Source organism: Fistularia commersonii, chromosome 24 (genome assembly GCF_037954325.1).
Source record: "Fistularia commersonii isolate RoL2024-O1a breed Wild chromosome 24, RoL_Fcom_v1.0, whole genome shotgun sequence".
NCBI lineage: Eukaryota > Metazoa > Chordata > Actinopteri > Syngnathiformes > Fistulariidae > Fistularia > Fistularia commersonii.
This window is the reverse complement of record NC_141307.1, coordinates 898400-967665: the sequence shown is the minus strand read 5'-3', so window position 1 is coordinate 967665 and position 69266 is coordinate 898400. Positions and strand designations below refer to the sequence as shown.

General features: G+C 45.2%; 5 protein-coding genes and 2 long non-coding RNA genes across 11 annotated transcripts in view; 4 read left to right on the top strand and 3 right to left on the bottom strand.

The window, feature by feature from the left end:
* Positions 1–678, top strand: part of tatdn1 (TatD DNase domain containing 1) — a 5806-nt gene extending 5128 nt beyond the window's left edge. The window contains exon 12 of the mRNA XM_086171747.1: positions 171–678. Coding sequence (XP_086027873.1) covers positions 171–273 — 103 coding nt within the window. The 3' untranslated portion in view covers positions 274–678. The remainder of the gene's footprint in view (positions 1–170) is intronic.
* A 262-nt stretch (positions 679–940) lies between these two features.
* On the top strand, positions 941–6868 carry rnf139 (ring finger protein 139). The gene is made up of 6 exons (XM_086171368.1): positions 941–1285; positions 1895–2550; positions 2688–2835; positions 3638–3744; positions 3917–4168; positions 4247–6868. Exons 1-6 carry the CDS (start codon positions 1123–1125, stop codon positions 5003–5005), a joined length of 2085 nt encoding a protein of 694 aa, XP_086027494.1. The 5' UTR covers positions 941–1122; the 3' UTR covers positions 5006–6868.
* Positions 6869–9461: 2593 nt separating this feature from the next.
* tmem65 (transmembrane protein 65) lies at positions 9462–21106 on the top strand. Its single transcript, XM_086171232.1, has 8 exons — positions 9462–9625; positions 9880–10128; positions 15317–15361; positions 15472–15539; positions 15613–15667; positions 18744–18786; positions 19383–19488; positions 20224–21106. The coding sequence occupies exons 2-8, from the start codon at positions 9897–9899 to the stop codon at positions 20329–20331; spliced, it is 657 nt and encodes a 218-aa protein (XP_086027358.1). The 5' UTR covers positions 9462–9625; positions 9880–9896; the 3' UTR covers positions 20332–21106.
* A 1141-nt stretch (positions 21107–22247) lies between these two features.
* On the bottom strand, positions 22248–46265 carry LOC147219586 (protein MTSS 1-like). 4 transcript variants are annotated; one of them, XM_086171230.1, is made up of 15 exons: positions 46044–46265; positions 43092–43153; positions 42242–42315; positions 32583–32667; positions 32371–32462; positions 32118–32192; positions 31989–32000; positions 30916–31073; positions 30655–30762; positions 30452–30549; positions 29133–29355; positions 28822–28932; positions 26377–26544; positions 26024–26183; positions 22248–25750 (listed from the first exon to the last, which is right to left on the bottom strand). In XM_086171230.1, the coding sequence occupies exons 1-15, from the start codon at positions 46113–46115 to the stop codon at positions 25104–25106; spliced, it is 2145 nt and encodes a 714-aa protein (XP_086027356.1). In that variant the 5' UTR covers positions 46116–46265; the 3' UTR covers positions 22248–25103. The 4 variants fall into 4 exon arrangements, with proteins under 4 accessions (XP_086027356.1, XP_086027354.1, XP_086027355.1 ...); XM_086171228.1 differs by lacking the exon at positions 28822–28932 and adding an exon at positions 27266–27469; XM_086171229.1 differs by lacking the exon at positions 28822–28932 and adding an exon at positions 27266–27469 and having other exon boundaries at positions 29133–29352.
* A 1640-nt stretch (positions 46266–47905) lies between these two features.
* On the bottom strand, positions 47906–50461 carry LOC147219585 (uncharacterized). The gene is made up of 4 exons (XR_015108018.1): positions 50274–50461; positions 50056–50161; positions 49484–49549; positions 47906–49368 (listed from the first exon to the last, which is right to left on the bottom strand). It is a non-coding gene; the product is annotated as an uncharacterized LOC147219585 (long non-coding RNA).
* A 5625-nt stretch (positions 50462–56086) lies between these two features.
* LOC147219584 (uncharacterized) lies at positions 56087–59176 on the bottom strand. 2 transcript variants are annotated; one of them, XR_015108043.1, is made up of 6 exons: positions 59045–59082; positions 58879–58969; positions 58628–58776; positions 57013–57051; positions 56649–56777; positions 56087–56427 (listed from the first exon to the last, which is right to left on the bottom strand). It is a non-coding gene; the product is annotated as an uncharacterized LOC147219584 (long non-coding RNA). The 2 variants fall into 2 exon arrangements; XR_015108042.1 differs by having other exon boundaries at positions 58879–59176.
* Positions 59177–61001: 1825 nt separating this feature from the next.
* Positions 61002–64723, top strand: LOC147219583 (major histocompatibility complex class I-related protein 1-like). The gene is made up of 8 exons (XM_086171746.1): positions 61002–61139; positions 61641–61907; positions 62010–62288; positions 62584–62874; positions 63152–63253; positions 63398–63415; positions 63616–63701; positions 63800–64723. The coding sequence occupies exons 1-7, from the start codon at positions 61085–61087 to the stop codon at positions 63675–63677; spliced, it is 1074 nt and encodes a 357-aa protein (XP_086027872.1). The 5' UTR covers positions 61002–61084; the 3' UTR covers positions 63678–63701; positions 63800–64723.
* The last annotated feature ends 4543 nt before the right edge of the window (positions 64724–69266 follow it).

Here is a 69266-nt window from a genome sequence, read left to right as displayed (position 1 = left end):
TTAGCCTGTAAGCGAATCCGAGGTCAAATAGACCCGGCTTACGCTAATGCTATGATGTTTTCGGTGTGGAAAATCAAACCGAAGACCTTCTAATAGTCATAACCAACCAGCTAGCTAGCGGGAGGCAAGATGAAACTTCTTGATGTCATTTCACCGATTGTCTCCCGCAGACAAGTCCTGGAGGTGATGGCGGCGGCGAGGGGAGAGGACCCGGGGGAGCTGGCTAACGCCATCTATAACAACACCATCAAGTTGTTTTTTGCATCGAGCTGAGGTTCGGTCTTCATCGCCTTTGGACCGGCAGAACGTTCAAACTCGAGATTTGATGCTATGGTTCGTTGCTCGTACGTTGCACATTTTGTGATTCCTGCTTCAGATTTCTTTAACCTTCGGAACCTTCATTTCGTAAATGAATTAAAAACGGGTCATAGCCGCTACTAAGAAGGGAAACAAGAACTTTAGGCGTATCTGTGGAGGTTCTCAGTCGTCTTCGGAGCTGAAATGTCACGGTTGGATTCCCGGCTCCTTCTCGTGTGTCGAAGTGTTGTTGAGCAAGACACCGAACCCCTGACTGCTCCCCTGGCGCTGATGGACAGCAGCTCACGGTTCAGCCATGATGGGTGAATTGCAGAGAACGACTTTCCCCACGAGGGATTAATAAAGCATCAATTATGACGATTTCTTGTGGGGACCTTTTCCTAGCCACCGCCTTTGGATTTCTTCCCTTGAAGACTGTTGGATAAGAAGTAGTCAACACATCAAGGTGTGCCCTTTTTATTTTTGGTTTAAATCCTCCAATATTGTCCTGGGTTGAGCGTTTAGATAATAAATGAAGATAATATCAATTAAAGTGACATTTCTGGACATTTCTGGACGCGCAGTGTCGGCGTGCGGCCGCTAGGGGGCGCTAGAGGCGCTTAACCACGCCGGCTTGTTTTACAGAAGAAGAAGAAGCAACAGGAGGTTAAGTTGGCTGGAATTGACAGTCGGCGGCGGGCTCCGTGCCGCAAAATAAAGTCAAGTAAAAGCGGATCTGGAGCGAGGAGGCGGCCGATGAATGTGTGCCGAATTTACATGGATCCCGCCGACTCGCTGGGACCGTGAGACGTGAATTCACGCCGCATGGCGTCCACTCAAGCCCGGATCGGCCAGCAGGCCATGGCGGTGCTCGATGTGGCCCTGCGAGTTCCCTGCATCTTCATCATCGACGCAATATTTAATTCTTACTACGACCCCGGGTCGGGATGGGCCGGTGCCGTGGGGAAGGTCCTGGTCAGGGTGACGGGTGAGTGTTCCTGCCCGGGGACGGTCTGCTTCCGGAGCCGCGGCGCTGACAGCTAGCTGGCCGGCTAGCTTTCTTGCTACGTGACGCTGCGATGGCCGTCACGCCAGCCTAGCGCCTCTGCGAGCTGTCACAGGCTCAAAGTAAAGCAAAAACAGTCAAAACTCGAAACTAACCCGCGTTTAAAGCCCCGCTTTCGCACCAATCGCCGCGTTTTTGCCCCGAAAAACACTGATGCTGGTCGTCGGCTAACAGCTAACTCTTGTGAAAACAGGTGTGACGTCACTATGTAGTTCAAACAGCAGGTCATGTTTCTGGCTTGTTTACATTCAGATATGCGTTATCATTTCACCCCACGCTTAACTTTTTATGCTCTAATATTACTTTTTATGCTCTAATCAATCGTGCAGTACTTCCACGGGGATTGTGTCAAGTCAGGGTGTTCCTCAAATGAACGGGACACAAAAAGAAAGTGGGGTTTCGTAAGAAAGCGGTAGAAAATTCAGGTTGGATTTGATCAGTTTTCCACAGTCGTCCTCCAGCGCGTTCAAACGACTCCACTCTGCACGTCCCAAATGCGCAAAGTGTAACACAAAGTGCTCTGTGTCGCAGGCGTCCTGGTGTCCGGCGTGGTGCTGCTGCTCTCCCAGAAGGCCCTGTTCAAGTTCTACACACTCTTCTTCGCGGTGCTCCTGGGCCTCGCCGCCGTCCTGGTCAACTATTACGCCACGTCCCACATAGACTTTTATAGCGCCTACTACAAGGCGGCGCTGGGCTTCCGGCTGCTGCCTCGGAACGGGCCCACGCTGTGGCTGGGCATGGCCGCCGTGCAGCTGGTGTTCGGCGTGGGCTACGTCTTCCTGCTCAACCTGCAGTCGGTCTTCGCCGCGCTGGTGGTCCTGGACATCATGATGCCCCTGTGGGGGCTGATGATCGAGCTGCCGGCCGACGTGCGGCAGCTGGTGGCGGTGTTCTCGGGCACGGCGCTGGCGCTCAACACGGCCGTTTGCCTCGCCCTGCGGCTCAAGTGGTTCTACTATTCCTGCCGCTACGTTTACCTGCTGGTGCGGCACATGTACCGGATCTACGGGCTGCAGCTGCTGCTGGAAGACACCTGGAAGAGGATCCGCTTCCCCGACGTCCTGCGGGTGTTCTGGCTGACGCGGGTCACCGCGCAGGCTCTCATCCTGGTCTACGTGGTGCGGGCCGTCAGGAGGGAGAGCGGCGACGCCACGGGACTCCCGTCGGACGGCGGCGCGTTCTCCCAAGTAAGATCGGAAAGGCGTTTGAGACGCAGGACAAAAAAAAAAAAAAAAAAAAAAGCCGCCCTTTATTTTAATCGTCACATTTCTCACAATCTTCACGTTCTCAAGGCGTTTCCATGGTTACCGATCCCCCCCTACAGGGTTACCTGCTGAGCTGGGACGTGTTCTGGGACCTGACCAGCAACCTGATCATCTCCGGCTGCGACTCCACGCTCACGGTCCTCGGCATGAGCGCCGTCATCTCCTCGGTGGCGCATTACCTCGGCCTCAGCATCCTGGCCTTCATAGGTGTGTGTGTGTGTGTGTGTGTGTGTGTGTGTGTGTAGTTGCCAATATCCACCGCTGCCCAGATTTTAATTCATGTCGTGTTTGCATTAACTAGGTCAGGGGTCGGCAACCTTTACCAGTCAAAGAGCCAGAGTAAAGAAAACACACGCAACCCTTTTGAAATTTAAAATAAATTAACATGGGTTATAATTGAATGTTTTGTTTTTTTGCCTTTATGCTGTGTATCTAAATGCACTGCGGACGGCAAAGTGGGAATTTCAGTGTACGGGGAAAACACGTTTCTGCATGTGACAAAACGCTCTGAATGTATAACACAATGAAAACAAAATGACATTTCAGAAAACATTTTGAACTCTGAAAAAAAAAGAGGTTTGGTTGAAGGTTACTTTTAAGAAAAAACACTCCATGTCTATTTGAGTCCTTCTTGTATTCATGAAATAAAGCCAAACTTAAATTAACCGACCGACAGCAAACCAAATCTGCCGTCCTCCTTTTCCTGGAGCGCGCAGTGATTTTGAGATATTTTCACACATTTTATTTAGATGTTCCAAGATCGCCATATTCTTGACGTTCAAAAATAAATTTTAAAAATGGACGAGCTAAAATGAAATACATTTTAGTCAAATACTCGTGGATTATTTTCAAAAAAAACACACGGAGCCGCATCAGACGGATCCAAAAGCCTCGGATCGCCGACCCCTGAACTAGGAGAACCCGAACTGGTTCGAGCCTCTTTAAAACACACACACACACACCATGTAATGTATATGTGTGTGTGTGTGTGTGTGCTCTGGTCTATCAGGTTCCACAGAGGAGGAAGACAAACGTCTGGGCTTCGTGGCTCCGGTTCTGTTCTTCATCCTGGCCCTGCAGACGGGCCTCAGCAGCCTGGACCCGGAGGAGCGGCTGGTACGTGAGGAGGGTTCCCCCGCCGGCGTGTCCGCCGTGACCTTTGACCCTTTCTGGCTTCACGCAAGAAAACCACGACGATGGGATTTTTTTTTAATTTTTTTTTTTATTCGGGGAGCACTTCCCGTTTCTGCGTGGATTGACCTTTGACCTCTGCTGCTGGGCCCTCCAGGTGCGCCTGAGCCGGAACATGTGCCTCCTGCTGACCGCCATCCTGCACTTCATCCACGGCATGACGGACCCCGTCCTCATGTCGCTCAGCGCTTCCCACGTCTCGTCCTTCCGCCGCCACTTCCCGGTGCTGCTGGTGTCGGCGGCGCTCTTCGCGCTGCCCGTGGCGCTCAGCTACGCCCTCTGGCACCACTACGCCCTGAACACCTGGCTCTTCGCCGTCACCGCCTTCTGCGTGGAGCTCTGCCTCAAGGTGAGGCGGCGCGGGGTCGAGCGACGGCGGCGCCCGGAGGGAGCGGCGGTCTGACGCGTGTCCTCCTCTGTCCGCCAGGTGGTGGTGTCGCTGACGGTCTATGGCCTCTTCATGGTGGACGGGTTCTCCAGCGTGCTTTGGGAGAAGCTGGACGACTACGTCTACTACGTCCGCTCCACGGGGAACATCATCGAGTTCCTGTTCGGCGTCATCATGTTCGGAAACGGCGCCTACACCATGATGTTCGAGTCGGGCAGCAAGATCCGCGCGTGCATGATGTGCCTGCACGCCTACTTCAACATCTACCTGCAGGCCAAGAACGGCTGGAAGACCTTCATCAACCGCCGCACCGCCGTCAAGAAGATCAACTCGCTGCCGGAGCTGCGCGGCGACGAGCTGCGGGACATCGAGGACGTGTGCGCCATCTGCTACCAGGAGTTCGCCACGTCGGCGCGCATCACGCCGTGCCACCACTACTTCCACGCGCTTTGCCTCAGGAAGTGGCTGTACATCCAGGACACCTGCCCCATGTGCCACCAGCGCGTCTACGTGGAGGACGAGGGACGCGACCGCGCCGCCTTCTCCAACAACAACGGGGGCTACGCAGCGCCGCAGGACGCCGCTGCGCCCGTTCCCGCGCCGCCGCCCCCGCCGCCGGGGGGTGGCGAGCGGCGAGGACAGCGGGGGGGCGAGCCTCCTCGGGACGCGGCACGAGCGGCGGACGACGGCCTGCTGGAGGACAACGACAGTATAGAGTACGACGAGGAGGAGTGGGCCACCCGGACGCCGACGGAAGACGACTTCGTCAACGACGACACGGACTCGACAGAGGATTGACTTCACTCCGATTGACTCCTAACCTTCGGCATCTTCATCGGCTCTTGGAAACGTCAGTCCTCTTCTCCTCTGTCCGGGAGTTTTATCTCCTCGGAGGCTCGAGGGAAGGGGCGCCGACGCCGCCGGCGTGTCGGGACGTCGTCGCCGCCCGGCGTCGCCCGCGCGGCTTCCGTCTTTAGAAACAGATGTTTGGCTCTGCTGCCGAGGACAGTTGAGGGTTTAAAAAAATTTAATTTATTATAATCCACCTTGAGAAAATTAGCCAAAAAAAAAAAAAGGAAGGAATTTCCCCCTAAAATTACTTGAAATTAAAAGAATTGTGCAAAATCAATTCAGGCTAATTAAACTCTTTTTTTTTTTTTTTTTCTTCTCATTGGTACTTTTTATTGTTTTGAAACTTTTTTTTCCACGATGAGAAATCGTAAAAAATCAGCAGTTCAAAAACCCGACGTTGCCCCTTTTTCCGAACGCTGCACACCTTTTTCAGAGTTGGTTTCGTTACCACGGCGACTAACGAAAAGCGTCTTCATCATAGAGCGCCCTGATTGGTCAGTAACTCCTCGAATGGAGAAGAACCAATAAATAATGACTTAAGTTATTCTCGGCATCGCATTATTTCGACGTGATACGTGTCGGCTGCTATTTATCCAAATTATTAGGGTTAAATTGCGAGAAGGCGAGGAACCGCCTCGGTGACCCACATCGTCCCCATATGCAGAAGCAGAGCGCCGTTACCGTGGAAACCAGAGCATTCATTCATTCATTCATAAACTTGAAATGGGTTGAGTGCGTCGTCAAGCCTCCATCGGGCGACGGCAGCTCACAACCGTGCACGTTACTGTACGTGTGATCACACACACACACACACACACACACACACAGTATTGCAGTATAAGATACTTTGCCTCCCGGACATGGGTATACTTTCCCCGTTTTTTTTTTATCAATCGTTAAAATCCTCTGATTTTTTTTTTTTTTAATTATTATTTTTATTTTTTTCTTGAATGATAAAGACTCAAGGCCGAGACCGTGCATTTTTTTTTTCCTCCTTTTTCTCTCTTTATTTCCCCTGAAGGGTTAAAACTGCTTCTTGTCTCAGGGTCCAGATTCACGGCTGGAACTTTATACATCGATTTGGATTTCCAAGCCTTAAAACAGTGTATTTGTCATATTTACCTGCTGGAAAGTCTTTTTTTTCTTTTTTGTTTTATGCCTCCAGCAAAAATAATCGTTTTTTTTTTGTTTTTTTTTGAGGTGTTTGTCCTGCTGAACGCCGCGTGCGTCGCAACTACTGGCCGATGTGAGACGTGAGCAAGAACCCGCTTTTCCAAAACAATCAAACTGTGTGACAAAATGAGTTTATCCACTTTTATTTAAATATGAATTCAGAGTGATCTCTATACAAGTATGTATATAGAAAGATAGAGAGCGATTGCATCAGTGTTAATTTATTTTTTCCTTTAATTAATGAATTTAGGCCATTTGTAAAAGGAAACTTCATGCATTTTTTTTTTCTTCAATAATCTCTTGCAAACATTCAGGTTGAGTTGATTATTTTCAGCTTTTTTGTTTTGTTTTTAGTTTATTTATCAGAGTAATTAAGTTAAATTCATGGCACTTTGATTGAAAGACTTCCAGTAACTGTTCCGCTATTGTTTGGGTTGTCTGTTTTTGTTGCTTTCCATCGCTTCTCTGCCCGTTCATAAGCGAAGTTTAGGTGAATATTTGCAATATTTCGGGGGCGGCAAAGGGGCAAATGGTCAGGAAATTCCCCTGGCTGTCGCCATTTTCATGTTTTTTTTTCCTCTTCAGTTTCACCTCAGCTCCAGCGGCCCTTACTTGAGCTAAAAAAAAAAAAAAAACCCATGACACCAGGCGCGTTGTTGCACAATGTGGGGACGTGGAAGTGTGGAGATGTTCCCCGGCCTCGCGAACAGGCACAAGCTAAAGGTTCTCCAATGTGGAACCCCGTCAGCAGGGGAACCCCAAAAAGGTCCGGAAGCACAAGCGAAGGCCAGGTGGGTCTGTGTTTGACCTCGGCGGGCGCCGTTGGTCGACTTCTGTGTGGAACCTGCAGGGGAGGAAGTGATAACTAGTTTGATTATCAGTATGATTGTTCTGGGGGCGAATTAAAAGCTTTTGACAAATACATATATATCTATATATAGATAGATATATGTGTATATCTATATATATGTATAAAGCTGTTAATTTCTGTTGCCTTTTGTTTTAAAAAAGATTTATGTAAATAAAATCATCTTTGATAAGGTTTCCTGCTCGTTCGTCAACACCATCATCCAAATATTTCATTTTTAATTTTTCTTCAATTATTTCTTGTGAAATTCCAGTGGGTTTGAAGTTAACATTTCAGGTCGTTTCATTTTAGCTTGTTTCCAAATAATGTTTCATTTCTTTTAATTGCTTGGCTATATTAATACATACTTGGATAATTATCTTTACATTTTTTGTTTCTTTTATTAGTACCTTTTTTAATATTTACTTTAAACAAATACATTTCGATTTAATAGCCCTAAAATCCAAATAATGATTGGTAACTGACAGGAAAACAGTATTTAATATTGTTCGGTGGGATGAGCATGCAGTTTCATATTTTTACCACTAGATGGCGCTATTTTAGTAGAAGTTAACGTGTTATGACTTTTTTTCTGCAGTTTTCTTTTTTATTAGTATTTATTCCTAAAACCTCACTGGCAGCTTTTTGTCCCATTGCATCAGGATTTCAATTCATTTGAGCGTGAGGACTGATTGGTTCAAGAGCCTCTAGCTTTAAATTCTAAGAGGTTTGAAAGTGAAATCAAAACTTTTACCTGATATTCTCTTTGCATCGGTTGATCGCATCGGCAAGAAGTTAGTTTTATTTATGTAATGAACACATTTTGAATTTTAAAATAATAAAAAAAATAATAACAGCCAGCCCATCCTTAAGGGTAGTCGAAGCACCGAGGTGTGCGACTTAGGGTTAACCCCGAAGAATGAAAAGAAAGGTTTTGGTTTTTTTTTAATGTTCTTTCTTTTTTAATAAATGCGTGTCTTAATACTAACAAAAAAGCAGCACCCTGAGTTGAATATCTCTTCCAACTGAATTAAAAAGCTGAACACAAATTGTCCATGTAGCAAAACAAAAGCAAAAAATAAACTAAAAATAAAAATGCTGTGAGTCATCCTGGTATCGCCTCTGGCTTTCAGAGCGTGTAGCGGAGCCTTGACCTGCATTTTAAAAATAAATTGGGGGAAAAAAAGCACTGTGTCAGTAAATAATAAAAAATAAATATTTGCAAAATATCTTCATAAATATTTATTTCACCTGGTTAATGGGACTTCTGCTACTGAACTTCTGCGCACAACATATGCACAGGACGAGGCATACTGGCAGAGGTGAATACAAATGAATCTGCCCAGGCATCATTAAATATACCGTGCCAGTGAAACCTTTATTTTGAGCGTCGAAAAATAATGAATACCATTTTGATTTAATATTTCAAAGATCACAATAATCTTCCACTTTAGACCTAAATTACAAAAAGGAACTAACACCAATAAAATACACGTCAATTGAATACTATATTTTATTTTCCCATGCAACTGGGAGCCGCAGTTTAAGAATAAGAATAAGAAGAATAAGAACAACTTTATTTATCCTGAAGGAAAGTGTTGTGCCAGAGTTACAGGAAAAATACAACAATAATAAATAATAGTAGAAAATTGTATAACAGTAAAAAAAAGGGAGAATAAGAAATACAAATAAACAAATAATAAAAATACAAATAATATAATAAGTGTCTTGAGTACCAAGTGAAAGATGAGGAGTGCAAGAGTATGAAAAAATATTGTACATGTAGCTATTATGAAGTATTGCACAGTTATGAACATATATACGGATAAATTATTACAATTTACAGTGAGAGGGTGGGATTTTTTTTTTTCCATTTAAATTTTTTTAAGGTTTAAGATTTTAAGATTCCCTGCGGCTGAAGGGAGAGGAATTAATAAGTCTGATAGCCTCAGGTAGGAAAGACCTCCTGTGGCGTTCAGTGGAGCTCCTCGGTGGTATCAGTCTATGTAGTAAGGATGACAGAGCCGCAGTTTGCCGACCCCTGATCCAGAGGAAGACCAGAGAGAAGATGGATGGACGTGGTGAGAGAAGAAATGAAGGTAGTTGGAGAGAGAGAGGAGGATCCAGAAAGCAGGGTGAGATGGAGAAGGTGGATCCACTGTGGAGACCCTTGAAAGACAAGGAGATTAACCCATATAAAATAATGCACTCACTGCGTGTGAGAAGGTCAGTTGGAAAGTTCTGCAGAAGAATTAATATGAATAATTCAAGTAAAAGTTGTTTTTGTCGAGATGATGACAACATATTTCAACTTTTAAAGAAAAGTTATTCTGTGGTATTTTATTTCACTCGGGAAATTTAACCGGAAGTCGGTGCTTTTATTTTGAAAACCTCAACCGGAAACGCGCTGCGATCATCGTGCGGCTTGACGCAGCCGCAGTTCGTACCTCAGGTCGAACTTGACGCGCCGCCAGAGAACTCCTGGAACCGAGAGGCGGCGGGCTGGACCGGCGGAACCGGCGGCTCAACCGAACACCGGCGGCCCAGTGAGTCCCGGGGGGGTGGATTTAAACGATTAAACTAACAAAAAAAACACCAACCCCGACGGAAACCGGCTTTTCTGTCGGAGTTCAGCGGCTGGACTGAAGCGGACAGAAGAAAACTTCAGCCCCGGGGCGAGGCGTTCGCTAGGCGGGGGTCGGAGAACCGGCGCGAACCGGTTCTACCTCACGGCTATCTTGATTCGTTAACTACGTTCAAGAAGCGAACACTAAAAGTAGTTGTTTTGTTTTTTTCCCAGTTATTTACCCCGTTGAAATGTTCAAGCTGTGCCTCAGACGAGCTCCGCTGCCGAGTGTTCAGAAGTTAGCCCCGGTTCTCCGGCCCCCGGAGCCGCGGCGTCCGATGGGAACCCACGGCCGCAAGGAGCCGCGGGAGCCGCTGAACTCGGCGCGGAGAGCCAAGGAGTTCATCTACCGCCTCCAGCCCAGCGAGAGGACCTGCCTGCTCAGGGAGCTCCAGAGCTTCGAGTCCATCGCCGTGGCCCAAGGTGAGTGGGCTGGACGGGTTTAAAATCACGGTGGGTGTCGGTTAAATCCCCATCGCGGGGTTCCGGAGCTTCTCCTGGCTTCTACGTGGTCCTTCAAGACCACATGGGTGAAGGACGACCCGGTCCAGTCGGGCGTGTTTGCACGGTCATACCTTGGCTTACGAGTTTAAATTCAATTTTATCTTTTTTATTTAGTTCACTACCGCTGAACTTAACTCACTACACGCTTAATGCTGCAATGTGACCTGCACACTTTGCTACAATTTATGGCTATACTTCATTTATCATGGAGTGAATGCTGCTCCTTTTCAAAGACTTTGAGCGACATTTCCAGCGCCTCTTCTTCTGCACCATAAATGTCTCCTGCCGTCTCCCAGATGATGTTCTTCTGCACGATATCTCACCAACAGTCTCTCCATCTCTTCAGGGACAAGTTGATAACACACCTCATTCATGGCTTTCCTTGATTTTCTTCTGGACTAGCCAGCGGCGGGCGGCACGTCCCAGTTCTTAAACGCCACCTCACGGACTGCCGAGGCCACATCGTGTCAAACGCTTGTCCAACTCATTTCTAACTCCTATCTGGCCTCGAAACCTCAAGCAAAAACTCCGCTGAGCCACGGTTCGGATCTCTGAAAACTCCTAGTTCGATGCACTCGTAAGTCAAGGTTACACTGTAGTTCTATTTTAGTCTCAGAATTGCCGTTTTCTGAAAATATCTGCCCACCCGTAAACTAATAAGGAACGCCGAAATTCAGGAACTGTGAGCTTTTTTCCACTTCCTTTTGGTTTTTAGACGGTCTGTGTAATCATAATAATCATGTCTGGTCAGTGCCGTTGAGTGACCAGATGACTTGGGTTTTCAGCGTCATGCTTCCTCTCCTCTCTGCAGCCCAGTTTCCTGATTCCTCTCCTCCCACTGTCAAAGTTCTGCTAATTCCACCTCTCTTTCCTACTGCTCTCTCCTCAGCTGTAAGAGTTTTTCTGCTTCCCCTCCCTGCAGCTTCTCCCTCCTATATCCCGCTGATTACCTTCTTCCCCTTTCCCTGTCCTGCTACTTCCGCCAATCTGCCACTCCTCTCTCCTGCTGCTTCCCCCTTTCTTTTAAAAGCTTTTGTTCGTGTTTTATTTTTTCCATCTCCTGTAAATCTGTTCTGACACCTCTTATCCTTGACAACTTCTCTGACTTTTTTTTTTATGTACTTACGACGACACAAGATGCCGGCATAAAGTCAAGGCCTCCATCTTTAACGGCGAGTGGATAAAAAATAGCTCCTCGAGGCGGCGTGTCGTATTAGCCGTCCATCCTTCCGTATACCGTCTGTAAAATCGAAAACATAATCCGGTACGCTCGAGACTGGCTTCAAAATCCAAATCATCGAAACCCTTGACACGAAATAAAAAAACGGAAAGAATCTGCCATAGATGAAAATTAGCTGAAGCTAATTAGCACATCAGCTAGCAGGTAGGGATCCTCGTTCCAGTCCAGCAGTCCCTACTATGTTCTCGCCATTTTCCGTTACACAAAAACCAGTCCACAGGCTAATGCAATACCCTCAATCATCTGTAAAAATCTGAAAAACCACAAATATCTGATAAAACGTCCGTTCACTATCCCGATGTTGACGGACAGTTCGTTCAGATCCCAGGTCAGATGAAGAGCTAGTGAAGCCCGCCGCAGGAGCCTGTCAGTCTCCCGGAGTTTTCTTGACGCATTCATTTCCTCTGAGAATGACCAGACCGCAAGCGCCAGAAGATTTCAAGTGGACGAAGATGGAGGCGGGCAGTTTGACGGACCACTCGCCCTGAAACTGAGCGCCTCGGTTCCACCATCAGACGGAATAAAAAGAAGAGGCGAGGTCCAACTCAGGGCCGCATGGAGAGACATCCAACCTTTTGGACTGTGGGAGGAGGCCGGAGAACCCAGTTGGACATTAGATCAAGCCTGGTATCTTCTTACTGTTCAGCTGGAGTTCTAACCACTCATGTTTTTCGAGCATAACTTCCATATTGGGACTGAAATCCTGCGCGTCGAAGCTCTTGCACCCGACGCAGAAAAATTCATCATGTTGGAACTCTGCAACAAATTACCAGAAAATCAGACTGTGTTTTGTTTATTTTATTTCTTTAAATATCCGTTGTGTCGGCAGGGCAGGTTAGCGCCGGCAGTATCTGATGGTGTGTTAATCTGCATCGGTTGGATTATTTGCGGTGGCGGTTGTCCCTTCCCCGGGGGTCTGGTGATGGAAGTAGGTCAATTCCCACAGCGAGGTGAGGTATTTTCAGCACCGCCTTCCTCATGCGTTGACTGACTTCCAGGCGCAGGAACAGACTTTGGATCCTTAGTTTTATTTATTTATTCATCTATTTTATTTTCTGCAGCGCGGTTCCCCTGTTTGTCACTAAAACTTGAGACGTAGCAGTTACACCTCCAGAGCACCAGATGGCGCTCTGCAGGTGGTCCTGTTGTTGCAGGGCCAAGGCCATAAATGCTGAGGGAAGTGAGGAGCTGGTGAGGTTTGAGGGAATAAACACAAAATGCAACACTTGCATGTTGTTTTGATGGGATTTTATTTCAGTCTTTTTTTTTTTTTTCCGTTCCTTTCTGAGAAAGCGACCAAAGCGACTTACAATAGAGGACATAAGCACTGCAAATAACACTTGCAAATACAAGATGCACAGGAAATATACAGAACAGTAAGCTGGGGTTAGTTTTTTTTTTTTTTGTTTTTTTTTTAGACAAAAACACACACACACACACACACACACACACACACACTGCATAGCCAAATTGGTGCCTAACCTGATCTGGGGCAGCTCAAGCATCAGCGCAGTAAATAGTCCTGAAAGAGAAGAGTTTTTACCTGTTTCTTGAAGGTTGAGAGAGATGATGCTAGTCTTGTTGCTTCCGGAAGTTTGTTCCAGATCGCTTCGAGCGAGCAGAAGGTTGCTAGTTGGTTTGTATTAGAGGAACGCAGCTCTCTGCCGGGAACATAAGGTCTTATCATTTGGTTCAGATATGCTGGACCTGTTCCTGAGGTGGTTTTGAAGGCCAGGGTCAGGGCCTTGTGCTTGATCCTGGCAGCTACTGGATGAACAGAGGTGTAACATGAGCCCTTCTGGGTTGAGTGAATACCAACCGTGCTGCAGCATTCTGTACCATCTGCAGTGGTTTTATTGCACGAGCAGGTCGTCCAGCGAGGAGGTAATTGCAGTAGTCCAGGCGGGAGATGACCATGGCCTGAACCAATAGCTGTGCCGACTGCTGGGTCAGGTAGGGTCTGATATAAAGAACAACTTTATTTATCCCGAAGGAAATTGTTGTGCCAGAGTTTCAAGCAAAAACATAATCGTTGGAAGGAGGGAGAATAAGAAATACAGTAAAATATAAATTGTCAAGGTTAAGGCTATCAAGTGTTTTAAGGTCTTAAGCACAAAGATTTGAAGATTCCCTTCGGCTGAAGGAAGAGGAATTAAAAAGTCTGATAGCCTCAGGTAGGAAAGACCTCCTGTGGCGTTCAGTGGAGCTCCTTGGTGGTATCTGGGGGGGGATGAAGTTCCTGGAGATCCGCGTGATGTCCCCCTGCACTTTGGGGTTTGAATAAACCCCCTCATTAACTAAATCTGATGGATGCCGTCTGTGAAAGACTTCCTGTCCGGGCACCGGAGGATGCGTCACGCCAGAACCGAGCGGCAGCCGGCGTGTTAAGAATCCGCACATTCAGCACGTCAGCGAATCCATCACGATCCAAACTCTCATCCCCTCATTGGCATTCAGGACGATTCAACTCGTACCGAGATGAAAATCATGCCTGCGTCAGGCTGCTGACTTGAAATAACTGAAGTCGAAATAGAAATAAACCCAGAAGTTCAAAGTGAGCAGGTACTTGTTTCAAAGTCTTCATTAAGTGTGACTTTGCTCCTCCTTTGATGAAAGTTGCTACCCCAGGCCTTGGGCTACAATCACATCCACCCCTAATTTAACTTGTTTCAGCAAATAGTCACATTCTGCATTTTTTTTTTTTTGTCCAGGCTGTCGGGGGAAATCACTGTCTGGGATGGAATAACACAAATGGCGGCATGAAATGAAAATCTGAAATTAATAAGGAGACCATGGGCGACTTTAATTTCACCTGGCTGCTAGCAGGACTGACCAGAAACAGGAAGTTAACGTGATGATGAGCCAGAAGTTGTCAGCTCATCGGGAGGAAGTCAACTGACCAGGAGCGGAAAGTGAACCTGAACCTTTTCACCAATGCTAAGCAAGAATTAGCCTGATAATTCAAAGTTGCTTGAGGAGTAGTAACTTGAAGACCAGCAAGACGGATCCTGAAAATGAAAAGTAAATACATGAAAGTTAGCATGGATGGAATTCGCGAAAAGACGACCCCAAAATGATGTAAGATTATTTGGGGAAACTTGCAAGAGAAAACATATAAAGTCGCATCTGAATTAGCATGAAAGTTCTCCGAAATTAGCCACGTGCTTTCGGAAAGCAGAGGATGAGGTCGCTTTTTAGCCCAGATGTGGAGGTCCAGGTCACAACTCCTGCAGCCTCAAAACAAAACCCAATATGGCGTCTGGGAAGGACATTGTCGTTCTGCTGATTCGTTCAATTTCTCCTTTAAATCTATACTTTAAAAAAAAATGATTATAAACCCTGTCAGGTTTGAAGCCCCGCCCCCTTCAACAGACACCTGGAGAGAGAAGTCGTGGTTCTCCTCTCTAAATGTGTCTTCTCGCCCGCCACCCTCTCACTTCCTGGGTGGAAGCTGTTGCCATGGATATGGAGTGGATTTGGTTGCCAGGCAACGGGAGATCCTCGCGTGAATTCTGGTGGCGGCGGAGATCTCCCCGAGAGGTTCTCCACCTCAGTGGAGAAGGAACAGAGTCAAGTCAGAGAAGACACCATGGATGGTGAAGATCTGAGTAGAAGCATGTAGAGGTTGGAGCTGCTAGGCAGGAGGTCGAGAGACCAGAGAGGAGGTTTTCATCATTGGCTCGTGAAGGTTCTCCGTCAACGTCCCGGTCAACGTCAAACGTTACCATGGCAGCCGGACTTCTCCTTGAAGATGTTTCACCTCTGGTCTTTAGTCTCCTCAGTCAAGAGGTGGTCCAAACCAGACCACGTTCAGAGGTTCTGTCCTGGCAGGTGGTCTGATGTTCTTCTGATGTTCTCTCTCCTCAGGGAGTCTGGAGCCCCCGACTCCCACTGCAGCCCAGATCAGATATGGTGAGACACACACACACACACACACACACACACACACTCATCCAAGAAATGTCACTGTACTTGGTAATGAACTCTTCATCACTTTTTTCTTCACGTTCTCCACCCCTCAGTTTTGTTCCACAACGCGGTTCCCTTCGTGGGCTTCGGCTTCCTGGACAACGCCATCATGATCCTTGCGGTGAGCGTGGAGGGCTGCGTTCGGTTGGATTCTGAGGGACGGCGAGGTTGACTTCTTCTCTTATCTCCTGCAGGGCACCCAGATCGAGATGTCCATCGGCGTCACCCTGGGGATCTCCACCATGGCGGGTGAGAGCCGCCATCTTTTTGTTTGTTTTGCCTCGTCCACTTCCCGTGTAGAAGAGGAATTAGAAGAAAGACCTTCAATCGGACACATTCAGGTCTGCATGGAGGACATCAGCAAAATATGCAGATTCGCCGGTTGTTACGGCCGCTGGAGGCGAGAAAGAGGCAGCAACATGTCCTGTAACCAGGGCGGTTATTATGGGATGCATTTGATCCGGGGGAGCTGGTTTAAAGCTCCTTGAGTTCCCCGAGAACCTGACAGCTCTGTTTTAGCTTCACTTCGGAGGTGCCAGAGGTGCCAAACACCAACATTCTTCTTCTTCTTGATAAATAAAAAGTAAGACATTAAACGTATTCAATTACATTTTAAAACAGTCACACAGAATGGATTAGTGAGGAAATTAAATTAAAACAGAAAATGAATTTGATAAAATGTTTTTTTTTTCCTAAAGCTTCATTTCATGAATGATCTTTTTCCGTATCTTTAAAAAAGGAGACAAAATAATCCATAATCGACCCAATAATCCAAACCACACCAGGATCAAAAGATTTTTTTAACATTCATATACATTACATTGTATTTGTTTTAATTTTGAAGTTCATGAATGAAGAGCTTGGTTTATTCGAAAAGACTATTTTTAAGATGACAAAGTTACAAATAATCAGTTAGTTAAAATTTTGATTATTTTAAAGCTTGAAGGCATTTAGTTAATACTGTTTCCAAACAGGAAGTCAATGTTTTAGTTGTTATCATTATTATTGTTATTATTATTGTTAAAAGAGTTAAAACACGCACATTCGCTACCCACTAAGGGATGGATGCTGGATCAAAAAAAAATCAACACACCAAAAGTGCTCCAAAAAGAAAGATGTATAACTTATAACACCAGAAACTTTTTCTCGCATGACGTTTTGAGAAAAAACAAGCTCCTCTTCAGATGCTTACACCTCTCCGGTAAGCATCTGAAGAAGAGTCTATGTTTTTTGCTTGATTTTTGTTCGAGAAAAAGTTATTATTATTATGATTATCTGTCTTCTCTATCAGGCTCCTCCTTAAACCTGTAACATCATAAAAAACCTATCTCACTTTCTTTCAGTGAAGACTGTTTCCTCTTATTGCTCCAAAATTACCAGTCTCTGCTCAGCCGCGACTTTTTTATTGCGCCGCCGAGAACCCGCTGAGGCTCCTGGCTCCGTTGCCATGGATACGCAGCATCACCCCCCCTCGCCCCGGAAAGGTGCCAATCGGAAAACCTTGGGGTTTCCAAATCAGTCGTCGTCTCCCGGCAGAGATGCTCAATTTATATTTCATTTCAAAGGTGCGCCGATGTCTTCCGTCGTTTTTTTTTCTTTCTTTTTTTTTTTTGAAGTTTACGTAACTCAGCTTTACGTTTTACTTCCCGGAGAAGCGCTAACTCGCTGTCCAGAGTTCAAATCCACTCCAGGAAACCGACGCCTCTCCTCCGCCGTTCACAGAAGCGTGGACAATTACCTTCCCGCCTCTTCGCTCCCCGTCTTTGTAATAATTCAAAGCCTGCACACCGTTTTTTTTTTTTCTTTTTTTTGATGTTGCGGTTGTTTTGCTGAGTAAAATAACGACGGCAGGAGAAGGAAGGTGGGGATGGCGAGGAGGAGGTTGATGGGTTTGAGCGGCTCTTCCTCGCCGCAGCTTTGATCTATTGTTGGGGCCCCTGGCTGCTGCTCCTCTTCATGAATATACAGAGGCGCTGCTCATTGTTTCTGCCGCCAGTGGTGTGTGTGTGTGTGTGAGGGCCCATCGGCAGAACGCCGCACCAACCGAAGTCAGGGCGATTCTTTAACGAGACGTGGCGTACATGGTTGGAGGCTCCGAGTGGCGGCGATAAAAGGCCGGGGTGCCTAACACATCAAAGAGGGGCTTCATTTTGCTTAAAACAAAACCTCTGAAATTGCTTTGTGGGGAACACGCAAGGCTCTTTCATCTCGTTTTTGAGGTTGTTTCAAGAGATGAGAACTTCCCCCCCATCATGGCGACCGCCGCTCCTAATCTGGTGCAGTCGGATTCGCAGTTATTGTACATTTGAGGGTTTTGCTAATTTCAGGCTAACGGCTGGAAAGCAGGTCAGTCGTCCTGCTCGAGCAGAGGTGGGAGTCGTCTTGTTGTGTTGCAGCCGCTCAGGAAGAGTCTTCAGGGTATTTTATTTTCCCCTTGAGAAAGACAAGCTCCTTTTTATCTCCGCCGCCGCCGCCGCCCCGTCTCCAGGTATTAGTCCGAGCCCAGATCAGACGGGTCTTTGCGCTTGTTCATTTCCAACCTAATTAGCACATTTTTAAACAGAGCAGGAAATAGAATTTTATTTACTTTGACTAATATTAAAAACCTCAAACGAGGATATTCCCTCAGAACTGGAATTATGTTGGGTTTTTTTTTTTTTTTCTTAGAAGTTTATCAGGACAGTGTACAAATACATTAAGCACAGAGGCAGAGATGTTTGTACCAGATTATAGCTCATCGCTAATTTCCATCTGTAGCCCTGGAAATTATATATAAGTTTATACATATAAATGTTTGAGTTTTATGTGTCGGTATGCTTACTGATCAGCCTTATTTAAAAATAACTATTTGAATAATTTTGTCTGTTTTTTCTTGGTAACATCTTGATTAATATATATATATATATATTTTTTTTTTATAGTTTACCAAACATTTTGCTATATATTTTTTAATTCTTTTTAACAAATATTCTAGCAACTTTGTTGGGCTTGTAATTTTTTTTTTTTTTTAACTAATTTCCAATGTTTTTTTTAATTCTTGTTTTGAAAGATTGGGGCTGTTTTAAAAATCACTTCTTGTAAATATAATAAGTCCAGCTTTAGATCAATCCCAAGCTCTGGGGTCCGGATGAGACTTGGAGAACCTTAAGTTTTTATCGACAGCCAGCCCAGATTCATACCCAGATTCATTTTCTTTAGATTTCCATCGAACTCACTACCGTTCTCCAGCTTCCATCTTTTGTCTTTGTTATTATGAATTATTAAACACAAAATGAAAACAGTTTTGTAGAACCCTATCATTAACTTCTTCTCAAATCTCTTGCAGCTGCCGCCCTGGGGAACCTGGTGTCGGACCTGGCGGGTCTCGGGTGGGAATTTCCTCCTTCATTTTTGTCTTAAAATCTGGGAAATTTATGACTTTCCCTCCAAGATAAGACAGGATGACACACTTCTTTTGTAGTGTGGACCCGCAGGGTTCCAAAAAAGTTCCACAGAAGAGTACCAGATATTCATTTCTAGGTGGCATCGTGATGCCTTTGCTAAAATATGGTCAAAAATGATAAAGCAATAGCGATCAGGTGTCAGTGATGGTGATGTTTTGTTAGCTGTGACTGTAAGCGACTGCATTTAGCTGCTAGCTAACTCTATTAGCGCCAACTTGTTGATTAGCCATTAGCAGTGAACAAGGAACTCTGACAACAGTTAACACCTTAGCTACACAGCTACGACTGTTAGCAACTGCTACCTCTATTCTAATAGCTAAAACTGTTAGCTTGTGCTGTTAGCACTCCTCTTTTAGGTGCTACTCTTGGAACCGTAACACCATCTGAGAGCTTGTGTGTGTGTGTGTGCCTGTAAAATGCTTGTCCACTGATGTTTTAAAAATAGATGAATTCATTCTAGATATTTATAAACACAATTACACAACATGATTTCTTGGTGGGTGTGTGTTAAACACACACAGTCTTGCAGGCTACGTGGAGGCTTTGGCTTCCAAACTGGGGATGCAGGTTCCCGATCTGACGCCCACCCAGGTGGATATGTGGCAGAGTCGGCTCAGCGCCAACCTGGTGAGGATTTGCTCCAATTTGAACTCCAATCAAATTGTTTGATTGATCAGAAATGATGTAGATCAGGGGTGTCAAACTCATTGTAATCCAGGGGTCACAAACGCCCTAATTTGATGTCAAGGGGGCCGGACAAGTAAAATCATAGCTCTGTTACCTAAACCAGGGGTCGTCAACCTTTAACACCCAAAGAGCCATTTGGACCCGCTTTCCTCGGAAAAGAAAACCCTGGGAGCCGCAATTACTTTTTGACATCTAAAATAAAGTCACCACTGTATATATTGCTTTTTATTACCTTTGCACTTTGTATAAACAAGTGTGTAGTGTGTTGCTTCTGAAATTCATAAAGTATTACGGAGAAAATTAAATTTTATTTATGTAATGAACTTATTTTGACTTTTGGGCTTTCAGAGCGTGTAGCGGAGCCTTGACCTGAATTTAAAAAATAAATCGGGAAAAAATCACCGTGTCAGTAAACAATAAAAGATGTTTGAGTTTATTTACTTATTTATTTATTCCAAAATTGTCCAGTTTCTGCCAATTTGTCAAATATTTCTTGGTGTCCCTCAAGTGATTTCTCACCCCTTATTTTGGGGGAGCATTGTCCCTACAATACAGAAAAATATGAATCAGCAGATAAAAAAAACAAAAAAAAGGAGATTGCAACCAAAAACACTTGAAAATAAACCCGTAACTACCGGACATCCTGCGCAGGACACTGACTCCTCTTCTCTGCAGGGAAAAGCCATCGGGATCTTCATCGGCTGCGTCCTGGGGATGTTCCCGCTGCTCTTCATCAGCGATGACGACGACAAGGACAAGGACAAAGGAGACGCCCAGCGCTAGAGCAGCGCCAGGACAATAACCGGACAGTGAATAGATAACGCTAGGACACACTAGCATGATGCTAGGACAACACTCGGACAGCACTAGCATAATGCTAGGGCAGCAATCAGAAAATGCATGGGCTACGCTAGGACAACGCATGGATCATATGAGGTCAACACTTGGCCAATGCATGGACACACTCCTAAACTGGATGCACTTGATGTCAAACTTTACAAATCCAAGTTTTAACAGTTGGACTTTTTCTTTTTTTTTGTGGCATTTGTGTGTGTGCGTCTGTAAAGTCACAACCCTTTCGGTGTCTTTCTTTCTTTGTCTTTATTTTATCTTTCACGTGGCTGCTCCTGGTCTTCCTCGTAGGTCTGTGCTCAGAGTGGAAAAGGCCACTTTTGACATTCCTCTGAATGACCTGCAAGTGTGTGTGTGGATTTTTTTTGTAAAACTCGGTGACTGGAAAGGAGTTAAAACCGAACGCCTCAATGACCTCAATTTAAAACACTTTGAAATCCACTCAAAAATCATGACGTGATAAATGGTGAATTAACTGGAATTCAAAAAAAAAAAAAAACTTGTCTCATTTTTTTTTCTTTTTTTTTTTTTTTTTTTTGCAAATTTCTTCACACTCCGTCAGTTATCAGGGAGGCGCTTCCTCCCGAAACACTCCCATTTGTGTTGTGGTCTTGTTTTCTTTTCTCCTTTATCCTCCTCAACTCTCCCTGCCAAAAAGAAGGTTTGAATAAAAAATGGTTAAATGTGACTGGCTTGAGCAAACAAAGGCTCAGGTTTCACCTAATGGGCAGTCTGAGGACGTGACATCAGCACGTATGTGTGTGTGTGAGGTTAATGTGAATCCACACCAGGTCTTACACACACACACACACACACACACACTGGGTTTCTTCCCATATCAAAAGGTGAGTGTTCTTTTTAAAGAAAACAGCAAAGTGATAAATGGTTTTGGAGACATAGAATTCATAAATGTTCACTACCATCTGGTTACAACCCTTACTTTGTTTATATGTGTGTTTTTATCGATCAGAGAAATACTTTGATATAAATACTTAATCCTAAAAATAATAATAGTAAAAATAATAACACATGACCTGAATTAGTTTGGCTGAGTGACTCCACAGAAATGGCGCCCTCTAGTGGTCAATGTTGGAACTGCATCCGATGGAAGGTTTGTGCAGAAAGCTGCATCTTCATGGAGTTTCCTGCATCTTCATGAAGTTTCCCACGACTGGATAAAGGGCGGATTGTCTCCCGGTAATTTTCAGAATAATTTCCCTTCTCGTCTCTTTAAATAGCTCTTCGGGATTACCTTGGTTGCTGGTATGTATAACATTTCTTAAGCACTTAAAGACTCTTAAATGACAAGAGGCTAATTCCATGATTATTTTCTGAAAGAATTATATTCTCCCTGATGTTTGGCACATCGAGAGTTTTTCCCCAATTTATCACTGATACAGGTAATCGCTTCATTATTTCAGATATCTGCAAAATTCTTATTAATGTGCATTTCCACAGCGTCTCAATGAGGTTTGGAATTCAAGCTCAGGATTCAAAGCCCTTTTTTTTGTTATTAAAAAAATTAAATTCACAGAGTTGAACTTTTTACGCATCTTGTTACCGGTAACTTTCTCATCTGTTCTTATTTCGCCTGTTTTTGCATCATTTCTGAAATTCTTTCACTTTTATTTCTAAGGAATGACAGACCTTTTGACTTTCGACCCCTTCACCGACTTCAAGCGGAGGAACTAAAACAAGGTGAGACAAGGTGAGTAAGGAAGTTAGGTTGGATTAAAAAAAAAAAAAGAGTTACAAGTGAAAGCAAAGCGGCAGCTTCCCTCGCAAACTGGTACCTGGAGAAAGTTTGGGTTTTATGGCGGGAATAAGACGTCTCACACACACCGGGACCGGGCCTGGGATTAATATTTTAATCTATTTCAACAGTTTCCATCGACGCAGAAAAAAAAAGATTGGATTTTAATTCATTTCCGATGTGTTTTTCACTGCATTCAGGGCATTTGAAAAAGAATAAAAAAAAAGAAATACATTATAGGCTTAAATACTTCAAAGAATACCTTTGAAAGGTTTCAACGGTTCAGTCAAAACAGATTTAAAAGTAAAACAAAAACGGTGAAGAAGTCTTTAATTCCGATTCCATATCATTTGTTTTTTTTTTTTGGAGTAATAGCTCAGAAAAGCGTTGACCCCCACCGGTCGCCAAAAAAGTCTCCTTGCAGGCTCTGCACGTTCAGCTTCATTCGCTTGTTATCGCATCGGCCACACGACTATATCGACGAACCTGTGCTAACTGAGAGAAAACGACGCCGCGGCCGCGCTTTACCGCCACCGTCCAGCTAACGGGACGTCATCGGCTCCGAGGAGAGAGACGAGGCGGCAAACATGCACTTTTAAAACCCAGGCTGTTTTGAAACACGAAAAGAAACGTTATTCTCACAGGCGCCATTATAGACGCGGCGCTCCCTCTATGGCAGCGTGTTATGCTATCGCTAATCGCCCGCTAACACACAACGTTATATATTTCATTTTATCTATTCAGGACGTTTCAGACCGTTGACCTGTTGATTGAGGATCCTCAGGAAGGTCGGGCGGGTTCAATCTCAGGCGGTTTCCAGGTATTTTCAAAATATTCAGCCGTTTTTATCCGGGCCGAAACGTGACCGCGTCTAATTTGGCGATCTATCGTTCTACTTGACGGCGCAGATCGCCACCCTGTCAACCCTCCTGCTAACAGGCTCCTGAGCGGTAATCAGATGCCCGACTCCGGATAATCCCAATTTAAGCTCCGATCCAACGATTGAACCGTCGCCGGCTATGTCTGCGCTGAGTAAACACGGCTAACAACCTGCTAGCAGGCTTTTACTACAGCGGACTTGCGTGCTACTCCACGGTCCCTCCATGCACTATGGCTAAGTAGTAACGACCTTAATTACCATGTACTTTACACACAGTTGCTATATAGTTGGAAGGGCTAGCGAGATACAGCAGGACGCTTGAAACACCGACAGGTTATGTCACCGTACGTGTTCGGTTCGACGGCGGCTACGGCGGGCGGATCAACGTTTCCGTCCGGAGTTGGGACGTAGGTTGTGCCGCACGCCTCGTGCCGCGGCGTCCGATCGGTGCGTTTGAAGTTTGTCGACGACCCAAACCGCGGCGTCTTGCTCCTCCGCCGTGGGGTTCGAGTCCGACGTCAACCTTTTCCGATCTCCGGCTGTCACGTAACGTCTGCCCGATGTTTTTCGGTCTCGTCGGCGGCCGCGAGGAGATCATCTCCACGGTAACAACGTTGCACCGCGGCTTCGGGTGTCTTGTCGACATCGACGTGGCGCCTCGCCGTCCTCGACGGATGATCGATTACTTGAATTGAAACATTTTCATTTATATTTGAGGTGACATTTTTTTTTACACATGCAAGTCAGGCTAACCGGCTTCGAGCGCTAAGCGCGCCCTCCGCTAAGCTACGTCCACTCCCCCGTCCTCTTCTGGTCGGTTTCCCCCGGGGTTAAATACAGCACACGGGCTTTTGGCACTTTGAGTGGGGAAGGGGGGGTCGTGGGGGTCACGTCAAAATATAAATAAGCATGTACAAACAGCAGTCATTTTGAACCCCCCTCGTCAGGTTCCTTCAAGAGGCCGCAACCGTCCTCCGGTGTTTTCTACTTTCTCTTGTTAAAGGGAGAAGTGCTTCGGTCCGTTTCCCAAACAAACACCAAATGGCACAACAATGAAGGCGGGCGACTTTTCCCATCAACACTCGACAGACAAAACAAAAACGGGACGTCCCTCACCTGAACGTCCTCAGCGGTACATCCAGTTTTGGCGCAGGTTTTGATTTGCAGAACCCGGATTTATGCTCCTGCGTCACATGAACTTCCTGCCTTGGTATTGGGACTTCGTCGGAGGCAGTGCTTGTAGATATTTTCTGGGGAACGAAGATAACGCGAAACAGACTCGTGATTTGAACTGATGGTCTCCACAGCGCAGTTTTTGGCGGAAATACAAGGAACCCTCCGTTGGAGGAGCCTGCAGACCTGCCACTCCAGGTGCATTTCAACCGCAGGGAGGTTGGATTCACAAGAATCGACCGCAGATGTTCTTCAGGGCTTCGGTAGGAAAGGCAGCTTGTTTGGGTTCGGAGAATCCTGTCCTGACTCAAGTACCAGGTATTGAATTTGGTTCATGTACGCCCAACTCCTCGCCCACGTCTGGTGGGAATCTCGTGGAATTCTATCGGCCTCGAGCTGACTGAGAGACGAGGAACCTCGACCAGCGAAGATCGAACGCGTCGATGTTTAACCGGCTGAACTTTGAGCGCTTGGCTAAACATTGCGTGTTCTGAAACGCTTCGAGGATCCAAAACTGGAACCGAGCTGGAAATCGTCGGTTGAGACGCACCTTTAACGTGGACTTTCCCGTTATCGTTGGACCAAAACCACCACGGGTCGTTTTCCACCCCCGTTGTTGTGACTACGTTGTTTTCTTCCGGTATCGCTGTTGTCCGAGAGGCTTTCGGAAACCTTCGATGTGACGCAGGCGTATAAACCGGCCGCCGTCCGGAGCTTTCAGTTCGGGTTGCTGTCTTTACATCGGGAGCGACAAGGGGGAAGTTACATTTTTCACCTAAATGTTTATGACCTAACAAATGTCACCGCATCGTCAACAAATCCTTCTCTTGTTTCTCAGATACCTTCCAGGCTGTTTTGTCCCCTTTTAGCGACGCTAACCGTTTAGCCGCCGGCCCGTCAGTAGATCCTCGGCGCAGATCGGTCATTGGTCGTCGTCTTCCTCAGCTTGACCCCCCGCCGGATTGCCACCAAAAAGTCCTCCACTTCGCCGTACTCCGTTTCCTCCAGGAGCTCCGGCAGAGGCCGGCGCTCCGGCTCGGACACCCTGCCGCCGGGTTGCGGCGGCGGGGCGGGCGGGTCCGACCCCTCGCCCCGCCGTTGGACCTCCCACGGGGCCGTCTTGGGCGACGGCGGGTCGCCGCCGCCGCCGCCGCCAGACGGCGCGGTCAGGGGGCTCAGCGGGGTTCGCGGGGAGCCGCCGTCCTCGGAGGCCGCCCTGCCGGGGAAGCCGGGCAGTTCCGGCACGGTGGGGGTCTTGACCGGGATCATGGGGGGCTTGATGGGGATGGGGCCCAAATTCAGGCCCCCGGACGGGCGTCGCAGGTTGGGCTTGGAAGACGGAGTCCGTCGAATGGTGGCCACCCCCGGCGTGACGGCCGCGCTCGCGTTAGACGGCAGGCCGGCGGTGGAGGCGGGACGCTTGGACTGGAACATGCGGCGATACGACTGGCTGATGTCGCTGTTGCGCGGGATGGTGGAGGATTTGTCGAAGTCCGGCTGCTGCTCGCCGTCCTGGTCCGCCCCCACCGAGTAGTAGTCGCAATCTGAAGAAACAGTGTCTTTCAGATGTGGGCGGTCGAGCAAAAAAAAAAAAAACACCTGGAAACTGCACATTGTAACAAATCTAAAATAACATTTATTTATTACCTGTCGAACCCAAATAAGAACCTGTCGGTACTTAAAAACAGCAGGGCTTTGAAAAGTTTCGTCCAAACATCGGAAAGGTTGCGGTTTCGGATGGTACGTTTCTGAGCTTCCCAAACACCTGTGTGACTCGGCGTGCGTGTGTGTGTGTGTGTGTGTGTGTGTGTGCGTACCTTGCGATGGGATGGTGTCCTCTGAGCAGCACGGTGTGTTGGTCTGGCTGCTGTAGCCGCTGGAGCCCTGCAGCGAGTCCCTGCTGGAGCCGTGGATGTCCAGCTGGAGGCCCCGGGCCAGTGCCTTGGCCAGCTCCTCGTGGGCCTCCCTGTCCTCATGCTTGGGGTTTCACACACACACACACACACACACACACACACGATATCATTTCCAAGGCCTTTTACTGTTTTTTCCGATCGAACCCCTGCATCAGGGCAGTTTTTCTGCCCTGTTTATCTCTCAATCATGTCTTTTTTTTTGGGTCTCATTTAACAGAAAACTTAATTCCCCACAGTTTCAGCTCTTGCCAAACCTTGTTTGGTGTCACTGAGGGGCTCCCTTTGACCCCCTGGAGCTCCTCGCCGCCCGCCGTGGCCTCGCTCCCCTGGTACACCGTCGCATCCGGAGTCTCCCTCCGGTCCTTGTTCCTCTTCAGGGTGTTGACCTGGGGCTGATCGTAGGGGCCCGGTTTGGCCCAGTCCTGCCAGAAAGCACAGGGCCTCCGATGAAATGTGCAAGGACATAAATTTTAAGGGATGACACGTAGGACTCACCAAAATATTTCGTTATTCCCGAGCCTTTCTGCTAGGGCAGGGGTGGGCAAACTACGGCCCGCGGGCCACATCCGGCCCGCTGGGCTTTTTAATCCGGCCCGCCATAGATCGGTGCAGAATTTGCGATTGAATGATGGTATCAACGAATGCCGGAGCTCAAACAGGAGATTATTTCATTTTTGGAGCTACCGGAGAACACTTGAGAATTTCCCTGGTTTGTGCATGAAATGCAAGCGAACGTCAGAGCCTTCGAAACCAAGCTGGTTTTATTTTCAAAGCAAATGTCAGAAGAGTCTCATATTATTTTTTTTATATGTATGGTATCTTGTGCCGAGTCGGCCCGTCTGTCAAATTTTAAAAGTCGATTCGGCCCCTGAGCCAAAACGTTTGCCCACCCCCGTGCGAGGGTAACAGTCGTCCCCGTGAGGGTTGAAGGTTTAAAAATCGATGAAGCTATCTTAGCTAAAAAAAAACAGATCTTGAAATGATCCTTCAATCCTTATCCGAACTGTCACCGAGGCAGTTTTCAGGCGATGGCGGGGAGGAGGGATGGATGGTCATGTGATCAGCCTGTTCTTGTAATCCCAGAAAACAAGAAGATACGACAAAAACAGAAAAGATGGATGGCATGAGAAGAAGAGGATGGACCTTCCAGGACGGGACTCTGGACGACGGGATCATCGAGGAGCACAGCGGCGGGAAATCTCCCGGGCGAGGCCACGCCCACCCGGGGGCGGCGGGCAGGTAAGGGGGCGAGGACAAGGGTGAGGTGGAGGAGGTGAAGTATGGAGGCTGGACGTGGACGTCCTGGGCCTGAAGAACCACGCCGTGGTGCTCAAAACCATTGAACAACTGAGGGTGAAAGAATGAGTGTGATTGACATCAGCGCAGGAAAACATGGTGGTGAAAAGCGGGCGAAGCCAATTTTTAATTTTTTTAATTTTTTTTTTTTTTCAGAATTCCAGGAATTATTTCGGTTTCAGCCAAATATTTTCCAATAATAATCAATTTTCTCTTTTGTGAAGCAAGTTGTCATTTTATCATGATTTTCTTTTAAGATGTTATAAAAAAAAAAAAATGGAATGCCAAAATCCACATTTTTAGTAAGATATAAGATAAACTTTATTGATCCCCATTGGGGAAATTCTCTTGTAACAGTTGTGGTGTCAATAAATATGGATATAAATCTAAACAGATTCAATTAGAAGATAGCAAAAGACCTCCACAGATAAATGGACAGCAGAGAAACAACACAGATAAAGATGGACAACAGAATGAGAGGAAAAAAAAGACAGTAAGGTTGAAAATAGGCAACAACAACATAAACAGTGACATAAAATAATAACATTGAATAATCAGTGACTTCTTCTCCTTCAGGGTGAATCAACCTTCTCCATCTCACCCTCTTCTCTGGATCCTCCTCTCTCACACCAACTACCTTCATGTCTTCTCTCACTACGTCCATAAATCTTCTCTTTGGTCTTCCTCCAGACCTCATGCCTGGCAGCTTCACCTTCAGCAACCTTCTACCCAGATCTTCACCATGGTTTGGACATGAACACTCCTTTGTTCATGTCCAAAACATCTCAATCGTCACTTTGTCTCGGCCATACATGTCCTGCACCCCTGTGACAGATTCTTCTTCACCTTTGGGCTTTTCCCTTCAGGAGTCGCCACAGCGAGTCAACTTTCTCCATCTCACCCTCTTCTCTGGATCCTCCTCTCTCACACCAACTACCTTCATATCCTGTCTCACCACGTCCATAAACCTTCTCTGTTCTTCCACTAGACCTCCGATTCAGGCATCCATCTACCAATATATCCCTCCTCTGTCCAGGACCCAACCATCTCTGACCTTCTCACCAGAACGTCTACCACGTGCTGTTCCTCTGATGGACTCACGATCCTATCCTGGTCACTCCCAAAAAGAACCTCAGCATCTTCATCTCTGGCGTAAATAATCAGTGACGCTGGATTTAAATCCCTCAAGTTCAAATTCATGCTGAGATGTTCTTCTGTAGAACATCCAGACTGAGGAGAACCTTCACCTTGGTTTGAACATGAAGCATGCTGCACCTTCACGGTCTCTGAGACGGCTGGTTTGAAAGACTGACACACGTGTGCGTGTGTTTTCCAGTTAGAGTGCATGTGTGTGTGTGTGTGTGTGTGTGTGTGTGTGTGTGTGTCGATGCAGGGGCCTTCACCTGTTGCAGCCCAGCGGAGGGCTCAGGGTGTGAAGGTGAGGAGGAAGAGGATGAGGAAGAGGAAGAGGTCTCCTCACTGACAGACTGAGAGGTTAGCGGAGACACACACGACTGCAGCAGAAGCCATGCAAACCACACACACACACACACACACACACACACACACACACGCCAGCAGCAGCAGCAGCAGGGGGGGAACAGAGAAGAAGATATGGGTTAATCCGCCCTGATCAGCGACTGGCAGGCAGCAGAGTTAAAGGAAATAGAAGCAGCTGGACGGGCGGCGGCGGCCGGAAACCCGCCCTCCTCACCTGCGACGTCTCCGGCGGCATCGGCGACGGCGACTTGGACTGGAAGGCGTCCTGGGAGATGAAGCCGGAGTCGTGGGAGGACACGGAGGAGAGGCGGGCCGGCGTCTGCTGCGGCGGCGCCGCCGAGGAGGACGAGGAGCTGCGGTAGCGGTAGTGCGAGGTGGGCGAGTGGCAGTGGGAGCCGCTGGAGCGAGAATCGCTGCTGTTCACGCTGTTCAGGCTGCTGAAAGACCAGAGAGACAACAACGTCCATTTTACGGGGAGCTTCTCAGTCGTCCAGGTCGCTGCTTGGTAACATCATTTCCTGCTCATCCTCGCTCCAATCGGCTGTTATTAGTACTCACTAAAATTATTTGGGTTGAGTTTCCTGCAGACGGCTGATATTTAAATCAAATAGTCAGAAAAAAATGACAATTATTCCCCCTTTCATTAGTTGCACTAGTCATGGGAATTCCGGCTCTCGAACGGCTTCTCAGATTATTTTGTTGCTTTAATCGACATATTACCAATAATAATGTAATATTATGCACAAAATGAATTAATAGTTAATGAAATTATACTATATTATAAAAGCCTTTATTTTTTCTCTCTACAGTGAACTTTTGTCTAATTTAAACTTTTGACTTTTTTCTGCAACTTTATAGTCAGGCAACACAGAATCCCTGAAAAACACACGACTCAACAAAACGTAAATGCATTTACTTTTCAGTGCAACAACATATAAACTATGAAATACAAGAATAAACTTTTAATTCAAAAAAATGTATTATACTTCTAGATTATAATAGCCTTTATTTTTTTGCTCTACAGTGAACTTTTGACTAATTTAAAGTTTTAACTTTTTTATACTAAGCAACTTTAAAGTCAAGCAACACAGAATCCCTGCAAACCACACGACTCAACAAAACGTAAATATATTTACTGTTCAGTGCAACAACAAATAAACTATGAAATGCAAGAATAAACTTTTAATTAAAAAAAAAGTATTATACTTCTAGATTATAATAGCCTTTATTATTTCGCTCTACAGTGAACTTTTGACTAAACTTTTAACTTTTTTATACTAAGCAACACAGAAAATTAATTAAAAAAATTAATTTAATAAAAAAAAATGTGTTATACTACTATATTATGTATATTATATATTATATTATTATATATTATGTATATCATACTACTATATTATGTATTTTATTTTACACCTCTTTAACGCCGTCAACAAAAGCCAATTCCTTGCAGTTGCAAAGCGATTCTAATAATCCTCGTGCATTTTGCAGCGCGGCCACAAGGGGGCGCCGGAGAACCAGAGGGCCACCGACCTGCACATACTGGACTTCCTGGACACGGTGGTGCTGGGCGAGGAGGGCGGGGTCTGGTAGGACCAGGTGCACTCTGACCCCTTCAGGTCCATGATGACCTGCAAGAAGCACCAGCGCTTGAAGGTGAGATGTTGAGATCGACGACAACCCACAACCCCTATTTATTATCGTTTTTTTTTTTTTTTTGTCCTTCTTGGTTGCACCTGCTCGCTGGACGCCGGGAGCTTGTGCGGGTCCATGGTTAGGGCCTTCAGGTCATCGGTGAGAGTCTGAAGGTGAGTGATCTCACCCAGCATGGACATCTCCTCCTCCTGACACACACACATTCAAAGATAAAAAAAAAAATCGTTTTTTTTTTGTCATTTTTAGCTCTTTTCAAAGCCGTCCTGTCCAGTCCTGACGACCAAACCGAACGCGGTGATCTTTATTTTAACGGTTTTCGGGCCCGGAGTCGGCCTACTGACCACGACGGGCCGCAGCATGGAGACGAAGCAGCAGAAGCGACCCCTCTCCTCCACCAGCGCCCTCCTCACCGCCTGCTTCTCCGTCTCCTCCAGCAGCAGGTACTTGTCGCTGACGTCCTGCATGGCGCTGTCCAGCTGCGGCTGGATGTCGCCACGACCTGGGCGGCAGGGCGAAAAAACTAAAATTAAATAACAGAACATCTGCGGCGACGGAGGGCGAACGTCTTTATTAGTCCTTGCAAACCCTCCTGGAAATATTCTAATGTTTTTTTTTTTTATTGTGGGAAAAACCAGCTAAAAGTACCTACAAACGTTTGCAGCAAAATGCTTACTGGACTGCAGGATTTATTTGTTTATTTATTTATTTTCATTTTTTTTTTTGTTTAACGTTTTATTTTACTTATTCTAATTTATTCATTTTATATAAAATGTTGAAGAAATTAAAGTAAAATAAGAAAAAATGAGCGACAAATGTTCATCCTGAAAATGGTTTCATACTCAAAGATAATGTTGCATTATCTTATAATAATAATAATTATTATTATCATCATTATTTATTGTATTCCTTTTATTTATTTGATTTTTTTGATAATTTTCTTATTTGTTAATATTAACAATATTCCTAGTCTTCGTTGAGATTAACAAATATGTTAATTTGTCAATATGTGTATGTTTTATTTATTTGAAAATTTTTATAATTTTCTTCTTCTTTGTTAATATTAACACATATGTTAATTGGTCAATATGTTAATGTTTTGTTGGGATTTTTTAGAGAAATCAAATTTCTTGACTGGTTAAAAGAAAACGGAAGAAGAAGAAATTAAAGTAAAACAGCTTAAAAATGGGAAAAAATTATTTGGAAGGTTTGGAATTATATAATCTAATATTCTATAAGATAATGTTGCATCAGTCGACCCTGAATATTGTTCTGACAGTAAAATTACAGGTAAATATTCTCATTAATATCCACCATATTTCATTCTCATTTTCAGGGACATTTTTACTAGCATAGAAATGCATATAATTTGCATTATTATTATCAATAATATTAGTTGATGAATGCTACAGCTTACCAAAGACATCGGCTGGTGGAGAAAAACATGTCGACAGCAGAGGGAGGAGAAAAAAAAACGATTAAATTTAATCACATTAAATTCTTCCGTCAACAGAGGGTTGGAATCGGACGCCACGTTCTGACTGACCTTTCTTTGCCTTCTTCTGCAGCTTCAGAGTGTCTGACGACCTCTTCTTGATCTCCTGACGTGCCTTTTTATACTCTGCACACACACACACACACACACACACACACACACACACACAATCAATCCATTAATGTATTACTGTTTTAAATTGGACTGAAGGCATCAAGTCCACATTTGGGGCTGGGTGGGCACAGTTAGAACGTGTGTGTGTGTGTGTGTGTGTGTGTGTGTGTGTGTGCATACACACACACACCTTTGGCATGATCTTTGTCCAGGGTGTTGGCGACTCTCTTCCACTCCTCCATCTGCTCCTGCAGAGGGTTGATGAGGCAATCCAGGAAGACCCTGTGTGCAAACACACACACACGCAGGCGGTGAGAGACACACATGCTGGGACACACACACACACACACACACACACACACACACACACACTGTAGGACACGTTCTGAAATCTACACTCACATGGAGAAATGTCGGAGCTTGGCCTCTATACTGCGGTGCCTCATGCACATCCTGGTGAGGGACGAGCCGATGTCCCTCGTTCCTCCTGGATGGAGAGAAGAGGAGGAGGAGGAGGAAGAAGATATGGAAGAGGAGGAGGAGGAGGTGGAAGAAGAAGAAGAAGAAGAGGAGGAGGAGGAGGAGGAGGAGGAGGAGGAGGAAGAAGAGGAGGAGGTAGAAAAAGAAGAAGAGGAGGAGGAAGAAGAAATGGGGAGGAGGAGGAGGTGGAAGAAGAAGAAGAAGAAGAGGAGGAGGAGGAGGTAGAAGAAGAAGAGGAGGAGGAAGAAGAAGAAGAGGAGGAGGACGAAGAAGAAATGGAAGAGGAGGAGGAGGAGGAAGAAGAAGAAGAGGAAGAGGAGGAGGAAGAAGAAGAAGAGGAAGAGGAGGAGGAAGAGGAGGAGGTGGAAGAAGAAATGGAGGAGGAAGAGGAAGAAGAAGAAGAGGAGGAGGTGGAAGAAGAGGAGGAAGAGGAGAAGGTGGAAGAGGAAGAAGATAAAGAGGAAAAAGGGGGTGAGGAGGAGAAAAGAAGAGAATGAAGAAGAAGAGGAGGTAGAAGAAGAAGAAGAAGAGAAAGAGGATGCGACGGAGGAAGAAGAAGAAGAAGAGGAGGAGGGAGAAGAGGAAGAAGATTATGATGATGGTGATCAAATACTCACACTACTACTAGTTGTGCTGCAGCTGCTCTGAAGAAGACCTGAACCTCCTCCGGCAACACGTGTCAAAATGGTGGCTTCACCAGGTTGGTTCCTCACCAACGCTCCTCCATGTCACGGTGGAGGGATACGAGTGGTTGTGTGGTGAAGAAGAGGACGGTCATCTTCTCAGTGCAAACACACTCATGCTATGGTCGCATTCTGAAGTGTTTAGGAAGCCGAAGGTTGTTTGCTGAAGGTAGCTAACTCTCCGTGATGCAGCAGATGGCTACGTGCTAAATGCTAATCGTCTGAGGACCATGGGAGGAGAACGCTGCGGTGGTCCACCATCGACGGCCCGCGTCACGTCCGACCTGGTTCTCGCAAGGGAAGCTAATGTAGCGCCAAAGAATGCTAATCGTGTTTGCTAACACCAGGACGCCTAGCATGCTAACTGAAGCCAACATGCCCACAGTTGGTGACATCGTTCTTCATTGAAGGGTTTGCAGCCCGCTTGGCATCTGAAAACGGGTCAGAACGAGGGGGCGACCCCTGGCAGCACCGTCCATGCCCTCACACACACACACACACACACACACACACACACACACACACGTATGCACACAAAGCTAGCAGGATGCTTGGCCTGTTTTTTTCATGCAGGATGTCATCAATGTAGCTCATTGGCCTTATTTTTCAGCTGTGTGTGTGGGTGTGTGTGTGTGTGTGTGTGTGTGTGTGTGTGTGTGAGAAATGATGATGGAGACCAACTGACCCAGTTGTCCAGGACAGAACACCATCTTTGTGTGACCTGCAGCCGCTCCAGCCCGCAGGCATCCTCACAGGGATTAAACCAGTTCACTGTGAGATTAAACTGGTTCAGAGACATTAAACTGCTTTACTATGTACGTTAAGGGATTAACCCAGATTATCTCACGAGGATAAACTAGTTCATCGAGATTTAATTGGTTTATGATGAAACTAAGAGAGTTAAAAAAAGATTAAACCAGATTAAAGTTAGATGGAAGTAATTCAGAAGGAAATTGAACTGCTTTACAATGAAAACAAAGGAGATAGAAGGGGGACTAAACCAGATTACCATCAGATAAAAGCAGAACCAAAGCCTTTTCAAGAGGGGGAGGTCATTTCAAAGGGTGATTAAAACGGTTTTAAAGGGGATTAGAAGACACTATCAGTCCAGATTAGGATTAAACTACTTATCAAAGAGATTAAAAACCATTTCCACACAGATTAGAAATGTTTACAAAGATGTCCCAGAAGTTTTCAAAGACTCTGAACCGCTTGATTCAGATTATACCAGATTAAATCAAAGGTGCCTTTATCATATTGTGTGATTGAGGATTAAACTTTTTTTTCATAAATCTTGATTTCAGCTGTTTTCAACAAGTGGAAACTGGCATCAAGAGGGATTATAATCCCGCAAATTATCTGTAAATGTACGAGAGCTCACCGAGAAAACCGACCAGAGTACAAGTAAAAATACACCACGGCAGCAAGGCAGTGACTGTCCTCCATTTACACACACACACACGCACACACACTCACACACACACACACACACACACGGAGCAGGTGACCTGGAATCTAAACTAGGAATTTCATCCATTCCTCGTCCCGCATTCCCACCGGAGCAGCTGACACGTTCACACACACACACACACAAATACTCACGCGCACACACACACACACACACACACTCACACACAGGGCAGTAAATCATACTGTAAGATTATATTCCTTGTCTTGTTGCTGGGATCTATTTGGGGATGAAGGGGGAGGAGGAGTTTCAAATCAACCTACTTTAGTCTGATTAAAAAGAAATTTAGAATTTTTAGGTCTAAAAATGGTTAAAAAATATATAAAATATTTTGAAAAATCTTCTATTTCTTTTAATTCAAATGCCCGTTTAGTCTTAGAGGCCAACTCTTGAATTGATAATCATTTGATTTCAACTTTTAGCTTGTTATTTCCAATATCCTGTCCCTCTGATGTCATCGCCATGTTGAATCACTTCCCCTCCGGAGGGCAAAGGTCATCTCGCCACTCGGACGCCGCCGTTGCCGTCCGTCCATCTGCCAGATGAATTCATAGAAAGCTTTATTTTCTGTTTCATTTCAGCGCCCGTCTCCTCGGGACTGGATGTTCCCTCCGGAGGTGGGAGGAAGAGGAGTGAACGCAGGGGGGTCGGCGAGGTCGGACGGGCCTGGAATACCAGGCGGAGGCACGGCGGGGCGAAGGGTTAGCATGCCTTTAACATGACTCTGTGTGTGTGTGTGTGTGTGTGTGTGTGTGTGTGTGTGTGTGTGTGTGTGTGTGTTACAGAGAGTCTTTGGATTCTTTATATAGGCGTCCGTGGAATTCCAGTCCTCTCTGATTACGTGGAACCAACAGTGGTGGCGGGTCGGTTAGCGATGGGGGTGTGTCTTACACACACACACACACACACACACACACACACTGATATTTACATTCAACCTAACTCCTCACTCGCTGAACAGGTTCTTTTGGTTCATTTATTTCTTCGCTATTTTTGATTTATAATTAACTTCCTGCACGCTGCTGTTTTTTTTATTTTTTTTATTTCCAAAACTAATCATAGAAAATGATGTAGCTTCTATCCTGAAGCTAGTGGTCTCCAAACAGGGGTAGCATGGACCTGAGCCCACCACCGTACACACACACACACACACACACACACACACACACACAGTCTTTCAGATGTGTGTTTTAAGTAGAACGCTACATGTTGCATGCTAACGTAGCAGCTCCGCACCTGCTAACTAGGACACAACAAGCGTCACTGCTAGCATTAGCATTGATTTTGTGACGCTGCGTGTATCGGTTAGCGCCGCTGAACCTCGTCCTGGGAACTTTCCATGGGAACGACACGAGGAGTTCAACCCGCGCTGTCGCCGCGGTAACACGCGCCGCGCAAACCCATTTCTCGGATCGGAAAACCAAAATCCCTCCGGCTGGATTTATCCACCGCAGCCTCGCCATCTTCGGTGGAAAACAGAGCCGTCGAAGTTCACAGCTCCGACAACAAACCAGTCTGAAACCATCAGGCCTTCGACGTGGCCGCCTTGGTTACTCCCTAACCACCACACACACACACACACACACACACACACACACACACACACACACAAGACGGGTGGAAACATGTTCTAATCCGCAGAAGAACAGGAATGCGGGGGAAAAGATCCCGCCGAGGCCAGATGCTCTTTAATTTCGAAAACCCACGTCGTCCGCAGCCTTGACATACTTCAACCAGTGCACGCACACACGTACACACACACACACACACACACACACTTTGAACTCAAGACTGAAACATCAAGTGATGGTTTGATTGCTTGAACCCTGGCAGCTACCAGCATGGCGGGCGTCAAACCAATGCTGTGTGTGTGTGTTTGTGTGTGTGTGTGTGTGTGTGTGTGTGGTTGACCATCGTTCTCCAGATGTGGACAGGCTGCTTTGGAAGCTGGAGGCCGCAGAACGTTGGTATTGGGTTCTTTCAAGGTTCTTCACCAACCAAACTCTCCACGTTCTGATGTCTTAATATCTGAAGTAATTCTTTTTTTTTCTTCACGTCCTACTTGGTCTTCTCCAGCAGTGTTCTCCCTGTTCCTGGAGGGCTTCTCCTCTCCAGGTTCTCCATCTCCTTCCCGCATTCTGAAAAAGGTCTTATTTGCGTCTCTCAATCGGTGTGAACGGTCGGATGTGTGTGTGTTTTTCACACCTTTCAAGGTTTCTCCGCTTTTCAGCTCATCGTCGCCGCCAAACATGGCGAACAGACGGCGTCCCAGATGGCGAGCCCAGAACCAGAGGGCGGAGAACCTGGTAGAATCACTGACGGCGTGGAAGGAATGGAGGGGCGGCCGGACCGAGGACGGAGATCTCAGACGGATAATGACAAGGTGCTGAGCAGGTGAAGACGCCCTGCGGTCTGGGAGCTCCGCTTCCTGTCTGACGCTAATTAGCTGTTAGCTTTGTTTGTTTACAACCGCTGCTTAGAGTTGCAGCCGTCGCCACGGCGACACCGTCAGCGCGACGTCTCTATGTGGTTATATTTGTGGGAAATGATTTAAAATTTAAATAGAATTCGCCGGAGGTTACAAACAAATTGTGTTTTTGCAAATAAATGTGTTTTAGCCACATTTAGGATAACCCTCATATTATGCTAAGGGTCAATTTGACCCATTGGGTCAAATTGACATAATAACATAACATAATATGAGGGTTAAAACAGGAAACACTTTTTTGTTCAATTTTCCCTGAACTCTGTTGTGTTATAATATATAAAGAGTAAGATTTTGTTTATATGGCGTTTTGGCTAGCAGGTCCCGCTGCAGCCATCTAGCCACGTATCCTTCCACCTCAACCTCTTATCATTATCTTAAGAACGCCGTCTCTGCTGGGCGTGGAAAACAAAAAGGGTCTGAAAGGCAAAGATGCGACGACCTCCGCTGGGCTCGTCGCCGTGGCACCCGGCGTGTCGCAGCGAGTCCTTTTTAATTATTCACCCGCTCCCTGACCTTTAGCGCCGGCTTTGAGCCGCGGGTCGCCTCCCGACGCCGCGGGAAGGGCGGGTCGGGTTCCCTATTGCTTTAACCTCTGGAAGATAACTTTGTTTATTATTACTGTTATTACTGTCATTGTCTCGCTGGTGGTGTCATGAAATTATACGTTTAAAAAGTGTGTGTGGGATAATTTCCCCCGCAGCGTCACACACACACACTCGCCACCAAACAGGGAGGCATTTGAGCCAAGCGAGGGGCGGCGCCACCCGCCGGGTAACCCGCTTAATAATTCAAACGCACCCTCGGCGCCGTGTCGCCGCCCCAACATCCGTCCGCTGCCAGGTAGATCTGCTAGATTTGTCTTCACAATTCAAACTATGATATTAAAAAAAAGAAAAAAAAAAATCATGAAAAGACAGGAAATAGAGCCATCAACCAGCCAGGAATCTGAATGAAGAATTATTTAAAAAAATGACCCAAAACTCAAGTAAATGTAAAAATAAATTGAAAAAAAAAAAAAAAAAGGTAACAATTAATCTCAAAGTTCATTTGGCATTGAGAAAATTTGAAATACTAATAAAAAAAACAAATCCAGTTAATTACCAAAAATAATCTTAAATTTAGGGAAAAATCAGCGAAAAACAAACACTTTGTTAGTTGCCGCGGTGACGACCGTTCTCAGCAGGTCAGCGGGCGGCTTCCATGTTTTCCTGCGCTGATTTTGAAATTTGGGGCCGGGACCTGGGAGGGGGCTGTCGCCTGGAAACCAGAGGCTAAAGATAGTCGCCGTGACGACCTTTGCAAAGATCTTCCCCACCCAACCCCCATCTCGGGGGTGAAACCCGAGGCCCCGCTGCCGGGCCGGTGAAGCACCACTCTGGCGCCGGCGTCAACCCTTAGGGTTCATTCATCCACTCATTCATTCAAAAGAGGAAATGACAGTAGTTGCAGTGAATCCGATGACGATGGTTTAAAACAAAAACCTATAAAAAACATATGATAGGATGTCAAGAGAGGAATTGTTTGAGGAAGTCTGTTTGACTGGTGCAGGACATGTATGCTCGCTGTGAGACAGTGGTGAGATGTGCTGTCGGGATAAGGGGGGTTCAAGCAGTTTGGAATGGGTTGAGAAAAGTGTCTGGGGTTCCACGAGATAGAAGACTATCGGCCAGAATGAAAGGAGGTGAGATGGTCTACCAACAGTGGCAATGACCAAAAGACAGGAGGACTGGAGGTGGCAGAAATGAAGATGTTGAGGTTCTCTTTGGGAGTAACCAGGATGGAGAGGATCAGGAATGAGTCCATCAGAGGGACGCCACATGTTAGATGTTTTGGAGAGAAGGTCAGAGAAGCCATACTGAGATGGTTGGGTCATGAACAGAGGAGTGATGGTGAAAAAGTAGAATTTGTCACAGGGGTGCAGGACATGTATGACCGAGACAAAGAGATGACCGTGATGGTTTGGACATGAACACTCCTCTGTTTCTGTCCAACCCATGGTGAAGTAGGTTGCTCAAGATGGAGCTCCCAGGCAGGAGGTCTAGAGGAAGAGCTGAGTAATTGATGTAGTGAGAGACGATATGAAGGTAGCTGAAGGAGAATCCAGAGAATAGGATTAGATGAAGAAGGTGGATTTGCTGTAGCGACCTCTGATAGGAAAACCGCAAAGAAGACGAAGAAGAAACTCCCATAGAATTTTTCCACCCTACCACTTCCTGTTACGCCACAGTTAGCCCCGCCCCTAAAAGCGGCGTCCGCTGTCCAACCAGAGGAGCTGCTGCAGGAGGTCCTCCTTCACCTCCTCCTCTCATCAGCACCCAGGCAAGTCGCAGCCCGCCGACCTTCAAAGTGAATCCGCCTTCTTTCATCCTTCTCTGCCTCATCTCCTTGTGTGTGTGTGTGTGTGTGTGTGTGTGTGTGTGTGTGTGTGGCCTTCGCCGCAATGCACGCACAAGGGGGGGTGACCTCCATGTGACCTTGATGAAGATCCTAAAAAACGGTTGCACTGCAGATATGACATCACGCACCTGCGCCTGGGATGATGTCACATCATGACAAGGTGCCAGAGGAGGCCATCTGTGCGCACACACACACACACACACACACACACACACTGCAGGCTGCAGCAGACCCCCCACCCACCAGACATCACACACTCTTGCTTTTGAACATGAAATAACATGCAACTCCTGTTTGTTTTTTATTTTTCTAGGCAGCGTTGATATTAATTTGATGCACTATTTTTCACGTTATCCGTCGCCGGGATTTTAAATAAACCTAGAAAAACGTGGAAAATAATGTGAATTTGCTGGATGAAATGAAATGATAAAAGAAAAACTAGAAGATGCTCATCTCCTGAATAAATTCTGGTTAAAAACTAAAACATCCAGAATCCCAAGGGAGGAACCGCAAGCGATCATCAGGGGCGACGTCCCCTCCATCCAAAGCAGGGATTTTCCAATAATCAATCAGCGATCGATACGTCCTGACGCCTGATCTTCTCCTTCCCGCCCTTCCTCCTCCTCTGTCCTTCCTCTCTGCAACTCCAGGTGTTGACGTGTTGATGCTCGCCGCTTCCTCCGGGACAAAAATCCTCTCTGGCAGCAGCAGGTTGCTATGGTAACCACGCATGCAGTCAGGTAGACAGTTAAGGAAAACCTGCTGTTTCCTGTGTGTGTGTGTGTGTGTGTGTGTGTGTGTGTGTTAATGACCTTAAAACCAGTGTTGACCATCTGGGATGTTTGAGGTTTATTTGTCTTGAAGAGATAACGCGCTAATTCTAGTCGTCTGTCGGTTTCTACTCATCCATCCATCCGATTATTGATTGATATGTTTATTGATGAATTGATCCATTAATTTAGCCATTTAATTTGTCTTGCATTTATTCACAAATATATTAATTCATCCATCCATCCAATGGAAGGCGGGGACTAACGTGAGAATGCGTGTGATTGGTCCAGATCCCTTGGTTTTTTTTTTCCCCCCCTTTATCGAATACCATTTCTGGACAGGAAGTGGTGATGACATCACTTCCTGGGAAGACGGAGAGACGGAACAGATGCGGTGATGAAGGATGGAAGGAGGAAGAAGGACAAGAAAAAGAAAGAGGGTTGATGTCGTCGCTCAGACGGCTCCCGCAGTGATTTCCATCTCGTTGCCATGAAAACCAACGGCCGGACATGACGGCCAACGCCCCCCTCTCCTCCTCCTCCTCCTCCTCCTCCTCCTCCTCCCATCTCCATCTCCATCTGCCCTCCATCTCCTCATTCCTCCGCTCCCCTTCCTGTTGAATCACTCGCTCCGTCACCAGAGCTTTTTTCAGAAAAGAGCCCAAATCCTCTTGTTCCTTCCCTCCAATTCATCCCTTATCCCCGAAAATACCTTAAGAAATTCCCCTAAAACGGCGGTCAATTACCTTGAAGAATTTTTTTAAAATCACCGATAAATTTATAAAAATATATCAAGGAGGAAACATGGCTTCAAGGAGGAAATCACCTTTAAGATACTGTCAAAAATCAATCATTGGAAAATATGTGATTGAGAATTGGATCAATGTGAATCCATTTAAGGACCTGCAGGAAGCAAAACCCAGGAAGTAGAACAGGCCCTAAAATTCAGTGGCTTCATGAAAAACAGGTCCCCAATGACCTCCTAAAAACAGCTCTGCGTGTGTGTGTGTGTGTGTGTCCTCAGTTACTTGTGTCAGTGACAGGAAGTGACACACACACACATTTGATTCGGTCAAAGCAGGAGGTGACCTCTGATAAACTTTCCAGTCCGGTGATCAGGAGGACAGTCCAATCACTCATCAATACAGCCGGTGCACCAATCAGAAGCAAAGCATGGAAGTGCACACACACACACACACACACACACACACACACACACACACACACACACACACACACACACACACACACACACTGAAGCAGAGTTTTGCAACCACCACCAGAAGTGTGAGTTACATATTGAACTCCATTGGGAAAAACCCAGATTTAGCAACCAGCCACGGCGACATGCTGCCTGTTTAAGATCCACCCGAGTCCGTTTTTTATAGAACGAAGTCCAGAATCTTCCAGAAATCTAAGCTGAACTCCTCTCAGGCTCCTGAACTTCATCTCAGTACTTCTCTCCTGATGTTCATCTCAAGGACAAAAGCGCCGCTCTTAAACCATGTATTTTTACAGGGGAGTTTGGCATGGAGACCTGCGCCATGCAGATGTGGCTGCTGGTTATTAATGTCTCTGCGGCGCTGAGGCGTGAAAACACATCCGCTGACCTCAAAGTCAGAGCGAATTTGTGCTTCCAGCTTTGCCGAGCCCCGCTGCCGGTGCGGTACGTGATCGGCACTGAAAACACGTCCGAGAGGCAAATCTTTCCCGTTTCTACCCATTGTTATATTTTTTTTTTTTGTCCAGAAACAAAGTCCCGAGCGGGATCCTACCTCGGCTGTTGGTCGCCAGGTCGGCCACCTTCTGGAAGGCGTCCAGGAAGGTGGCGACGGCCACCACCGTCGTCCTGGAAACAAGAGCGGAAGGTTTCATTCGGGAAAATGTACGTAAGCAAACAAATTTGCTGTTGTGACTTCAATGTGACCAAAACCCGGTGCCGATCGTTTAAAAATCTAGAAATGCAAAATATATCACGCAACAGAAAGATAAATGTGGTAGAAAAAAAAAACACAATATTTGAGTTCTTGAGGTTAAAAAGACGTCATTTTTACACATCTGAGCAAAAGTAAAAAGTCCATCGTATCCATGGCAACGACCGGCGGCGTTCGCTGTCGCCCCCGGCGACCTCTGATGACCTTCGCTGATCTGAGGATGGGCTTCTCTGATAAGGGCCGGGGGGGCCGGCGTCACTCATCTCTGACAGGTGCTGGATTGTGTGTGTGTGTGTGTGTGTGTGTGTGTGTGTGTGTGTGTGTGTGTGTGTGTGTGTGACCTGCAGTCCAGTGTTTGGGGGACAAGCCGGAGAAAAGAGACAGGCCTGACATTTAAACATAACGAAGACCACTAATTGGATTTTCCTGAGCGTGTGTGTGTGTGTGTGTGTGTGTGTGTGCGTGTGTGTGTGTTTAAATTAACGACAAACATTTGCTTTGATTGCGTTTTCAATCCAAACTTAATGAGAGGAAGGGGAAAAAAAGGCCAAATGCAAATGAAGTCTGCAGGTGAAGATGAAGATGAGACGACCTCGTCTTCATGACGTCATTTAAAATAAAAATCTTAAATTGTTATTGTGAAAGCTGAGGTGTGTGTGTGTGTGTGTGTGTGTGTGTGTGTGTGTGTTACCTGAGCTGTGACTGCAGTTTGCTGGCCTTGCTGATGAAGTCATCCCACACCGGGTAGCTGCCCTGAGGGGGGACAGGAGGTCAAAGGTCAACAGGAAGTGGACGGCCTGAGCTTTTAATTTGAATCTGCACGAGATTGTGAGAACCCTGGGCATAACACACACACACACACACACACACACACACACAGCACATGTTTCCAAAAAAATCAATAACCCACCCCCCGTATTTCCATTCAGTACGAGATAATTGATTAAATATTAGCCGCTTTTATCACTTTAAAACCTCTTCAACGCTGATATGCAACAGGGGACTGCAGAACATCTGAGGTTCAGGCTGAGAGAGACCTTCCCCTGTGTGTGCGTGTGTGTGTGTGTGTGTGTGTGTGTGTGTGTGTGTGTGTGTGTGTGTGTGTGTGTGTGTGTGTGTGTGTGTAAGGGGCCTCATTTCATGCAAATATTCAGATTTTCTGTAAAAAAAACAGTAAATTTTGCTCCTCGTTTGTATTCTTTAATGTTGCCGTGTGTGTGTTGCGTGTGTGCGTGTGTGTGTGTGTGTGTGTGTTGCATGATCAGGGCCTCCTGCATCTTTGTCTCCTGTCGTCAGCGTCCAGCTGAAGAACAGGGCGTGCCCCACTACCGCCACCGCCGCTCGCTTCTGCTCGCCAGCCGGCGTCATCGCCTGGATACCGTCGCCTAGGTAACGCCGCCGCCGCCGCTGCGGCCGCTGCAGAGGAGCTCCGGCTCCCGGCCTCCCCGCCTCGTCGGCGAATGACATTTCTGGCGCGTTTAAACCAGTCTTTTCTGGCCCGCGTCCCGCGGGTTTTCGGCATCAGAGATTATTTTCCTTCCTGCGTCACCGGCCTCCGTTTATCCACACCTGCGTCTCCGTGACGCTGCAGATTTCCTGCTTTTCATTCACCCTCCTCTCTTTATAACCACCTCCTCGCCGAGGGTTGGGCGGGGACGCCGCACCCATCGGTCAACGGACACATTGTCGCCGTGGCAACAACCCAGGGAGGCGGCGACGGCGGCGGAGGCTCCCTGGGGAATCGGTCGCTCCGTTTAAACCGGCTTTCGGGGGGGAAATATTTGTTTGCGCTTCATCACCGATCAATCATCCATAATCACCGCCTTCTGGTTCTGATTAATCGCTCCCCTTCAGTAATAAATTACATGTATTCAAGTGTAAACCACAGGATGCTGGTTGACGTGAACCTGATCAGCATCAGCCAATAGTCCGTCAGTGGGGGCGGGGCTTAGCCTGGACGGGTCGCCTGTCAATCAATCGGTGTTCAATGAAACTACTGGATGTTTTAGAACGGCAGTGAGAAGATGGAGAACCTGTGGAGAACCTGTGGAGAACCTGTGGAGAACCCTGGCAGGAGAACGTGGGGAACGCAGAACTCACACCGTGCTTTTTTTCTTTTAAATAGTTTGACATTTTCAAAACAAATCATTAATGAATCACATGACTCCGCAATCAGTGACGGGTCATTTAAAGTAATCAATACATTTGCAAGAATTCCTCTTAGATTGAAGACAAAATAATTTGATTTGATATTCTAACGTGAAAGAAGGAATTTTATTGAAGAAATCAGATGAATAAATTTGAATTATTTGTTTCATTTGTTTACTAATTTCCTGTTTATTTGTTTCCAGTTCCGAGGAAGTAGCTGCCACGACACCTGTTCATCATTGGATCACCATGGAAACAGGTGACTGACACACACACACACACACACACACACACACACACACGCAGATTGAGCTGAAACTTGCTGGTGCACGTCCACATATTATAGAATCTCTAAATAATAATAATAACGTTCACATTCACTCACTTCGATGAATAAAAAAAAAGTTATAATAAATATATACATAAATAAAAAAATCTAAATCAGATTTACTTGTTGATCTGCATATAACATATTTGTAATTATAGATGTATACTTGATATATTCAACAAAAAACAAGTCTGGGGGAAACAGGAAGTAAAATATAAGCTCCGCCCCCTTCTCCTCCAGCCTCATTCTACTTCCTGTCTGATTCCCGTCCGCTTTTCATCAGTTTAACTCTTTTATTTTATTTTTTAAACCTCAAATCTCAAAGAGGATTTACGGGGAAACGTTTTTTTTGTGTTTCTTTGGATCTTCTTGCTGCGACTCCCCGCTGAGGGTTCGGGATGTTGGAGGGTTTAAAGAGGGTTTTTAAGGGTCATTCATGGTTATAAATTCAGAATTATCAAGTTATTCGGGATTATTTACTTTTAAAGATGGCGGATAAAGAAGTCAGTGGATGAACGAGGGAAAACATTCAACCAGCTTTGGAAGGAAGTGACATAAAAATATACAATTCAGACAGAAAGATAAAGGGAAAAGAGGAGGGATGGATAGAGAGATATGGATGGATGGATGGATGGAAAGAGAAACATAGATAGAGGATGATGGATGGATCAATAGTTAGATAATGACAGAAAGAGATAGATAGCATTAAAACGGATGGATGGATGGATGGATGGATGGATGGATGGATGGATGGATGGATGGATAGATAGATAGATAGATAGATAGATAGATAGATAGATAGATAGATAGATAGATAGAAGGATGGATAATGACAGAAAGAGATAGACAGCATTAAAAGGGATGGATGGATAGAGAGATAGAAAAAAAGAAAGAAAGAAAAAAAGAAAGAAAGAAGGATGGATGGATGGATGGATGGATAATGACAGAAATAGATAGATAGATAGATAGATAGATAGATAGATAGCTCTGCCCCTCCACCCCTCAATTAGCACACTAAAGATGACGTCAGCGCCGGGTGGGGGGGCTCCCGGGTGTTTCTGCGCAACAGGCGGATCGATCATCATCGAAGCTTCCGATCGGCACCGTATCCATAAACCACGAACACACACACACACACACACACACACACACACAGAGCCGCGGTACCTTCATGTCTCCGATGACGGTCTGGAAGAGCCCCCCCAGGGCGCTGCACTCCCGCTCCATCAGCGGCTCCATGGTCGGCCTGCGCGGCTCGGGGATCACCGGCGCACCGGCGGGGCCATCGGACCGGACCGGGACCGGGACCGGGACCGGGACGGGACGGGACGGGACGGGGGACGAGCGGGCGCCGGTTGTCGGAGACGCGAGTCGGTGCGGAGCGCAGGACCGACTCCGCCGCGCCGCTGCACCGGGGACGCGCCTGCTGACGGCGGGAGCGCGCTTCGGCTCGACCCCGCCCCCCGGAGAAGGACGGGGAGGGGGGGGGGATCACTGATCGATTGGGAATAATCTGTTGAAAATCAGTTTTAAGCTCAGAGAGGGCATGCCAGCAAAGGGGATGTCGTATTTTATTCATTTATAACATGAATTTGAGTTATTTTACTGTATTTTTTTGAACAGTTTTTTTTCTCTAGAATATGGCTGTTTCATCGTAAAACAAATAATCAAGTACTGCAAAAAAAAAGAACGATAAATCGAGCGAACAAAATTACAAAATAGTGTTACGAAGGTGAGAAAGGCAAACTGCAAAGTATCGAGGGTAGATACTTTGGATGGATAGAGATTTTACTCAGTGTTTTACTGACCGCTTGCAGATATCCGGGGGAAATTCATGCTGAATGTTCAACGGATTTCCAGGTGTGTGTTGATGATCCAGTGTGTGTGTGTGTGTGTGTCCTGCAGGGACCTGGTTCCCATCATCGCGGCCCTGGAATACAACCAGTGGTTCACCAAGCTGCTGGCCAAGGACTACAAGCTGGTAACCACCTCCTTCTCATGGAAGAAACTAAACCAAAGCCTGTCCTTCAGTGCAAACCTTGACCTTTGACCTTCTCCTCCAGCCAATATCAGTTATCTGACTGGGTGGAATGAGCTGGAAATGTGTGTGTGTGTGTGTGTGTGCAGCCCACAGATGTGTATGACCAGATCCTCAGGGTGGTGTCTCGGTCCAGCCGGCTGGAGGAGCTGGTGCTGGACAACACCGGACTCAGAAGGTCAGCGGTCAAACACACACACACACACACACACACACACACCTGAGGGTCACCTGCCGCCGCTGACCTTTGACCCCTGTCCCTTGTCAGTGACTTTGCCCAGAAGCTGGCGGTGGCGCTCTCACACAACCCCGCCTCCACGCTTCACACTCTCAACCTGAGCAACAACTCACTGGAGGACAAAGGTAACACCCACACACACACACACACACACACACACACACACCTGGTTTGTCCTGCAGTTGTTAGACATTAATCTGCTATTTGTCCGATGCTGGTTGAGTTTCTCTCTTTCCTTAAGAAGGATTCAAATCTTTCCTTCCCGTCGAGTCACCGAGTCTCACATCTCCGTGTCCCAGGAGGGGAAATGAAATCATTTTTAGGCTTTAAATTCATTTTGAGGATCCACATCGTGCTCATCTTTGGTCTGCCGCCCTCTAGCGGACACACTGACGCATCCCAACTCTCCAGGAATAAGAGAAATAGTTTCATTTATTTTGTTTTTCTTTGCTTTTGTCTCATCTGGGTCTTGGATTCAGCTTAAATGCAACAAACAGGAACGGCAGGATTTTAAAACTAGTGCTTTTACACAAAGAGTTCTGCCTTAAATCTGGACTGGGAAAATAATAGCGGTGGTTGAACTTTAATTTTGCAATTTATGTGTTTGTAATATTTTAGTATTGCCAGTTTTAAAGCAACAAATGTGCAGCGAGGGAGAGATCCCATCACCGAAAACCCTTTAACTTAAAACTCAGAGCGCTCGGACTCGTAATGTTTAAATATCCCTTCAAAATAAGACTCATGTGCCACCAATACATTTATAAAGACCATTTTATTTTCATGAACATGTCAGAATATGGAGTCAACGTCAAGAAACCCAAACATTGCATAAGCATGTACTGGTTTGGCTACCTTCAGTAACGTCTCCTGTCCTTCGTCTTGTTTACTTTCAAAATACTGCTCGCTCTCAGTGGCCAAGCTGGTTTGACGGCTTCATTGCCACGTTAGAGAGTCCGCTTCTGCATATTATGCAGAGTGGGAATCACTTACCGGGATAAAACTATATTTCAAGTAGGATTCCTGGTATTGTGTGTTAAAAGCTGTTTTTTTCCTCCTGTCTCTTTTCCCCTTTGCAAAGAAACTCTCCAAACACGCCTGTTTCTACTCATTTTGCAGGCTTGTAAGAGAATCATAGTTCAAAATAAAACATCATCCAGACTTCGAGAGCACATAAAGTGGAAATAATTGATTTCTTGTGCAGCCCGGCACCAGTTGATCCCCTGACCGGGGGTTGGGGACCCAATCAGCTAGCCAAGCTTCTGATGGACCTGAAGCAGCTGAACCTGTCCAGGACCTCCATGTCACCCAAAGGTAGAACAACTTGACGGAACCGCCGCTCTGATCCCACATGAGAAATTAATACACTTATAGAAAAGGTCCAAACTAAGGAGAGTAGTTTCTGCTCAATAAGAGTCAGCTTGGTGGATGTCTGCATGGACTGGACGTGCACAGGAGCGGAGATGATGTTTCTCACAATCCAACTTCATGAAATGAACTAAATAAAGTGCAAATTAGCAATAAAGTGACGGCGACATGAAACGATGAGGTTTGAAGTCTAACATGCACGCAGATAAAGGCTGATATTTGATGGCATTAAAGGGTTTTTGGTGAACAGTTTAACACAAAGCTCAGTAAATTGTCCTTTTTTAAAAAAAAAAAAAGTCAACTTGACCGTCAATCCAGCCATATGTTCACACCCACGGTGCAAAAGTACAAAAAGTTATGGCGATGTAGATATTGAAGGGTTTGATGAGTGCTAAGGTGCAGGAGCAGCACCAGGATTTTCTCAGTGCAAAGTTTCAGTCGTGCCAAAAAAGGAAAAAAAAAAACTCATGTTTTGATATATTATCTGACAGTGTGTGCAGATTTAAAAAACTTTTTTTCCTTCAGCGCTTCTTTTTGTTTGTCCTTCCCAGAATCTGCAGAACTTTGAGTCACTCCAACTGTTTGGAAACCCTGGACCTGTCAAGTACTGACTGCTATCTGGAGCAGGTGGAGGGAACACACACACACACACCATATGTGTGTGAAAACACCAGAGTGATGGTTGTCTTCCCTCAACCCAGAGGACTCCCAAGTCCAAGAGGAAGAGCATCCTGGTCCGGATGCTGCGCCCCGTCTCCATGGCGTTCGGTGAGTCGTGGTTCCTCCTGTGGAGGCCGGACCCAAAGTTCTCACCTTGTCTGCCACACTGAGATGAATGGATACTCTGACTTCTTTGGAAAAAGATTTTTGGGGGGAATAAAAATTAAAAAAAAAAAGCAAATAAACTACTAGAGAAAAAAATTAAAAAAGTAAGAGATAAATTTAAACACAACAGGATTTGCTCACTTTACACCAAGCTATCCAGACACTACCTTGGCTCTCTTACAGACGCTACTTCTGGGTTCACCACACCTACAAGCAAACACAACAGTTAGTCATGCAGTGTCAAACACCTTACAATTAAACACATAAAATTGATTTGCACACATACAAAGAAAACCTCTGCCCAGCTTAACCACACAAGTCATCTTAAACAGGTACACCGGCTCATGACCGATTAAAATAAGTCACGACAGTCAAAGAACGGTCAAACTTGACTGGTTTTTAAAGTTCCTCTAGCCACATCAGCTCTCCAGTTGCAAGTTCTGAGTGCACCAACTCTCAAACATTTCAAATGTTGTCCTGTCACTTTTACAGCAGAATTAGTCTACACCTCCAGGACCAACTTTTAGGCAGTACTGCCTGATACTCTGAGCCCTGTTGCACTAATGCAGAATATACAGACCGCACCTTGTCACTCAGGACAGTTTGGAATAGCAATGTCCAAATGTCTACAGGCCACGCGTGTCACTCGACTCCCTCAAAACAAGCAATTTCTCCACCTCACGTGCATTGAAAGGGGAACCATGCAAACATACCGACTGACATCCAGTGGCGCCCAAATGAAGCATCTGCGTTCTGGACAGAGGAGCCACTTGTGAAGGTACGGGGTCACCATCACCCAGAGGAGATGAATCGCGCCACCTACTTGGACAAGAAAAAAAAAAAAAAAAAAAGGCAGCAAAATCCTTACAGTAAATTATAGAAAATAATTTAATTAGTCAAAAATTGATGCACAAACTCTGCACCATCTTACCTCAAGATGAAGCCCAGCAACTCAAGGTGTGCAAGACACCTCTTGCAATTCCCCAGTCAAACACAACCTTGCACACTCAGCTCGCTCTCCCCAGAGCCCTGGCGTCTCCAGGAAGTGACATCACAGCCAGTATAATAAGGCCGGCGCACTGGCAGGGACCAATAGGAGGCCGCCACCAATTAGCATTCACTAAACGCTCGCACCTGCTCCCAATTATCTGCTGCATAGAATAACAGAAGATCAACTTTATTCCTTTTTCACAGCAGTGTAGAAGTCATAATGTCAAAAATAAAATATATATATATATCTATATATATATGGATATATATATCCATATATATATAGATATATATATGGTCTTGGTCTTGAACTACTGGAATTGTTCCCCTGTTTTCCCTTTAAGTCATTGCAGGTGTTTTGGGGTGTTTTCACTATTGTTTGTTTGTTTTCAAGATCTTTAACTCTTGCTCGTTATTTTCTCAAGTAAATTGTCACTATTTCTATTGTTTTCCGTGTAAACAGGACGTCTAAGAAATTTAGAATATTGTGATCAAGTTCTTTATCTTCTGTAATGCAATTACAAAAACAAAAATGTCAAACATTATGGATTCATTACAAATCAACTAAAATATTGCAAGCCTTTTATTATTTTAATATTGCTGATTATGGCTTACATCTTTAGAAAACTCAAAAATCCTATCTCGAAATATTAGAATATCATGAAAAAGTAATTTTTGTTTTTTTAATTGCATCACAATATTCTAATTTTCTGAGACAGTCCTGTATATATCGCCGTTTCATTCTGGTTGAGTATTTTTCACCCTTATTATTCCTTTATGTTGTCCATTATTATCCCTAATGTTGTTGTTGTATCTGTTGTCTATTTATATTTATACTATGTATATATATATTTTGACATTATAAGTGTTCCACTGCTGTGAGAAATGACTTTCCCCCCGGAGATGGATGAAGTTAATCTTATATTATTCTCTGTAGCAGATAATGTGCAGCAGGTGAGAGTGTTTAGTGAATGCTAATTGGTCTCGGCCTCCTATTGGTCCCTGCCAGGGCGCCGGCCTTATTTTACTGGCCTTGACGTCATTTCCGGGAGACGCCAGGACTCTGGGAGAGCGAGCTGAACGCTGCAAGGTCGCTTTTCACTCTTTTACCGGGAAATTGCTTGTTTTATGGGGGAATAAAAGCACATTTTTGTCTTTTCTTTCAGATCCGACGCGTGTGTTCGTATCTCGTGATCTCTGGTGAGTTTTTGTCCTGCGTGATTTTGATGCGCAGCCACGGATGAGTGTCGCGCACACCTTCAGTTTGTGCGCGTCGAGGATGTTTGAGGTCGATGTTGGTGTCTGGGAATGAAGGAGCGACCAGAGTTCATGTGGTCGCTGCCTTTGCTTCCTCGCTGCGTCACTTGGAACATCACTTTTTATTTGTCCAGTCAAAGTTTGCTGCAGACTTAAATAACTTCCAGATCTCTGCACCTGTGCTCCTCTTCAGGCTGAAGGAAGACTCTTCTTACGGGACTGAAGATTCTCCTGGATGGACTTTTGTTTCTGACAGCAGGAGAAATGAGTTTCCTTGCAGGCGGACTTGGAGGAATGTTCTGGAGGTGAGAAGATGTTGGAGTCTCTGAGCCACAGGTGCTGAGATACATCGGGGGGCAAAATAAAACACAGGATAAATATTTATTAAATGCAAAAACTTAAGGTTTTTTTGGAATATAAATAGGAAAAACAAATTATTCTGGAATACTTAAATAATTTGTTTAATATTTTACACTACATAAAAATATGTTTAGTTAAATTATGAGTTAGAAATATGAACTAATCAAAATAACATTCAAATTCCTTTGGTTCTATGTCAATTTATATAAACTTAAATATACCAAAAGATTTTGCTCCTGCAAATATCTCGTCAAATTATAAATGTTAGAAATATGAGCACATAACATTTTCATTGATTAAATGTCTAATTTCTCAGTAATGCTCTGCTTGGATGAAGACGTCGGCAAATATTTACAAATAGTATGGACAAATATTTGTCAAATAGATGAATATTATTCTGGAATAAACTTAAATAGTTTAATATTTTACACTCCATAAAAATATCTTGTTAAATTATACAAGTTAAGAATATGAATTAAAAATCAAAATATTCAAATTCCTTTGCTTCTGTGTCAATGTATAGAGAAAATAAACTTAAAAATCCCATGTCAAAATTCTAAATGTTAGAAATATGAACATGTGACATTTTCATTGATTAAATGTCCATAATTTCCTCAGTAATCTCAGCTTGGATGAAGACGTCCAAGTGTCCGTCATGTCAGTGCTTCATCCACACAGAGCAGGAGATAAAATCTTCTTTCACTCGACCGTCTTCTTCATCGACGGTCGTCTCAAAATCGATCAGCGATTGATTTCTGCTCTGCTTATATTTGCCGGCGTCCCTTTTTTGTCCGGACGTAAAACTCTTTCACAGCAGCTTTAGATCTTTAACAGAACCTCTGAATGTCAGCTTGTTCAACGCCTGCTTTCTGTATCTTCTGGTCTTCCAGGTTCTCCTTGTGTTTGGTCTCAGATGATCTTCTCTGCAGCCACTGGAGCTCCACAAAGGAGACTCTGGTTTCCCTGCAATGTCAGTAAACATCTGCTCAGCCTCACCACTTTTAAAGCCTCCGTTTGCATCATCAACTTTTCTCTGGAGCTTCATGAGGTCCATCTTTGCAATCACTTCCAGAAGCCAGACTTGGAGATGGGAGGTGTTGCATTATGGGAAGTGTAGTATTGAGTTATCAGCGCTTCCTATTGACAGGCCGTTAATAATAATAATGTAAAATCTTGTGGGACAAATATAATTCCACTGCAGGCCAGAGTTTGACCCATGAGTTGGATGAAGTGCAGAAGGTTCCAGAGATGAGTGGACGTTTGGTGCAGAGCTCATGGACAGGTTTGCTTCAGTGCAGGAACACGGAGGGAAAGATGGAGGTAGACTTTGCAGGAAGGATGGAAATGACTTCAGTGGATCCATTTTATAAGGTGACTTAAGAGTGACTGGAGGCGAGCACTTGTTGAATAAGAAAGATCCAATATGTCTGTTTCTGCAGAGGTTGGACACCAAAAGTGTGTCCACTGACCTCTGAAGCCACCAGGCCTTGTGAGTCCTGAGGGGAGAAGCAGCCTCGTGTCCTCCTGTGGGATATTGGCTCTTAGTCCAGGCCGGATTCCAACCTGCCCGACGGCCGGAGCGGAATTCGCCGACTCGTCGTATTCAAGCAGTCGGTAATAGAAATTCTGCGTCTCTAAAGACGACTGGACACAAAGTGACTGCTTGTTGGATTTGAAGGAAAGAAGGTTTGTAACGTGTCCATGTTTGTTTTGCAGACGTCACAAGTGTTTCGTAACGTCCACAGATGGACGTCACAAGTGCTTGGCAAAATAATGGTAAGTGAAGTGCTAAATTTTGTGTTCATGCAATTTTAATTCATTACCTTTTACTGATCTCTTGTGTTAATTCTAATGTTCTTTCAGACGCCGTCCATAAATGTTTGTGCTTGCAAGGATCCTGAGCCCCAGAAGTAGCCTGTCAACACAACCAAGGTAGTGTGTGTGTATACTTGTGTAAAGTTAGCAAATCTTTGAGCTGTCTTTTAAATGCTTGTAGTTTTTCTGCTTTGACAATAAAGTGTCCATGTACACCTGATATCAGTGTCACTATTTTTTAATCTTATTTTATCCTTTCCCCCATGTTAAACATTTTTTCTACAGTTTAGCTCAGAGTCTGACAGCAACCTGTGTTCTTTTGGTCCAAAGCTAATCTTCAGTGTTTCTTCCTAATGTTGCACTTGGAAATAATCCTTCACTTTGAGATTGACTTGCAGTATTTCTGTTTGAATGTTTGACTGTTAGTCAAAATATTGAGTAGTTCAATCATTCACTGACTGCTCAGCACAAATAACCAGGATGTGTTTGCATGTTTTTAAGCTGCACGCAAGAAAACCGATCCAGAGCAGTGAGCCGCTGCAAATAAATTAGATATATAACATTTTTTCTGAAACTCTGGTGTCCAGCCGATATACAATGCAATCACTGCATTGACAGTGCCTGTGCACGTGCTGCCCGTACATGCTACATCACAAGTGACATCAACGCACCTGTGGAAGATCTTCAGTGGACGCACACAGAGGGAGTGTTGATTCCCAAGGAGAACGCAAAGGATATGGAAGAGTTCGGATCAATCTGCCTTCTCAGTGTCGAGTGCGAGGCCTTCAAGATCCTTTCCAGCACCTCGTGAGAAGAACATCTCCATCTGTGCAGAAGGGAAGAGTGACTGCTGATCTGTGAAGCTGGAGAGCAGGACGGTCATCCAAACCTTCTTCAGATACTGTAATCAAACTAATGAGCTGGTCTTTCCAGTGAGGTTCTTGGGGGTGTTACTGCAGAAATAAGATAAAAGTGGGATTTTCGGGGGGCTAGAATTTCCAGATATTGAAAAGTCAGTCAGCATTTCAATGTTTGCTATCAGCAGATCTTTGACCGGGTGCTGTCGTATGAAACTGTATCCGCGGGAGCCTGACTTGACCCTCCTGGGTGTGAAGGGGATATAACCCCAATTTTTTGGGGGCCAAAATTGTGAATAAGCTTTTATTCTGCATGAAGACTGAAGGTTCAGGATTCAAGTCTGAGGTCCGGCAGGTCTGGATATAGATATGCATGCTATCATTTGTAAAATGTCTGATTCTGTCAAATAAACCTTTTCCTTCCGATGAAGTCAGACGTACGTGCACATCTGGATATACAAGTCAAAATTCACATGGTGGAGAAGGTTCCGATCCCAGACCGACATAATATGGATGTTGGCATGTTTTTATACGTGCACACATTTGTGTGTGGAGAAATGTTTTTTTTTTCTTTCTCTCCTAAGTGTTTTGTGTAAAGTCAGCAAAATGTTTTTTAATGCTTGTAGCTAAAGTAAAATAAAGTATCCATGTGTGAAATCAGTGTCCCCTATGTGGTTCAAAACCTAAGTGCCTCACCCAGTTTTTTCCCTAAGTGTTTTTCCTCACAGTGTAAGGTTGTATACGTGCAACCAGGACATGTCCATCTGATGGGTTAGCTCAGTGCCTTAAGCCACTGGTGCTGTGAGTGGGCATCACTGGTTCAAGTCCAGTGCCAGGGAGCAGCCACAGTGGGTCCCAATTTGTTGCAAGAGCCAAATGAGTCTAAGTACAATTGACACACAATTTTTTTTTTCTAAGTACTTTTTCCCTCTAAGTGTGAGGGTATATAGGAGAAACCCGGATTTAGTCTGTGTGACTGGTTAGCGCAGTGCCATAAGCCACTGTCGCTGTATGTGGATACCGCTGGTTCAAGTCCAGTACCGGTTCACGACAGCCCCGTCGGGTACCCGCCCGACGCAAGGCCGAACGCCAGGTCGGGTCCCAACCCCGATACAAGGCCGACGCGGGGGAGTGACAGGCGAAGCAAGGAGCAGGGCGAGAGGCAGACAGGCCGAGAGACAGGGAGGAGGGGGCCCCACTAACCACGGCCCCCCGGGGGGACTTCGGGGGTACAGAGAGGGAGGGATGGAAGGATGCGCCGTAGAACCCGCCCTGCTACAGAAATTTCAAAAAAAAACGGCTGTGGCACTTAGGTTTTTTTCCACATAGGGGCCCCAGAGACACATTTTGGGGGGAGGAAGATACTTTATTTTTTTTGACAAAGAAAAAATAAAGACAAGAAAAAAGAACAGGAGAAAAAAAAAACAGAAGAAAAATAAAGAGAAAAAAAATAAGACAAGAAAAAAGAACAGGAGAAAAAAGAAAACAAAATGAGACAAGAAAAGAAAAAAGAAGAGAAAAAAATAAAGATAAGAAAATACAAATTGAAAAAAGGAGAAAAAAATTAAGACAAGAAAACAAAAAACTAGAAAAAACAGGAGAAAAAATTAAGATAAAAAAATTAAAATTAAAAAAAGGACAAGAAAATAAAAAATACAAATTAAAAAAAGACTAGAGAAAATTAAAGAAAAAAATACACATTTAAAAACAAACATTTACAATTAGCAAAAACATACAGCAACAGGATTTGCTCACTTTACACCAAACTATCCAGACTGCAGACGCTACTTCTGGCCTTCAACACACCTACAAGCACAAACACAACATTTAGACATGCAGTGTCAAACACCTTACAATTAAACACATAACATTCATTTGCACACATACAAAGAAACACTGCTCAGCTTAAACATCTTACTGACTTCAACAAAGTCACTGCTCTTAAATAGCAGCAAACAACTAACATTGGGTTTAACACAAAATAACATTATACAAAATTAACAAGAAAAATTAAGCACTTCACTTACCATTACTTTGCCAAGCGCTTCTTAGGACAATCTGAAACACACAGATTCTCATGACACTTTGCAAAAGAAACATAACATTCCATCAAGGCTTCTTACCTTCAAGGTTGTTTCTGGATGCAAATTCTCAGTCTGCATTCAAATCCAACACACAATCACTTCAGTGGCCAGTCGGCTTTAGTGACAAACTATTTGTTTCATTATTTGTCAATGTCCAGATAGTCTATTATTGGTACATTAAGCCAATCTTAGGTTTGCCAGTCAGTAAATTGCATGCAATCCATCAAGTTGTTTTAGATAGACAGGATTACTTATCTCTTTAGAGTACAAAGATATATGTACTATATACATGGACTTGAACCAGTACCTTCTGCTTCAGAGGATCAGCCCACTGATGCCAGATCTCCTAAACATATATCCACATAAACATGTGTTAAATATCAAGCAAATGCACTGGGATCCTTCCTGCCGAGCTGATTGGAAGGATTTATATTGATATGCAGGAACAACCTTCTTTGAGAGTCAGTCAGCTATATAGTTGAATAAATGGGAATATAACTTGTAACCTTGAAGCCGTGGGATTCATATAAGACCGGCTAGTAGACGACATTCCAAGAAACCGCCTGCATGTCAGCGAAAACATTTCAACAATCTGCAAAATAGTTGCCTCACTAATCTTCAGATGACCTCATGTGTACAACATGTAGTCCACCTGCACTCTTAAGTTACTTTATAAAATGTGTTCACTGAAGCCATTTCCATCCTTGCGTTCCTTTGCTGGACCCTGAACATCACTAACTCATCCCACCTACAGGTCCACGGCCCTTTAGCTGCTGACATGGAGCTTCACATCCTCAATTTCAGACTCATGTCTGACTTTCTATCTCCAGAAAGTTCCTTAAACTCCTTCTCCAACTGAATCTGCTCTATCTTTGCATCTGTTCTCCTGGACACTCCGTACCTCCACCTTCTGTTCCAGACTTTCCTTTCCACCAGTACCCTGTAGGTCATCAACAATGGCCGTCCCTCCTGACCTCCCTCTGCATTGATCTGGCCTGCACCCCACTGAGGCTGCACTAACTCTGTCCCCGTCTGGGGCCGAGAGACCAAACAAGGTCGGAATAAAAGTATGCAGACACTGAGTTACGGGAAACGTATTTATTAACACCATGCAGACAAAGTGGAAAGTCTTTGGCTCCTAAGCGGCTCGAGGACCAGAAAGCTCGGCTCGGCTCTCCGGCGGCTTCCAACTCCAGCAGAACTGAGCACCGGTGAGCTGCAAAGCCTCAGTGTTCTGAAAAGCAGACTCAGTCATTAGACCACACACACTGAAGACTGACACGTTGCAGCAGAAGCTACTGTTGTAGCCAAGAACCGGCAGACCTGCTTAGTCTTGGGACTAACCCGATCACCTGAACCTGCTTACCTAAGTGACCGTGTCTTTACCCAACTCAGCTGGCAAAGTTAATCAAAAGCTTCACGTAACCGTTGGAACACAGCGACTAAGGTGGGATGACCAGACCAACGGGACAATTCAACTCATCTCGGTCCACTAACATTTTGAAACCCGCTGAAACTTTGCACAAAAAAATCTCAAACTGAACACCGTTCAGAACATCAGCCACTTTAACAATCCAACAACTAGTTACTCCGGGTATAAACAGTGAGCAAAGGAATTTCAGTGCTTAAACTTTATAACTCCAGCCTTTCCAGTTAAATCAGCACATCAGTGCACTTCTGCCACCAATGAATATTGCCTAATTTTGCCTTCCTGATCTGAAACATGTCCCTCACCATTAAAGTTTCATTGACTCAAACAGCTTTAAACAATAAATCTTTAAGTTTCTTGGCAGTTCAGACCAATTCTTTGGTTCAATGAATCACTTAGTGCAGTAAAAAAAAGCAACTTCGAAATTCTACCAAAAAATTGACTGCAATTTCAAAACTAAAATAAATGTTGTAGTTAAATTCGGCATACTCACGCAAGCAAAAGGTGAGAGCAGTCTCAGCCGTGCACTCCCAGAGGCTCCGCCAACAGACTGACAAAAATGAGGGAAAAAAAGCAGCAAAAACGCCGCAGTCCAAAAAAAAAAAGAGAATCTTCAGTCAGGTAAAAAGAGTCTCCATGAGCCTAAACAGACGAGCACAGGTGCAAAGATCACCGGGGGTCAGAAATGTACTTAAGAAAAACTTTCATTGAATTTAAAAAGAAAAACCGGAAGTGCGAACTCACCCAACGAGGAAACAAACGCCACAACCACGCGAACTCCGGTCCATATTTACCTTCCCGACACGAAGATAAACCTCAAATATCTTCGTCGGATCTGAAAGAAAAGACAAAAACGTGCTTTTATTCCCCTTAAAACAAGCATTTCGCCGGTAAAAGGGCGGAAAACGACCTTGCAGCGTTCAGCTCGCTCTCCCCAGAGCCCTGGCGTCTCCCGGAAATGACGTCAGGGCCAGTATAATAAGGCCGGCGCCCTGGCAGGGACCAATAGGAGGCCGAGACCAATTAGCATTTACTAAACACTCTCACCTGCTGCACATTATCTGCTACATAGAATAATATAAGATCAACTTCATCCATCTACAGAGGAGAAAGTCATTTCTCACAGCAGTGGAACACTTATAATGTCAAAAAAAGTATATGTAAATAAATATATATATATATATATATATATATACATAGTATAAATATAAATAGACAACAGATACAACAACAACAACATTATGGATAATAATGGACAACATAGAGGAATAGTAAGGGGGATAAATACACAACCAGAATGAAACAACATAAATAGAGTGAAAAGAATACAAATCGCGACAATTTACTCAAGAAAATAAAGAGATAGAATTAAAGATCTTGAAAAAAGACAATAGAGAGGGAAACAGCGCCACAGATGAAAACACCACAAAACCCATGCGATGACCCGAAGGCAGTAACATCCCCACCGCCAAAAATATAACATCTGTTATAAAAAATATTCAGTGAATGTTCGTGACAGAGTGTCAGCCAGGATATTATCACTACTCCTCTTGTACTTTTACTCCAGGTTGTAGATGGAACACATTTCAAACAACACGTTGTCGAATAAAAAGTCCAAAGTTTATAGCAGAAGACACGAGGTGTTCCGAGGCGCTCTCCCGTCTCAGGGCTGAGCAGGCCCGAGGTCAGCTAAGATGGGGCGCGTTCGGGTCGTGGGGCTGTAAACGGTCAAACTCGTGCAAACGCTGCTTTTAGCGTGAGTCGTCTCCATCACCAGAACTATTTTTTGACTTTCTCATTCAACACAACCAGTCCAGACGACACACGGAGCGCTCGCCGACCTCGTCTATACAAGATAGTCTACCTACGTGCTCCGACCTCCGCTCTTATAAGTCACCTTCCAAAATGCATTCACTAAACCCATTTCCGTTCACACCCGCTGATAAACCTGCTGAGACCGACAGCCTGACACAAAATCATTTGGAGCTGGTTGTGATATTTGACACTGATCATGATGTCTGTCAGAGGCCGATGCACAAACAAACTGGAGATTCAACCATAAGGAAGCCACGTGTTGTCTTTCAAATAGTAATGAGGTCCACATGAGGTTTGTACAAACCTCTTTTAAGCCTTAAACGGCAGAGATGCGGCGTTTCCTAGCAGACAGTCTGGTTGTGGACAGATGGGATCAAATCCATTTTCCTCCTCAATATTTGGGCTTCGCAGTTCCAGTGAAACGGTTGCAGTTCTGCTCGGCGTGCACGAGGACAGGCACTGCGCCAGACTTTGGCAGCCCGTCGCTCGGTTTTCAGGTTTGACGGGGTTTTGTTGTTGAAGAAAAAGACTCGTTTCACAGAAAGCGAAACAAGTCTGTCCCTCAGAAATTCAATCCGATTCCTGACAGAACATGATTGAAACTTTGGTTGATAAGTTCGGTTGCACAGCCTCTGCATTTTAAGATTGCCTGGTGATCCATAATGTCGAATTCACAAATTGTGACACAAAATAAATAAAAAAAAGGAATGGACACGTTTACTTTCAAATATTAGTGAGACTCGCCGCAAAGTATTTATGGAAACAGTTTTGCCACCTTAAATAACAAATATACTTTTAAACCTTGATCGGTAATATGACTTCAGACAATATGACTGTGGAACAACAGGAAGACGGGAAAACTGGAAATGAATCGTATTTGTCTTGAAATCGACCTCGTGAAGTGGATTAAACGAACTGCATAGTTTTTCCACTTTCACTTTGAATCGCAGCATTCGAGTTTGCCTGGTGATCCATGACGTCATTGCACAATCTGAATTCTCATTGGCTCAGACGGGGCTTGAGTCCATTCTCCACCCGTCAAATGTTTCATTCTGATCTTGATGTTCGACCTGGAAGCTTCAACGATCCGTGAACATCTGAGGGGTCTGCGGACCTGGAGTTGTGACCAGCGACAATGAACTTCTTTCTACTTGTTGCGGTTGTCATGGGAACGTCCAGGGTGACGGCTGGTAAGTCATTTCGCCGGAAGAGCTTTTTCTAAGATCTGTCTCAAAGAGTTATTTTGGTCCAAAGATCATCTTCAGTGTTTCTTCTAAACATTGCACTTTAACAATCTGATGGAAACGGTAGTTATTAGTTCTGAGTTAGAGTTCATGGGTTATGGGACCAAATATGTACATTGTTTGGGCTTCAAGATCACTCCAAAGCAAAGGAGGAAGTAGAATTAGATGTGAAGAGATCCAGGAAGTGCACCATGAGGAATGTAGACAAGGGAAGGGTTCCAGTTTTTCCTGTTTGAGATTGACTTGCAGTGTTTCTGTCTGAATGTTGGACTGCTTTTCTGGTGAATTCAAAGTGTTAAGAATAGTTCCATCATTCACTGACTGCTCAGCAGAAACGACCAGGACACTTTGTGATGCACTTTTTTGACATCTTTGAGGAACTGCTTCAAGCTGTTTATAGACGTGTTCATCACAAAATGTAATCATTGGATGAAATGTTTCTTACAGTGACTCACTCCCTGAAGTATTTCCTCACGGCATCCTCTCAAGTCCCAAACTTACCAGAGTTTGTGTCTGTGGGTTTGGTGGATGAAGTTCAGATGATTCACTATGACAGCAACACCAGGAGAGCAGAACCCAAACAGGACTGGATGGACAAAGTCTCAGCAGATGATCCAGAGTTCTGGGAGTGGGAGACCCAGAACTTCATGGAGGACCAGGTCAATTTCAAAATCAACATTGAAATTGCTAAGCAGCGTTTCAACCAGACTGGAGGTTTGTTCACACACACACGCACACACACACACACACACACACACCAGTGACACTGAGTTGATGTCCATCCCATAATAATGGATGGACATCCTGTGGCTTCAGGAGTCCACACCTACCAGAGGATCTCCGGCTGTAAGTGGAACGATGAGACTGGAGAACTGAATGGATTTAATCAGGAGGCTTTCGATGGAGAAGATTTCATCTCATTGGACCTGAAGACACTGACATGGATCGCTCCGAGACCAGAGGCTTTCAGAACCAAACAGAAGTGGGACAATGACAAGGTCTATAATTACTACTGGAAGCACAAACTCACCCGGGTTTGTCCTGAGAAGCTGAAGAAGTATCTGGACTACGGGAGGAGCTCCCTGCTGAGAACAGGTAGGATCACATGACCTGACGTTGTTTCATAAACACAACAGTGTTTCTGTTTCATTTCAAACCTTTACTTGTTTTCTTGCTGAATTTGAGGAAATGAATTTGTGACTTCCATGAAAATAGTTGCTCTAGTCAATGAACCTGAACCAATCAATCAATCAATGTTTCCTTCTTTGTTCAGTGGATGCAGATTCTTGTGTTCTTTCTGCTTTTAAGCTGATTACATTCTTACATATAAGTTAAGATTTCGGGCTCGGTCGTCAACAGAAACTCTGGTGTGTTTCTCTTGACCCTCCAGACCTTCCCAGAGTGTCTCTCCTCCAGAAGACGCCCTCCTCTCCGGTCAGCTGCCACGCCACGGGTTTCTTCCCCAGGGCAGCCATGCTGTTCTGGAGGAAGGACGGAGAGACGGTCCCTCAGGAGTTAGGAGAGATCCTCCCCAACGCTGACGGAACCTTCCAGATGAGCGCCGACCTGAAGCTCCCGGACGCGCCAGGAGATCTGAGGAAGTACCAGTGTGTGTTTCAGTTCTCCGGTGTCAAGGAGGACGTGGTCACCGTCCTGGACAGAGACGCCATCAGGAGCAACGGTAAGACTGGACTCACAGGAGATGAAGGTGGGAAACGGACCTTTGGTTTCCCGTCGGCGTCCAGACATTCAGAGATGAAGCTCCACTTTCTGTCGTACCTCGTGCTTTTTCTTCCTGCTGAAGAATTCAAGTCAGGATCAGTCAAATTTAATGGGTTAACAACAACTGCAGTCTGTGAAAGACGGACCATCCTGTGTGTGTGTGTGTGTGTGTGTGTGTGTGTGTGTGTGTGTGCGTGTGCAGATGGTGACTATTTGTGTTGTGTTTTGCTTGACAGCAAAGAACGGCATCATCCTCCCTGTCGCCGTCGTCGTACTGATTGTTGTCGCTCTGCTCGTCCTGGTTGCCGTCGGATACGTCTTCTACAAGAAGAAGCCTGGTGAGAGACCTCCACACAGATGTTTGACTTTGACTCGCTGCTTCTTCACTGCAAACATCTCTGTCCCAGTGTGAGGCTCTGAGACACATTGTCTGCAAACTATTCTGGCAAAGCTGAATTATTTCTCCTCTCTTTGTATTTCAGCCAAAGCTCCTCCGTCTCGTAAGTAAAAGCCGTTTTCGTTCGATTCTCCGAACCGTGGGCAGGATGGGTTAGGGTTGGGTTAGTTGCTCCTCAGTCTTCGGCCTGGTGGAACACGCTCACCTGAACCTCTGTGAAACCACCAAAGAAGTCTTTCCTGCTCACGCTTGGTCGTGGTTTGGATCAGGACCCGGGATAATTGTGTGTTTCTGACCTTCCAGCTTCCAGCAGCGCAGAGGCACTTCTGAGGAATCCCAGTTTCAAATCCTCCTCCTCGTCCTGACGCACAAAGCTGGTGCTTCACACGGTGAGTTCCTCCTGAAAGCCGCCTTCCAGGGTTTCTTGAAGACATGGGTTTTCTTTTGTCTGCTGTTTGATGTCTTTTTGTTCCTTGTGTCTCCTCAGGCTTCCAGGTGAATTGTGGAAGTGGCTGAAGAAAGAAGACGTCGTCTTCAGCCCTGCTGGAAATTTGGAATCAGATTGGATTGGACATTTGAACATTGGATTTCTGAAGACAACCAGCTGTAAAAGTGTATTCAAAAAGGATTTTACTCCATAAAAACAGGATTTGAACGGACGACCTTCCATCCATGACCTGCTCAGCTTCACTGGAAGATGTTTCTCAGCAACACGTTCACAATTCATCCTGAGATCTGGCTCTGAGTGAAACACCACTGCTCTGCATCTACTCTGATAATATCTGGTCGCAGCTTTCACACACACTTACACACACATATATTCATTTCCTGTTCTACCTTCCTCTGCTTGACAGGAATACTTTGGGGATTTGATTCTTGGTGCTGATAAATCTGTTGTGTAGGACTAGGTGTTGGTATCCCTTGATGAAAGCATGCCTAAGGCAGCAATGAGACTCTGTGGGGTTTCAAGTGAGCGTTGGCCTCCTTCGGGTTGTCAAGTGAGCTCCCTCCTTCATGGAGGTTTGGCTGATTGGCCCACGACATCTCCAGAGGGTTCAGCAGTGAATCCCAGCGTCCCAGGTTCACTCCCTAGATGCCATCAGCTCACCTGAAGGCCCACGTTGGATCTCTTCTCCTCAGCCACAGCCACTGGCTGCCATTTTCAGCAGCCCTGGAGAAGTCCTTGACTGCCTGTCTGTGGGCACGTCCTTTAACTCCCATCTCCCTGAGTAGCCTAGATGTTGACGTGGCTATGAAACCTCTGCAGCCTACTTCCACTGGACGAACCTTCACTTTTCAGCCTTGTTGCTGAGCATCTGTGACATATTAAAGTGAGGTTTATTTGGTAGAAAATCTATTTAGATCTGTTTCTTTCCAGGAGTTTGCTGTAAATCAAGAAAAATCAAAGTTCAGAATTGAAATGTCGCTGTTTCGTTGTTTCTTGTAATGATTTTCTCTCAATAAATTTCCTTAAAATTCCCTCAAAATCTCAAATGTGTCCTGAACAGCAGTCATCACGGACTACATGAAGGCGGCTCCGACCTCTCAGCTTCTTCCTTCTCTTTCATGGGCCGTCGAAGCGGGTCCACATGACAAGGAATGACATTCAGAAATGTGTGTTTTATTTTGTCAACACATACACACACACACACACCAGTCCGGATGTTCTCCCTGGACTTCTACCTTACGACTGGTGACAAATGACGAGTGTGAGGAAACGTTGGTCCTCTGCTGAACAGCCATGAGAACACAATGTGTCACTTTGTATCTGTATTTATAGCTTTTTTTACAATAATATCCATTTAACCAAACATCTTTACAAAAATAAACATTTTTTGAAAGGAATAATTCATATGATGTTGACCATATCTATCAGTTTGTATGAACGTGGCCAGTTAACAATGGCAAGTGTTATTCAGTGTTATTTTTTCTTACTTAGAATCTTCCTAAACTCTTGGAATTTCCTTCCAACTGAAACAAGTATCCATCCCTCCATCCATGCATGCCTGCCTTCATCCCTCCATCCATCCCTCTCTCCATCCATCTGCTCTTCACCAACGGCATAAAACTAATTGCGAAAGTCTAAACAATGTTACGTTGAATGTGCAGAACTTAACGGCGAGCCTACCAGCGCTCAGTGGTGAATCTTCTGCGAGCATTGTAGTCCATTTTCAGACAAGAAAGTGGAACAGACCCATTTTAAATTTTATGATGCCTGTGTTTACTTATTCATGGCCTTTGCCGGACAAACATAACCTTTAATTTCAGGTCCTCCGTATCTGTCTCCCAATTCTCTACTGTCGTTCCAAGCACAGAACAAGTTCATCGAGCCGAGGAATCATGACTCACAAGTCACTTATATGACTCGCGACTTTTGAACGATTTGTTCTGGACTCGCACATCACAAGTCATGGGTGTTGTCTTCATCAGGGGTGCCTACATTTTTTCGTTTTAAGAACCACTTTTCAAATGACCATGTGAAAATGATCTACCTTAACTAAAATTGCCTAATATATATTTGTTGATATATCTACTGAGTATACTTGACACAGTACATGTTTGTGGATCTTGCATAACTGCATGGACCTTATAGCATGCTACAACAGAGTATTTTTTCGGTAAATACCTTATTCTGGTGACATGAATGGAGTCAGCAGCATAGTTGAAGTTAGCTATGAGAAAAATGACCGCTGTCCTGTAAAGTGGGATTTAATTTTGTTCACTTTTCTCCTTTTCGGCTCACTTTTCGGAGGGAAGTCGGTGACGAAGTTTTTATCAACGGTCTCAAGATGGCGCTTCACATTTCCCGTTTTTTCGGTATAGCAATGGCAGACCGGCAGATGAGGCAAACTGTCAGGGTTCACAGCTGATCCCCGTTGTAATCTGCGCCAGCTGCAGCAGATGCCGCTAATTGAGATCCCTATAAAGGGCAGCGGCACTCTCTGCCTGGCGCCGGGGGATTGTGGTCTTCATGGATTACTGTGGGACCCTGCCACGACCCGGACCTCGCCCCTGCCACGACCCGGACCCCAGGTGTGACCTCTGTTCCCTTCCCGAGTCACGGCCGGGCCCAGACGGCCGGCGTGACCTCTGTTCCCTCCCGCAACCCGTACTGTTGAGGCCCAGCCTCTGCCGTTCTGTCTGCAACTCGTCCTGTCTGCATCCCGTACTGTTCAGTCTGCCACCCTGCCTGGGGCCCGCCCCGTCTGCAATCCGTACTGTTGAGGCCCAGCCTCTGCCGTCCCGTCTGCATCTCGTCCAGTCTGCAACCCGTCCAGTCCAGTCTGCAAACTTCAACCAAATAAAAGCGCTTTCCACCCATCTCTGCCCCGAAGTGTGGTTCCCTGCTCGAGTCCGCCCCAGCACATCGTGACAGCAAACGCTCTTTAAAAATGGCATAGTAAAAAAAAAAGTCTGCCTCCCATTCCGTATAGAAGTTATACGTTTTAGTCTTTTTACGCAGTCCAGCTCCCCCATTTATTTTTATACCCATACGTTTTGAAGACATAAATTGGAGGCTAACTCGCAAGCTTACTAGAATGCGCCGTTATGTGCACATGCGCAGTGACGCCTGTGTCAGAAACGCTCCGATTGGACGGAGCGACTGTCAGTCAAGTGACTAATTCGTCGTGAGGAGGATCGGGTGACGTCAACGTTTTAATGCCGGGCGGTGGGCACACCTGGTCCACGTCGTAACGTTTTGTTCCGCTTCTTTCAGTAAGTTAACCCTCATTATTGTTCCAAAAAGTGACAGTTGTGGTGGTGGTAAGAATTTCAGAATCACAGTCGATCTGATGAAGGAAATAATATCCAAACGGTGTTCCAGATCTCGCCAAACACTATGACACAGCTAAGTCAAGCATCTGTATGATCCTGAAGAACGGAGATGCGCCGAAGACGGCTGATGTGGCTAAAGGGGAGACTACTTTGGCGAAGCAAAGCTCTCAAGTCTTGGAGGAAGTTGAAAAGATATTGTAAGTTTGGATGAATGAAAGACAGCGTGCAGGAGATAGCAATAGCATTAGCATTAGCAAAGGTCTCATCGAGGAGAAGGCTCTACTCCTGGATGCTGATTGAGGGAAAGAAGTGCTGCCGAGAAGGGAAAAACACAAGAAACACTAATAATTAAGCATATCTTTAATACCCTTTTGTATTTTGGCCACAAGTGAACCAATAAAAAAAGTTTCAAAAGAGTACAATTTGTGTTTTGGGGCTTATAAATGGAGTTGACATTGATCCCTTTACCCCTCCGGGAACTGTGCGTGTGAACGCGCATAGAAGGAAGCGCCCGGATTCAGTACGAAGCAATTTAAGTACTCGAAATATTATCACATATTCCATAAAATTTGACCAATGACATTGTTTTCCAGCAATTCATTCAACCTGAGTGTCAACCCAAGGGACTCCGTGGAGTCGTTCAACACTGGAAACCCCGGTGAGTGAGCGCATTATTGCAAGTCACCATTAGCATCATGCTATCACGTTCTCTAGCTAAAGTACATGGATTTATCTTTGTGTATGATTATTAGAGCATATTTCTTGGTTTTCAATTTTTATTCAAAACTCGGCCTCAACGTTTTTCAGTTCAAGATACATGTCCAAAAGCACGAGTCTATTTAAAACAAGCATCATGCTATCATACCGCTAGCATCATGTTATCATGCCGCTAGGATCATGCTAGCGGACTTTGTCTTGAACTAATGAGTTTTCATGTGAAAGAGAAAAATTTGAGAAAAATATGATCTACAAATTTTCCTGTGCGTCAATCATCACCGATCATCACACTCCTCACTGAAATCTTCTCACCTTTGGGCTTTTCCCTTCAGGGTCGCCACAGCAAATCAACCATGTCCATCTAACCCAGGGGTCGGCATCCTTGAACACCCAAAGAGTCATTTGGACCCGGTCTCCACGGAAAAGAAAACACCGGGAGCCGCAATTAATTTTTGACGCCTACATCGTGCTTTTTTATACCTTACACTTTGTATAAACAACTATGATTTGCCTACCCGGGGTCGAAAGTCGCGAGAAATTGACAGCATTTTGGTGGGTATACCGGCTCCCGCGAGTGTGACGTTTATTTTGCGCGTCGAAAAATATTAAATAAAATTCATTTCAATATTTCAAGAATAGTACAATAATCTTACAATGTGGTAATTGTATGACCACGTGGTGAATTTCAATTTGAAATGCCCCTAGACATTGAGGTTTATTTACCTTACAGGAAAGTCCTACTTTGTTGTCCCCAGTGCATTTGGATATGTATTGATAGGAAATAATGATAGTGATGAGCAGTGTTGCCACTGACATAAGACATTTGAGTGCAGCTTGGTGTGCGACTCACAAACTGGGGGTGCAAGGAGGAGTGCAGTTTAAATGGGCAGAAGTTACATGTGTGAGAGAATGAAACCGATCCGAACACTGTTAATTATTTCTTTGTTTTTGAGTTGACAGGATGTATTCTGACTGGACAACTGGATGGCAAGTCTGTGACTGAGAAGTGGAAACCCTCGTCATCATTCTTCCATCTTTACAGCAGCACGTCTTGTCCTGCAAACGAGTGCTGGCGGATTTAAGGTTTTCTCTCTGGTTAAAACAGTTGGTTGACTTGAATGACCGCAAGATGGCGCCGTTGCTTTTTCTCAAGTCAGATTTGGACTGAATTTCAGGTGTTCATAATGCTTATCAGATAGTCTGTTGGGATTTGGTCCGATTCAGAGACAGTGTGTTCTTATTGGGCTTTAAATATTAGTCTGAACACTTTGTTGTGTTGCCTCCTCAAGAGAGACCTAGATTTATAGTGCTTAAAAATACAAATGATATGTTACAACCTTTGTTATCACTCTTAATCCAAATTCTAGAGGTTTTACATTGCAGAAGAGCGACAAGAGGCAATGAATGGGGCCTTGAATAAGGACAGAGAATTTTTTTAATTTCTTTTCTATTTGTTTAAT

Bases quoted from the DNA above. Each gene is read 5' to 3' on its own strand.
- rnf139 (XM_086171368.1), top strand. From the start codon at position 1,123: ATGGCGTCCACTCAAGCCCGGATCGGCCAGCAGGCCATGGCGGTGCTC. The intron at 2,551-2,687 runs GTAAGATCGGAA...CCCCCCCTACAG, and splicing joins ACGGCGGCGCGTTCTCCCAA to GGTTACCTGCTGAGCTGGGA. The intron at 2,836-3,637 runs GTGTGTGTGTGT...CTGGTCTATCAG, and splicing joins CAGCATCCTGGCCTTCATAG to GTTCCACAGAGGAGGAAGAC.
- LOC147219586 (XM_086171228.1), bottom strand. From the start codon at position 46,115: ATGGAGCCGCTGATGGAGCGGGAGTGCAGCGCCCTGGGGGGGCTCTTC. The intron at 43,154-46,043 runs GTACCGCGGCTC...GTCCCCCCTCAG, and splicing joins CCGTCATCGGAGACATGAAG to GGCAGCTACCCGGTGTGGGA. The intron at 32,193-32,370 runs GTGTGTGTGTGT...GTGTGTGTGCAG, and splicing joins GGACAAAGATCATGCCAAAG to AGTATAAAAAGGCACGTCAG.
- LOC147219583 (XM_086171746.1), top strand. From the start codon at position 61,085: ATGAACTTCTTTCTACTTGTTGCGGTTGTCATGGGAACGTCCAGGGTG. The intron at 61,140-61,640 runs GTAAGTCATTTC...TGTTTCTTACAG, and splicing joins AACGTCCAGGGTGACGGCTG to TGACTCACTCCCTGAAGTAT. The intron at 61,908-62,009 runs GTTTGTTCACAC...CTGTGGCTTCAG, and splicing joins GCGTTTCAACCAGACTGGAG to GAGTCCACACCTACCAGAGG.
- tmem65 (XM_086171232.1), top strand. From the start codon at position 9,897: ATGTTCAAGCTGTGCCTCAGACGAGCTCCGCTGCCGAGTGTTCAGAAG. The intron at 15,362-15,471 runs GTGAGACACACA...TCCACCCCTCAG, and splicing joins TGCAGCCCAGATCAGATATG to TTTTGTTCCACAACGCGGTT. The intron at 18,787-19,382 runs GTGGGAATTTCC...AAACACACACAG, and splicing joins TCGGACCTGGCGGGTCTCGG to TCTTGCAGGCTACGTGGAGG.